Source organism: Salvia hispanica, chromosome 2, assembly GCF_029641045.1.
Source record: "Salvia hispanica isolate PSC_SH4W2 chromosome 2, Shi_PSC_v1, whole genome shotgun sequence".
NCBI lineage: Eukaryota > Viridiplantae > Streptophyta > Magnoliopsida > Lamiales > Lamiaceae > Salvia > Salvia hispanica.
In genome coordinates this window covers 59,073,687-59,142,274 of record NC_142693.1, presented here as the reverse complement: position 1 = coordinate 59,142,274, position 68,588 = coordinate 59,073,687, and the positions used below count along the sequence as shown (strand labels likewise).

The following is a 68,588-nucleotide window of genomic DNA, read 5'->3' as shown; positions in this document are numbered from 1 at the left end:
AAATAACATCTCATAAAATCTCGTGTCATTTCCCAAGTGTGACATCTTCTTTAGGACGGAAGGAGTAGTATTAATGGATTGTGGGGTTCATATTATTAGTACTAGTATTTAAATGTTTAAAACCTTTCATATTTAGAAATTGGTCTAATATTGGTGGACGGCCAAAATGGTAAAACTAGTCTGTTTTTTGTGACGAAGGTAGTAATCCGTCCGTCCCACTCAACATGGCCACGGGTTTAATATACAATTGGTAAAATGAGAAAGGGAAAAAGTAAAAGAGAAGTAGTATTAATGGATTGTGTGTTTCATATTATTAGTAATATTTAAATGTTTAAAACCTTTCGTATTTAGAAATTGGTTCAAGAAATATAAAGTAAAGTGGGTTGGAAAAGATAGTGGAATGTGGGATTCATTTTTATATATTAATTTTATAATAGAATGTGAGTGAAATGAGTTAGTGGAAAGTGAGGTGTGTACCTACCATTTATAGTAAAAGTGAACCGGGACTTCTAATAGCGGAAGGACTAAAATAGTGAATCGGGACTCCTAATAGCGGAAGGACTAAAATAGTAAACCGGGACTCCTAATGGTGGACGAAGGGAGTAACTTTTAGGGATATTGGCACCTAATATCATGGAACTTTTAAAAAGTTTGGTTTTTCCCATGAACTTTGAAATTGGAAAAATAATATCACTAACTGTACCCCAAGTTTGTTATTTCCCACCAATGAAAAAATTCCGGCAAATAATATCATGATACAGATTTTTTTCGTAATTTCTCGACAACAACTTCGAGAGTTTCAAGATTTTCAATATTTGAGAATAGTTTTTCTTGAGGCACACCCTACAAATTTGTTCTTCAATCTATTAATATTGTCAGAATTTTTTCACTGTTGGGAAATAACAAACTCGGGGTAAAGTTCGTGATATTATTTGCCAATTTCAAAATTCGGGAGAAAAATTCAACTTTTTGAAAGTTCCATGATATTAGGTGCCAATATCCCTAATTTTTATAACCTTCAAAATATGACCCCAAAAATCATGAACTAATCTTTTGTCATAATTTGGTGCAAAATTGATTTAGTAAGAAATTCACTAGAGGAAAATAATATAGCTGAAGATTATGATCGATTCCTCTCGAGAACAACTGAACATATGAGGGGAATGAAACCAACTGATAGAAAAACATAAGTTTCTAAATTTCGTTTATTAAATTCGTGCCGAGAAAATACCGAATTTTCGGTATATCGTGATTTTCAGTACGACATGAAACCTTACCGAAAGATTTCAATAAGGTAACAGTATAAATTTTCATATACCGCTGCATACCGAAATTCGGTACATGTTGTAGATTAAGGTATAAACCTTAAAATATTAATATGATTATATGTAAAATATATAATACATATTTTTACTTTAACTATTTATTACTCCTTCCGTCACGCTTAAGATGACACGTTTTCCTTTTTAGTTTGTCCCAACTAAGATGACACATTTCCTTTTTTGGTAACTTTCTCTCTCCAATTAATACACTCAACCACTTTTTCTCACTCCTATTCAAATATCCATCTTTCTTTATCTCTCTTTAATACTTACACTCACATTCTCTCTTCAATTATACACTTTAACCAATAAATCATAAAATCCCGTGCCGGCTAAGCAATGTTTCATCTTAGCCGGGGACGGAGGGAGTATCATTATTTCTCAAAACACAATAACTCTTTTTGGATTACCTTTTCTCTTCCTCTCGCTTAATTTACTCACATTCTCCTCATCTCTCTTGCTTTATCAATTCTTCTTTTTTATTTTACCAATATTAATGCATTAAAACTCGTATCATTTCAAAATACTCTATTTTTCAACAACGGAGGTACTTAGTATGTTTTAATAATTTATGGATGGATATATTTAATTTTGTATATCCAAGATCGGTACGTCATAATAAACTCGGGGAAACAGATTAAAATTAAATCATAATGACTCGGAAATCAAAGAGTGACATGAAACAACATATCATACAGATGAAGAAGAAACAATATAGAAGAAAATTGATCCCAATAAATAAATAAAAAATGAGGTCAACATCTATCTCCCCGTGATTGTGAGGGTGATGCAGAGGTGTCCATTTTGGGCGATATCCCCAGCCCTGAACCGCATTCCCTCTCTTTAGTTTGTTTTCACTAACAAGACCGGCCCATTCTCCGCTTATCTCAGCCACGCGGGTCTCAGCACTATACCTAAACAGCAGGGTGTAAACATTGCTTGAAGGATATACCTTTGTTTGAAGCACAAGAAACCCTTGTCTCTCTAGCTCCCTTTTTGTCTTCATCTGAAAGACTAACCGTTAAAACTCGCCCCTTTTTACCGATGCAAAGATTTTTCCGGTCAGTATCCTCCAGAATCTTCTCGAACAACACCTTCTCTTCATAATCTCTTGAAATTGCACGATGGGGGCCAAGGCGCTGATCGTTGAGGAAATCGTATTCAAAAATGGGTTTTATATTGTTTGCCATGATCTCAACTCTTTTGCTTCAATTCTTATTGTGTGTGTCTATGCAATTCAACATGTCTTCTATTTATAGGATTCATTTCAAATCAGTATAGGATTTTTAAAAATAAAATTTCTGATAGATTATTAAGCATGTATTGGAAATATCAAAATCTTTACAATTATATTAATCAATTAATTGAATACAGCTAACGACTTAATAATTTAATTAACTGATGCAATAATTAAAATAAGATTGTTTACATTTTTAATGGTGAAAATAATTATTGATAATTTTAGAAATACATTATATTACTATGATTTTGGTATTATAATTCATAATTTTAGCAATAATGTAACAATATGTAACAATAATATACTCCTTCTGTTTCCTAAAAATAAAAATGCTTTGCTTTTCGGTTCGTTTACCAAAAATGGAAACATTCTATTTTAGGAAATGGACCATATAATTCACCAACACTTATTTTACAGTTTTTTTACCCCATCTCTCTTAATTTACTTATTTTTCTCACCCCTCTCTTACTTTATCAATTTCACATTAAAAGTGATATCTTTTGTAAAATTCCTATTTTTAAGAAACGGAAGAAGTAGTAAATATGACTATTATTATAGGGTGTGTTTGGTATTTTCCATGGACTAAAAATTTGATCGAAAAAGTCAAATATTAATCCTTAGTGAGGAATTTTCAAAATTTGGGGAAAATTTGATTTAGCAAGAAATTGACAATAGTGGAGGAAAGTGGAGTATTAATATGATTCTTCAAAATATGATTCCAAGAAATAGAATTTCTTAGAGATTATTCATCATATTTCTCGAAATATCAAAGAAATTGTTAGAATTTTAAATTTATATTAATTAATTTAATAATCAAATTAAGTTAACTATTTGCCATAAAAACTCAATTACATGATGTAATAATTAAAATAAGATTTCCAAATAAATTTTTTTATCGATGATAATATTAAATTATATTAAGAATTTTATAATCAGTTACTCCTTATATTCAATATATTCCTAATGCTTAATTTATATTAAGACTTTCTTAATTAGTTATTAATATTAATTGTTATTATTATAAATTTATAAAATGATAAAAATGAAATTAAACACTCCCTCCGTCCCACAAGAATATGCACTACTGGTTGGACACGTGTTGTAACAGCCCGCCCTCCTAGGGTACAATAAATGCGGTGGCTGCTACCCAAAAACCAACTCGAAAGAAGTAAACATGGGCTAGGGTTTCATTTAAAGAGTACTGACCAAAGAAACGAAGGAAATATCAGAGTATTTAATGCAACAACTTAACCTAGAAACTTAAATAGGTAAACGAAAGGGAGTTTTTATAGATGACGATCAAAACTTAAGAGAAAGGCATAGGTTTCAAGATAACGTCACGAGAAAAGTGTAAGGCCTCAAAAACGAAGAAGAGTGCCAATCAACCAAATCAATATCAGAGTATTAGAACTTAGCGGAAAACGACCAAGAGAAAAAGCATAGCTATGTATGGAGACACAACTACACTTAGAGTTCAACATGTCCATTAATTAATTGAGCTGCTCAACACCCGCCACCGCTCGTCATCATTCAACCTGCACATAGGAAAAACACATGCAGGGCTGAGTATTTTGAAATACTCAGTGAGCTCGTTGCCAAAACATTTTATTCGAAAGTTATGCCACACTTACCAAGTGAACTCGAGTTTTAAGCAGTTAAGAGAAATATCACGAGTATCACAAAATATTTTCATAGACTGGCCAGTCAAAATAACTCCCCATTTTCTCATCAAATTCCACAATCACATATCACAATCTTTCCATGGTGCGACGAAAGCGTGGCCACGCTTTTCGCCCACGAGACCGGCCGACTAGCTAGGAGGGCTCCCGATCCCCTCGTGTACACAGCCTGGTAGGGTTTGCGGCCCATACTCAGACCCGAATTCGTATATCATATCCATAGCCCTATAGCCCAATGGAGCGAACTCACAAACTAGGCATCAGGCACACAATCTCACAATAAAACAAACATAGGCATGGCATAACAGTTAAACCACCCTTATAGCTCTGATAATTATCTTTGACAAAATAAAAGAGAGTTTTTGAGAGTAAAGCCCACCTCGACTGCTTAGATTTCAAGTAGTTTCGCTTTTCCGTTATCTGGCTTCGCAACCGAGGTTTCACCTTTAAATTCACATAGGCACATATTCACAAATTAGGTTCAATTATAACTCTTAACTTATGCATGTCTCGCTACTTCCCTCTTTCCCATCGATTCGCCTTAATCTTCATAATTTATAAGTTTCAAGTCACACTCATCACAAATTACTAATTTCAAGTCACGCTTAGCATACATATATTTCTTAGCATCTCAACCCTAGATCTATCATCATATGTCATACAAAAGTATTTAGCCATCAAGCACACACTACACAACACACACTTCAACACACACTCACATGCATAACACACACACACGGCACACACACCTCACACACTCTCGGCACACACACACACACATGTGTTTCCATATCCCTTCTTATCCCTTTTTCACTCAATTAATATGCATGAAGGTTCAAGAACACCGATTAAATCGGTTGGAAGAAAAAGAAAAGAAGGGGTAGAAGAAAAACAACATAACTCTTAAGCAAAAATACCTTTTTAGAGAAAATTAATCGGTAGAAATAAAGTAGAGGCTTGGTTCTTCAATATCCACGGATTAAACTTCGATTTCTTCTCAAAAGATGAAGGATTAATGGAGTAAAGTGGAAGAAAATTGAGAGAGCATATGGGGAGGGAGTTTTCGAAAACTATGGGGGCTAGGGTGTTAGGTTTGGTATACTGAAAAGCATGTTTCGAGCAAGTTTTGCGTGAATAGAATCTTGCTTGTATACGTAAAACTCTACAATCCACTTTTAACCCGATTCAGTATTATTCGAGCAGTCTCGCGCGAATAGAATCACTATTATTATTACATTGTGTTTGCTTGTGCATTTATAAGATGTTTTACAAACATTTAAATGCATAAGAAGTAAACAAAGTCTAAGTCTTTTGCTTAGTAGACCGGTTGTGGGCGTCGTCCACTTTAAGGTAACACGGTCAGATCTATGCAATGCTTTGCAAAAGAAAAAGAAGAATTTCACAACCTAGATAGGCTTAGACTACCTATCGTGAAAGGTTGCAATGTCAGTCCGCATATTTCTAAGCCTTACTGAAATAAGATGACATTGGTGTGGTATAGCACTGAACGGATCTAACAGCAAGACGTGTCTTTATGCTATCTACCGAAAGACTAGGTCTTGATAAAATATTATTTCTTAATCTACATATGTTAGTATTGAGCATACGGTATTGATTATGCACTACTTTGACTTATCAAACGGTGCGGGTTTTTCGCAACCCAATGATCCTGATATATTGGGTAGTGGTGATTAATATCTAGCGGTGCTAGGATTGCTATTATGTTGAATCGTGCGCGAGGTGAGTCTCGTTTGATAATGTCCTCAAGAGGAGCTCGAACAAGGTTTTATTATTCGGAAAACTGGCCAGTTGGAGTTTTATTACTCTATGAATAATAAATAAATGTTTCTTGCTAAGTCCACTCTTGGAATTAATAAGATATTAATTAATTAAGTCCATAGCAGACATTAATTAATTAATGGACATTTATATCTTAAGCGCGAGAAATAAATAATAAAAGTGGAAACCCGGATTACTTGTAATTTCGGATTTGGATGGGGAGAGTTCAATATTACTTCTGTAGTGGCTGCTCGTAATATTCCAATATAAGCTTGTATTAAATTGTGGGTTCAATTTAATTAGTAAAAAGCTAATTGGGCGAGCCCATATCCAAAACCTTCCATAGATCCCTGTCTGGGCCCAAAAGGAACTTAATATAAATAGGAGAATAAAGGAGACAGAAAAATCACAATTTTCATACATAAAATTTTCGAAATTTTCGTTCTCCAGCTGAAGGAGATTTCGATTTCTACTCTTTTTCCCAAAAGATTTCTTCTGTCTTCTTTATTCGAGTCCTAGTATTTTGATAAGATCAGCCCACCCTGATATCGAGATACAGTTCGGGAACCAGAGAGAAGATCCGTGGTCTAGTATTGAAGATCATCACGTGGAGAAGGCGCGAGCAATCGACGATTCTTTGGAGAATCAAAATCGGTAACTCTAAACCGTAGAATTCATGTTTTAGGATTTACTTTCTTTGAGCATGAATTATTTGCGTTCTAGCATGCAATTATCTGTTTAACATGTGAATTGATTAATCGCATAATCGGTCAAATAGATCCATATCTGATTTATTTGTTTTGTACAAGTCTTCCGCTGTGCAAGGGGCACCAAACCCCTGCATAGGGTTGGGGTTTTGGTTCTTATTTATAGAGTTCAATGAGATCTTTAGGTAATAAGAATAGAATATTTGGTAAGATCTTTTGCCTTATAATTAAATAGGATAAAATAATATTGTGGAGTAGGGAAGAAGAATTAACAAAAATAGAGTATGGTAATATTCTCAAATTTTCGAAAATATGGCTAGGGGATTAGCCATGGTTTTGTTTTTGGTATTTTTCCATATAGAATAAAATATCATGGAGCAAAATAAAAATAAGGAAAATCCTCCATGAGCAAGGCAAGGGGCCGATTTCTAGCCTTTTAAATAAGGCATGGATTTTTGAATATTGGCTAAAATAAAGTAAGGCAAGATCTCTTGAAGTATGGAAAGATTTGGTAGAATAATTAAATTCTAGGTATGGAAGGAAATCAAACAAGGAATAAATAAAATAGGCAAAATATCATTTCCTTCCCAACATAGTGATTTTCGAAAATCACTATTAAAACAAAGGGGCCGATTCTAACATCTCTAAACAAGGAAATAATTGGCTCTTGGAATTTAATTTGGATAAATATCCAAAGGATTAAATAAATTCCGGAAAAATAGAAATTCTTTCTCCAAGGGGTCTAGGGTTCGAAAATCACAAGAATGAGGGTGATAAGTATTTATGGAAATTTTCTCTAATATTCTCACTCACCCATAAACAATTAAATTGCCACATAGACTCACAAATAAATAAATCACATGCCACATTATAAGGTCAATAAGTTTGACTTTTCAAACTTTCACACAAACCCTAAACTTAATTCGACCATATCACCTCGTGAAATAACTGCATTCTCGATGCCACGTCATCAACAATAAATTCTAGGGCTCAAAAATTAGGGTTCTAAAATCCGGGATGTTACACGTGTTTTAATACATAATTGTTAAAGTTATAGAGAGGTAATGAGAATAAATAATTAGAGTATTATTAGTGAAGAATGAGTCTCACCTTTTTAGAGAGGGAATAGTTTCTAAAATTAAAAATTGCATGTCAATTATATGATCCTAGCTTGTCAATTAATCTCCGTGATCGATTTCCTTTGATATGCTTTGACACTATGAGCAGTGCACATGGTGTTGTTGTACTCGTAGAAAATAAAACTGCATCAAACTAACAAATAAACTAATTCTATAACTTCTACTAACAACTTCTAACAAACTTGCTTCACCGATGAGCTGTAAGGTAACTTTGAGAGGAGATGGTTTGAACTTTGACTGCTTTGAAAAGTAATTCGATTATTTTGTATATCTTGCCATTTTTTTTCCCCCAACTAATAAGTTGATCGTCATGTTCTGGGTTCACGTACGAATCATCTATTTGTAGCCATTTCAATAACACACATGAAATCAGTAATTATAAGTTATCAATATTACTAGCCAATCAACAATCAAATGTACTACTCCAAATCAAAATAAACGATACATGAAGCACTTAATTACTTTGCCATAAACTTTTGTGTGAATAAAGTGCCTCTAACTTAACATTAATCCGATTCTTGAATTGTAGATTTGTAGTAATCAATTTGAATTTACACCACTCAAATACATGTTGCATGTTATGAATTCAACCAATTCATATCATTGTTCAAAGAGAAAATGAGAGAGAGAAGAATGAATTAACATAACATGAAGACGAAGGAGAAAGAGAAACAAAATCTTGATTACCAAAAAACTAGGTAGGTGAACCTATGGGCGGTAGTATTTGATGGCGATGCAGAAGCGTCCATCTTTGCGATATCCCCAGCCAGACACCGAATCCCCAATCTTCAATTTGTTGACACTAACAAGCTTGGACCATTCTCCACTCATCTCAGCAACGCGGATGAAGATTGGGCTTTGCTTCAACCGCAACTTGTAAACGTTGCCACTTGGATCTATCGTTTCCACCTCAAGAAACCCTCCTCTCTCTACATTCCTTCTCTCCTCTTCTCTGAGAAACCGCATAACTCTCTCGATCTCCCTCACGAAAAGCGTGTTCGACAAGTCCATGGCCTCCAGTGTCTTTTCGAACACTTCAAACATATCGGCTGGAGTTGCTTCTGTTCCGATTGGGACGAGGTGAGTTCGAATGGGGCCGGTGCGGTTTTTGTCGAAGAATTCGTATTCGTAGACGACTCTTTGATTCTTCATTGATTCTCTTCCCATTGGGAGAAGGTGAGTGCGTGTGGGGCCGCTGCGGTTTTCGTCGAAGAAATCGTATTCGTAGACGACTCTTTGTTTCGACGTTGAACCCTCACCGTTCTTCATTTCCGATCCACTCTTTTCATATAATTCTAAATATATTTTGTCGACGGAATGCAACTCTATGTGTATTTATATAGGATTTCCGGTACTATTGTGAATCCAATTCATGAACAAATAAAATTAATATTGAGAATTAACTCCTTATAATTATTGTATCTGATATATTTGCGAAATCGGAGGACTATTATGTATCCTTCTAAAATCAATGACAATAAGACATATCCAAGAATTGTGTATATCTTAATGTTATTTTATTCCATATAAAATTCCTGCGCAATTCTTTGCTGGAATGTTTTCTACTATTTGCGTGTTTGATACTCCCTTCGTCCCTGATAATTTGTTCCATTTTTTTATTTCAGTCTGTCTCACATAATTTGTCTCATTTCATCTTTTACTATTTTTGGTAGTGGACCACATATTCCACTAACTCATTTCTACTCAAATTTTATTATAAAACTAATATATAAAAGTAGGACCCACATTCCACTAACTTTTTCAACTCATTTTTCATTACATTTCTTAAAATCCATGTCCCAGTCAAAATGAGACGAATGTTAGAGTTTGTATACTAGAAATCACGTTTCGAGTGATTGAATACTGTAAAACTCTTATTTTATTTTCTAATAAATAAAACAGATTATTTTTTGTCATAATGTTGTTATGTTTTACATTTAATGGATGTTAATGCATGTTTAAATGTATAAGTTAACTTAACAAAGTCTAAGTCTTTGTTTTAGTAGACCGGTTGTGGGCGTCGTCCACTTTAAGGTAATACGGTCAGTTCTAAACAAAGAAAAAGATGAATTTCACAACCTAGATGGAATTTGACTATCCATCGAGAAAGGTTGCAATGTCAGTCCGCATATTTCTAAGCCTTACTGAAATAAGATGACATTGGTGTGGTATAGCACTGAACGGATCTAACAACGAGACTTGCCTTAGGCTATCTACTGAAAGGCGAGGTCTTGATAAATATTTATTTCTTAATCAATGTAGGTTAGCATTGAGCATACAGTATTTACTATGCACTACTTTGACTTATCAAATGGTGCGGGTTTTTCGTAACCCAATGATCCTGATATATTGGGTAGTGGTGATCAATATCTGGCGGTGCTAGGATTGCTATTATATTGAATCGTGCGCGAGCTGAGTCTCGTTTGATAATGTCCTCAAGAGGAGCGCGAAACAAGGTTTTATTATTCGGAACCTAGCTAGTTGGAGTGTGATTACTCTATGAATAATAAATAAGCGTTTCATGCTAAGTCCACTCTTGGAATTAATAAGAAGTTAATTAATTAAGTCAATAGCAGACATTAATTAATTAATGGACATTTTAATCTTAAGCACGGGAAATGAAAGATAAACGGAAACTCGGATTACTTGTAATTTCGGATTTGGATGGGGAGAGTTCAATATTACTTCTGTAGTGGCTGCTCGTAATATCAATTATAACTTATATTAAATTGTGGGTTCAATTTAATTAGTAAAAAGTAAATTGGATGAGCCCATATCCAAAACCTTCCATAGATCCCTGTCTGGGCCCAAAAAGAACTTAATATAAATAGGAGAATAAAGGAGACAGAAATAACACAATTTTATTTGCCAAAATTTTCGAAAATTTCAGCTCTCACAAGCTGTAGGAATTTTCGAATTCCTCTCCTATTCCAAAAAGGATTTCTTCTGTCTTTTTTATTTAAGTCCTAGTATTCTAGTAAGATCAGCCCACACTGATATTGAGATACAGTTCGGGAACCAGAGAGAAGATTTGTGGTTTAGTACTCAAAGCATCACGTGGAGAAGAAGCTAGCCATCTTCAATTCTTTGGAGAATTAATTAGGTATTTTTCTGCTCCGTAGAAAAGCATGTTTTAGGTTTCAAATATTCTTAAAGCATGATTAATTCAAGTTATGAGCATGATACATGTGATAATTACGCGAATAGCTTTTGTCTAAATAATCTGCTAAATAGATCTAACTTTTATGTGATTTATTGTTTTAAACGCACCGCTTCCGCTGCCGGTTCCAACATTATCTGGGACGGAGGGAGTAAGATTATATATATCCTGGCATTAAAAATATTATCGAATAGGACATTCTTTTCTATATGCAAGAAATTCAAATTGTGACCGTATGGATCAGACCATTCGGGATTCACTAATTACCTGTACCTCTTTTATTGTATTGCACTTAGGATATGGTCAATCTCCAAGATCACAGACCAGGATACAATAATAGGATACAGACTATTGACTCGATTTATTTTAAACACGAGAATTACTCGCAAGTGTACGGGGCTAGTGTAGTAATAAACAAGTAAGAGTATCGCATCCACATAGACAAATTGTGCAACTTAAGTACCACGAACCGATTTTAACTACTATCTAGAGAATCCGGAAAGGTTGGTGTTGATTTTGAAGAAAAACAAATAAACATTAACAAGCTAAAAGCACGCAACAAAGAGAGTTTCAAATAAGAGAACACGGTAGACCCTTGGATCCAACTACAACGAATACAATGCGAACAATTCAATAACTTCGATTACCCAATTAAAGTCTCTAGGATTACTAGGAAAGCCGGTAGTCTAGGCTAAGCCCGCTCTCGAGTGCACTCAACCCGTTGATTAAACATTAATATTGAAGTCTCCTTCTAATACTTCACAATTAACTCCTTAAAACAAAAGGCTCAAGACCTCACTCTATAATTCCTTCTCTCGAATGCAAATTATCTAGGTGTTGTTCATTCTTTTATCAATCCTAATTATGTATCTCTCGATTACTCAAAACTAGGTCAACAAACCCAATTGGTAGCTAAGCAATTGAATTGAAAAGACACAAGAACGAAACAAAGAAATCACAATAGCAAAGGTAATCAAAAGTCCTTGTTAATCAAAAGCGTCATTGTAGTCTTCACCAAAACTCTACAAAGGATTTAGCTACTCATATTCAACGCAAATTCAATTGGACATAGGAAAACTATAAAATACTCCCAAGAGTGAATTAAATGACAAATCGTCTTCGTCTTCAATCTTGTTGATGATTGTGACTCTCCGTCTCTTCAATCTACTCTCAAAACCTTTGATAAACTCTTATGGGGTGTGTGGAATGTGTTTTGAAGTCGAACCCTAGGTCTTATTTATATCCGGGGCGAAAAATGCAGCAATTGCAAGGCATAAGCAGAATGCCCGACCTACAGTGTAAAAAATGCCCGGCCGGGCGTTTTGCTTGAGATCCCGAAAACGTGACAAAACGCACACCCGGGCGATTTTCCATCAAGAAACGTCCGGGGATAGTGCATACGCCCGGCTTGAGGGTCGAATCGCCCGGTCTCGTGCTGTGAAATGCTTGGCTTGCTGCAGCGAAACGCCCGACCAAAGGTTTTTGGTGCCGTTTTCGTCTGTTTCCACTTATTATGACTACAAAAACTCGAGAAACTTATCAAAACACTAATATAGATTATCAAAGATGAAAGCTCAGGTAATGTGCTACAAAGTACTCAAATATGCACTTCCAAACATTCAAAACACTTGCTAAACTACGAGTTTATCAACTATACAATCTAACGAGTTGCTACAAGTTACAGAAAATCCTATCTCTAGTCAAAACCACTAAACCCTTGACCAGTTTCGGACTCCGAGCTTCTAACGGCTGGAACTTGACCTGCACACTAAGAAGATTGATCAGTATAGTAGGAAATCAGATATCTACAAATCTGAACGATAAGCCTTAAGAATGTAATCAAGTCAAAACAACATCCGTCTTGGCTCAGGTTGCACACGCAACTTCACAGGGCCAGGACCTCCCCTATTTTCACCAATAGGTCACAAGGGAGCACTGCAAGACAAATCGGACCCCAAACCCTAGGGATCCACCTACTTTGCTCCAGCTAACTTCACAAGAAACCGAACAAAACACTCCACAACACCACCAACACACCAAGAAATCATGGATCTCTCAATCACACATGAAATGACTTGCAAATCTACACCGGGAGAACAGATCAGAACTGGAACCGTTCGATCACCACCAGATCCACTACATCAACGCGGAAGTTGAAGGATCTCACTCAGGTCTCACTTAGAACAGAGAACGAGTGGTTGGAGAAGATGACCGGAGTCATTATCAGAAGAGAGAAGGAGAGAATTCTAGAGAGAAGTTGGAGAGAACTTGAGAGCCAGAGAGAGAGTGTGTGTCAAGTGAATGAGGCGGATAAGAGAGTATATCACTCACAAACAAACACACCCTATATCCCACGGCCAATATTCATGATCTTAGTGAAGTGCCACACGGCAGCAATCGGTATACCTGAAGGAACTGGCAGCGGAAGCGTGCGGATTTCCAATTTCATAATTTAACAATTAATCGAACAAATAAATCACATAATAATCAGATCTATTTAGCAGATTATTTAGACAAAATCTATTTGCTTAATTCTCACATGTATCATGCTCATAACTTGAATTAATCATTCTTTAAGTATACTGAAACCTAAAACATGCTTTTCTACGAAGCAGAAATAATACCTAATTAATTCTCCAAAGAATTGATGATGGCTAGCGACTTCTCCACGTGACGCTTTGAAAACTAGACCATAGATTTTCTCTCTGGTTCCCGAACTGTACTCCAATATCAGTGTGGACAGATCTCACCGGAATACTAGGACTTAAATAAAGAAGACTGAAATTCTACTCCACGGGGGAGAGGAAAAATCGCCCAACTCCAGAAGGGGGGGGGAACGAAATTTATTTGATTAAAATTAATTGTGTTATTTCTGTCTCCTTTATTCTCCTATTTATATTAGGTTCCTTTTGGGCCCAAACAGGGATCTATGGAAAGTTTTGGATATGGGCTCATCCTATTTACTTTTTACTATTTAAATTGAACCCACAACTTAATATAAGCTTTAATTGGAATATATTATGAGCAGCCACTACAAAAGTAATATTGAACTCCCCCCATCCAAATCCGAAATTATAAGTAATCCGGGTTTCCGTTTTAACTTTCATTTCCCGCGCTCAAGATAAAAATGTCCATTAATTAATTAATGTCTGCTATGGACTTAATTAATTAATTTCTTATTAATTCCAAGAGTGGACTTAGCATGAAACATTTATTTATTATTCATAAAGTGATCAAACTCCAACTAGCTAGGTTCCGAATAATAAAACCTTGTTTCGCGCTCCTCTTGAGGACATTATCAAACGAGACTCACCTCGCGTACGATTCAATATAATAGCAATCCTAGCACCGCTAGATATTAATCACCACTACCCAATATATCAGGATTATTGGGTTACGAAAAAACGCACCATTTGATAAGTCAAAGTAATGCATAATCAATACCGCATGCTCAATGCTAACCTACATTGATTAAGAAACAAATATTTATCAAGACCTCGACTTTCAATAGATAGCACAAAGACAAGTCTTGCTGTTAGATCCGTTCAGTGCTTTACCACACCAATGTCATCTTAGTTCAGTAAGGCTTAGAAATATGCGGACTGACATTGCAACCTTTCACGATGGATAGTCTAATTCCATCTAGGTCGTGAAATTCTTCTTTTTCTTTGTTTAGGACTGACCGTGTTACCTTAAAGTGGACGCCGCCCACAACCAGTCTACTAAAACAAAGACTTAGACTTTGTTAAGTTAGCTTATACATTTAAACATGCAATTAACATCCATTAAATGTAAAACATAACATCATTATGACAAAAATAATCTATTTTATTCCTTGAAAAATAAAATAAGAGTTTTATAGTATTCAATCACTCGAAACGTGATTTCTAATATACAAACTCTAACAATACCCAGGTTAGTGACGGGCCACAATCAAATCGGGCCGCACTAATAGAATTCGGGCTTAGTATTAATTCAGCCCAATGATTAATTCATCAAGCCCAACTCCAATAGATCCATTTATCTCACAGTGACAAATCACATTTATCTTCCAATCATTACAACAAAAAATATAAGTACACTGTTTAATACGGTTAAGAATGCTCACTTTTGTGTCTAATTAAACTACCAATGAACCATAATGTTCTTATTATTAGTGTCCCAACTAAAATTAGGGAATACAAAATAGAAGCATCCTAACAAAGCAAAATATTAAGATAATTTCTCCTCAACTTAGGGACGCTTTATTTTGCATCCTAAATTAACTTTATCAAAAGCTAGTAATTGCATCTTAACTTTTGTGCCCCTAAAAGATAAGTTTTTTGCGGTGAATATATGAAATCCCGAAATTAAGTCTTGTTTAGTCCCCACCAAATCTTGCTCAGCGCGAAGTTTACTATTTTTGCATCTTCATCATCATATTAAAAAGTTCACGAGTTCAAATCGTTCCATGTGATAAATTATTTGGACTCCATTTAACATGAGGAATACCAGAATGCTATTAAATCATCATAACTCTGGTTAATAATTTGGACACAATCATAAAGGAAACTATGATAAATTAATTAGTGAATGTTTCAAAGATCGATAAAGAAACAAACATGGAGAGTGAAGAAAACATGAAGACGACAGAGAAACAAAATCTTGATTACAAGAAGAGAAAACCCTAACCAAAAAATGAGGTCAAATTCAATAGATAGCAAGGTGAAACACTCCCTCTTTGCGAAACCCCCATCCTTGAACCCTATCCCCTTCCTCCAAACCGTGTGGAAGGGAGCCATATACTTCAACCGCATCATGTAAAGGATTCCACCTCAAGAAACCCTTCTCTCTCCACCTTCCTCCTCTCCGCATCCGTCAGCGCCGCCATCACTCTGTCTCCCTCCAAGTTCTGGATAAACAGTATGCTGCAGTCCCACCATCACTCTATCAACGACACGTCCGTGGCCTCCAGCGTCTTTTCGAACAAAATGGCCGCTTCATTTACGTCGGATGGAAGCTCAACTGGTTCAAGATCCGCTGGAGTTGCTTCTCTTCCCATTGGGACGAGGTGAGTGCGAACGGGGCCGCTGTGGTTTTTGTCGAAGAAATCGTATTCGTAGACGACTCTTTGTTTCGACGTTGTACCCTCACCATTCTTCATTTCCGATCCACTCTTTTGATATAATTCTAAATATGTTTTTGCGTCTACGCAATGCAACTCTATGTATGCTCTATATATGGGATTCCAATTCAACAACGGAAAGAATTGTGTATATCATAATGTTATTTTACTCGGAATAAAAATTCCCTCATAATCCTTTCCTTGAAATTTTCTACTATTTGCATGTTAGTATCTATGTTGATGAGATCATGTATATATTGGTATTGAAATTATTTTTGAATACATTCTTCTTCTCTATGTGCACGACGTTGATTCCATGCTTAATTTATGGTTTAGTAATCATAAAGGAAAGCAGTATAGTAGTGCAATACTTAATGATGAATTATTTTGTGAATTTGGGTATGATCGATAAATAAAATGAAAGAGAAAAGAAACAATGATACTGAATCACTCTCAAGAACGACTAAACATACGATGGGAATGAAACAAACCGATAAAAAACACAAGTTCTTAAATCTCGTTTAATTTATTAAATTCTCCAACAAGATACCATTAAATCAAACAATAATGTCTTTAAATAGACGATAAAGAATCCTATTACTAATTAGAAACACAAAGATAAACACAATGTCGCGACAGGATAGAATTTGACTCAAGTCAAAACTAAAAACAACTAAAAGATCAATCTTTAATTTATTGCAATTCTTCATCTTGATCGAATGAGGACTTAGCCTTGCATCAAACAAAATACTAACAATAAGACAAAGGAAAAACAAAATCTTGATTACATAAAAACCCCAATAAAAAAAATTAGGGCAACCTCAGGTAATTGATGGCGATGCAGAAGTGTCCGCCTCTGCGATATCCCCAACCATAAACCCAATCCCCTTTCTTCAATTTGTTTTCACTAACAAGCTTGGACCATTCTCCACTCATCTCAGCCAAGCCGATGAAGATACGGCTCTGCTTCAACCGCATCTTGTAAACGTTGCCGCTTGGATCTATCGTTGGAACCTCAAGAAACCCTCCTCTCTCTACATTCCTTCTCTCCTCTTCTCTGAGAAACCACATAACTCTCTCGATCTCCCTCACGAAAAGTGTGTTCGACACGTCCATGGCCTCCAGTGTCTTTTCAAACACTTCAAACATATCTGCTGGAGTTGCTTCTGTTCCGATTGGGACGAGGAAACTGCGTATGGGGCCGGTGCGGTTTTCGTCAAAAAAATCGTATTCATAGACGACTCTTTGTTTCGACGTCGTTGAACTATGACAGTTGTTCGTCTCCGCTGGTGTTGATTCTCTTTCAATTGGGAGAATGTGACTGTGAATGGGGCCGGTGCGGTTTTCGTCGAAGAAATCGTATTCATAGACGACTTTTTGTTCCGACGATGAATCCTCATCGTTCTTCATCTCCATTACTCTTTTGCTATAATTCTAAATATATTTTGTCGACGGAATGCAATTCTATTTATATTTATATAGGATTTCGTCGAAGAAGTTGAATTCGTGGATCACTCTCACTTTGCGGAAGTTCGACGTTGCGCCATCTTCTTCTGCCATTTTCTTCTTCTGCTGGCAATGCAATTCGTGAAACAATTCTTCTTCATATATTAATATTGATTACTTCTATTTATTTCTGATGTGCGAAATGCTATTTTGTAGCCTACTCGTCGCCCAATCAGTGGGTGATATGTGGAGTGCTTTGTATTTTTTTTATAAATTTCAAAATTGGCTTCATTTTTTAAGTTGTAGGAATTTAGTTGTAAAATAATTCAATTGGAAATTTTAATTAAGAAATAAGATTGAGAAATACTAGTAAATGAAGTAGGTGAATAGTATAAATGTTTAATTTTTATAATACACAGTGGTTGTAGGCAATGCTTAAACTACGCGAATAGTGTAGTAATCAATATTAGTAATAATAATGTACTGCTCTGTACAAATAAAGTAAAAAGAAAAAGAGCAAATAGCCAAAAAAAAATTACTCTTTTCGTTCTAGTGGAGACAGATTAAAAAAAGGTGTATAATGTAGGAGAGAGGAAAAAGTAAGAGTGAAAAAATGTGTTACTACTTTTTAGTTTAAAAAAAGGATTTAAAATGGTTACTGTATTTTTGTATGGAATAGAAGAAGTATAAAATTTGATCTAATTATGTTCTTTCTCGTAACTTCAAAAAAAGTTTTGAATTTGAAATTTTCTTCAAGTCCTTGATTGAAGGCAATAGATCTACGGACCATTTTGTACCTTAGTGCTGACCAAGGCTAGAATTGTACCTTATGATCATCTTAAAGCATCGGAAGGGGGGTCAACGATTTTAGTGAATTTTATGTTTTTGTACAATGCATGAATGTTCTTTCAAGATAGAGGTTTTCTCAACATAATTGCTTTTTTCCAAGTTATGTGTTCTCTCCTTCAATTTGATTTTTCCTTTCGAAGCGAAACTTTTATTGTAAATAAATTCAACAAACCGTCTCCTAATACCGAACATTTTGGATTTTAAACTTTCTCAACTACATTATAAATATATTATAAAGAAACAAAAACTCGTTCCAATTAATATGAAATTACGTACACAATATTGGAAACTCGAATAAGCAAATGTGACAATGAGCGATAAATAATCAATCAAAGAGAGAGAAGAAACAAGCTAACAAGAAGAGGTAGGAAAAAAGAAATGTTGTATTATTGTACCATAGAATTACGTTTTCAATCGACGAAGACATAGAACTTTCCCTCTTTTCGAAATCCCCAGCCTCGAACCCTAAACCCTTCCCCCAAATGGTTAGCCCAAACAAGCTTGCACCATTCTTCATTGATCACAGTCATATTTATGGAAGCCATATGCATCAACCTCATCTTGTAATTGTTTCCAATTGAATCTATCACTCTAAACTCAAAAAACCCCTCTCTCTCTTGCTTCATTCTCTCTTCCTCCGTGAGAGCCCCTATCACTCTCTCGCTCCCCCTCCCGTCGATGAAAAGCCTCCTCCCCAAGTCCAAATTCTCCAAACTCTTCTCGAACAAGTACGCCACTTGAGGGTCTTTGATTCCTTCCACTATTCGTTGGAGAAACCACGGTGGTGGAGGCTCGTTGGCTTCGTCTTTGATCCCTCGCTTCGGGACCCATGGTGTATGAGCCTGGGGCCGGTGCGGTTTTTGTCAAAGAAGTCGTATTCGTGGATCGCTCTTAGATCCGAAGTCGCATCATGAATATTAGTGTGTGCAGCCGAAGTTGAACTTGATTTTTGTGGCGGGAGACGGATGATCTGACGGGGGATGACGGTGCGGTTTTCGTCGAAGAAATTGACTTTTCTTGGTTTCGACGTTGCATCATCATCGTTCATCATCTTCTTCTGACCGTAAAAAAAAACTTACTTTCAAGGACACAAAAATAAATACTCAATTCCTTCTTTATAATGCAATTTATTTCTCACATGCAAAATGCAATTTATGTAATTGCGTAATTCTATGAAAATATGTAATATGTACAACATTCTTCCATGCTTGGTGAATGTTGGTGACACATTTTCTTGTTGAGATCATTAACGACGATTTTTAATTGTATATTGCTAATATATCGATAATAATACATAAGATTGACTGCATGTGATTAATATATGCATAATTTTCGAAGATATAGTGAAGGTAACAGTGATCCTTATGGAAATATTTACTAAGTCGTGTTTATTTTTGTGCTCTAATTTAGGGCCCAATTATAATATTACTATAATAGGTTTATGTTAAAATGACAACCCCTCTTAAAATGACACCTTGACACCACTTATATAGCTATATTATAAACTCTACACAACAATATTACAAACACTACACAACAATCTATAGATTGTTGTATAGTGTGTCGGATATTGCTGGACAAGAAATATTGCTGGTTAAAGACCAGCAAATTGCTGACCGTCTTTTTCCAGTTTTTTTTTTGCCACGTGGCAACTTATTATTCGTCCACGTGTACGATTGGCTAGGAATGGTGGTATGGTGTTATTTTAAGGGGTGGTGGCACCCTAACATGCCCCTACTATAATATGTTTATTTTTATCAAAATAAAAAATAAGATTACAAAGGAATGGAATGACTAGGATGGCTATTCATGTAGAGATGAATTTAGGGGTGTGTTACATTGAATCATTCTTAAATTCCTAACTACAACTAAATAGGCATTGGATCATTAAATCAATGTAACAAAAGTTAGTGTCAGTTAAAAAAGTGAGTTATAACTAATTTTTAAAAAATATCTCAAAACTTTAAATGATTATAACTATCTCAATTTATATTATTTTTTTACTCAAAATATATCAAATTAAAGATAATTTTTATAAGGATTCTAATTAACGAGATCTCATTTGCAAATGTTTCGATGTCAAAATTTGATAAAAGTTATTGAATTTTTATAAATATCAACTAAAAGTTTAATGTCAATATAGCTAACATAATATGTCAATATAATACATATATAATGTCACTGTTAAATTATGTTGACATACTCAATGAATCATATTGATCAATATCTTTAGTACACTACATTAATAATTTGATTCAAAATCCTAATTTTGGTAGCTTTGTTATCTTTTCAAATTTAATTAATAATAGAATAAAATTACACATGGAAATCTATGGATCACTAGATCTCTACAAATTTTATGGTTTTAAATTAGTTGTAATTTGCAATTAAAAATAAATTTAGCAATTGATCACATCAATATCAACGTAAATATCAAACGAAATTGATAATTTAAAAAATTACTATCAAATAAAGAAGTAGAAGAGAGAGAGAAATCACCGTTTCATCTACCAAAGATGGTCTAGCTAGTTTAATAATTAATGATTATTGAAGCTCTATGTAAGAAATGTGCATATACATATGTCATATTAGTAAGGTTATTTTACTCAATTAAAGACAGAAAACCAAGTTATTTCTCAATTATTTACTTTCGGGCTCCATAAGTAATAGATTCTAGCCGTAAATGGCAATTTATCTCCATCGTCACCGGTGTTGTTATGCTCGGTCCAGTGCTGGGCCATATAAGAACTGACCACCTTCATCTGTCATAAGCAATCACCAAAGAGAAATAAAAACAAGGAAAACTTCTGAAAGTTCATCAAACAATTCTACAAGTGCACTGCTCTTTCAATTCCTCTTTTATAGTCCAAATGGCTCCTTCAGTGTAAGGGCCGATACGAAATAATAACCATTTAGCTGAGTATTCATAGTCGAGTCTATTTCCGATTAAAGAAAAAAAATACTAGTAGTGCATTTTGATCCATTGCTAAACAGTCTCTCCAAGGTCTTATTCTCTAATGAGCAGTCCATTGTTGGTTGGTCTTTTCTTTGTCTTCTAAGCTAATCATGTCGTCTTCACCGTCCCACTTAATATCTCCCGGAGATATCTACAGTGGAAATGCAAAAGAGGCTATCCCCAGGAGACAGTTTAACATCTATTCAATCTTTAATTCTTCTGCTTGCAAGTTTTTCTCCTATTCATAGTTTGAAGGACATAAAGCACCTTGAAAGAAGAATTCAACAAGTTAATATATGTCAAACTTTCCCACTAAATAGTCAGCTTGGCTTCTGTTTCTTCATGTCATCCAGAGAAATTTTATTATTCGTAGCTTATAGTATAAGGCTTAGATGGAACATAAGAAATATGTCATATACATAATGAAATAAGCTCTATACCGTACCTAGTTGACATCCTGTAAGGGGGAATTTCCATAGAATAACACATAGAACCACAAAAGACAACCAGTAGTTATAAATACTTGTTTTGATAAATCCAGTCATGCAAACTTTTACAAGATAAGAAATAAATCCAATTACACGCATAAAGAAACCATGACAGGAGCAAAATTGCAATTCTGACATCCTATAATCCAGAAAAGTAACGGTATCTACCTCAGCTAGGCTGACCCATTCCCATGTTTCAAAATCAGTACCTATGTGATAAACAAGAGCATGTCTACCCTGGCAATAGCATACAGCTAAATTGAGAAATTCATGATCAGAAAAGAAGGGTCCACAGTTATAAGAGAGGTGGATATACCTCAACTGCATTGTAATCAGTTATAACAGCTCCATAAAATTATTATCATCTGGCCATCTGGTTCTGGCTTTCCGTCCAATTAATGGAAGGCCCCCAATACAGTTACCAAATTGACCTCTTCCAGCCCGTCCCGAGGGATGCTGCATTTTCATTGATGAACCAGGTGGCATTTGACAAATAAAGTAAATTATTGCGAATCAGCACCAGTCAAGGTATAGCAGACAAAAAATAGTGATTAAATTTCAAACTCCCATATTTGTGTTTTTTGCCTTTTGTCCCTGCTATAGGTCCGCGTTTGGCAGCTAAGGAGGACGGCTGGTTTGTTGTACTAATTGCTTGTGGGGCACTGCATCGTGTAATGGTTGATCGGCACCATGAAAGATGTGTTGGAGCCCCCTTGATTGCCTCCATTCCCTGACAGTGTTCCCAAATTTCCATAACCAAAAAATTGATCATTTACAAAATTAGACTTGGGAATGCTTTTATTTTACTAATTGTTTCATCAGCATTAAACCTTCAGAGAACATATCTGTGCTCCTCATTTGGTAATCTTTACTCTGTCCTAAGCTCTGTAATTAAACATCCCTTCTCCTGAGAAAAATATATTTCTTTCAGCTGGTGAATTTTATCTCCCATGTCAGTCTCCTCCTATAGATTCGAGGAAATGAGTGAGCACTCAAGGTGGCAGGCCTTCCATAACCATAATTCATAAATGAGCCTCCCTCCTGACATTCTATTAATTTGTATTTTGATGTGGTGGAGGAAAATCGTCATCAGTTCCTGAAACAGCATCAATGGGAATGAGAGGAGAAGAATTATTGTCACTGACCAAGCCTGTATAAAACATAGAAAACAAAAAAGTAGTATGGCACTTGAAGAGATGTTATAGAAGTATACAAAACTAATAAGACCAGGGGCTCATAATAACCCATGCCAGATAACAGTCAGAACATAAGACTATAGAAAGTAACAAACATATGACATAAATGCCAGAATCCAAGTTGTTGGGAAAATTGAATAACTAATGGAAACACTGAAATGAGTGACCCAATTAACTGGTTTGTGCTTATTGTATAAGAAGCGAAAAAATTAAAAACCTTACTAAAGAAAAAGTTGTGCATGACTACTTGTTCATCAACAACATGCATTTATTTCAGAAATACTAGAAATATTAAGCCCCTGGAATGTGCCCCAAAGTGAAAATCGATTGGCCAGTTATTTTCCTGTTAATCATGTGCATCCCTGCGTCCGTCTCTAGAAAAAAATGAAAACAAATACTTCATCGTGAAATAAGATCTCAACTCCACAAAGTCCATCACTATCTAGAAACAAAATAAAATGCTCCATAAGCAACCAACAGCAGCAAATCCAGTTATCCATACACAAGATTCTATCAGGGGAATGTGGATTCAGAATCTACAACTCTTAGTCCATGCAGAGAAAGCATCTATAAATGGAACATTATGATTATTTTTCCTCTAAAGTTTCACTATTTCAAACCACTTATTTAATAGTTCAGTCCAAATTTTCATAAACATTTTTTTAAGAGAGCTCCATATTTTCAATCACATCGGTAACTAAAAATCATAATATTGATCATAGCAAACAAGGTAACTCTAAACAACCCAAGTCAGTATGAATTTTTGAACTAACAGGAGTATGGACCAGCAAGATGATAACAAACAAAGGAATTCTAACCATGCTTATTGTGGAGGAGGGGATCTGCTCCGAACAATTTCACCCTAAACATACAAGCAGGAGTGGCAAGATGGACACTAAAAGAAATTGTGACAAAATTTTGTGCACGAAGGAATACTTATATGATTTCAAACTCTGCAATCTGCATCATGTAATTCTTGTTACAAATTAAACTCAATTTTGAATACAATCTGTCATCACACTAGTCAATAGGAAAAAGAAGATTCTACATCCGATGTCCATGAATAAAGGTTTAGTTTGGTTTGGTTCGAGTTTTAAACAAATATTATGAAAAGTGAATGGAAAAATGTAGTGGGATGTTAGATTCAGTAGAATAGTACTAGTACAAAAGCAAATGAGACATTTATTGGTGAATAGGCGAAAATTGTAAAATAGGACGATTATTGATAGACACCGATAATTGAAAATGTCAGAAAGTTAATTGTGAAAGAATTTATACGATTGTTATTCACGAATAAGTTACAAAAATCCACTATTTTTTTGTATTCCACTGAGATTCAAGCATTGTCTGAAGCTGCTTTGCTTGTTCTTCAATCCTCATCTGCAACTTCTTCTGGCTCTAAACAAAACCAAGTTTAACTCAGAACCTAAAATATACTATGAATGTATAAAATTGGAGAAAAAAACTTAAGCTTAAAACCAAAAACCTCTAGTTGATCATATAGTTGTTTCTGAACATCTATCTGTAGCCTTAGAGCTTCCACAATCTGCATCCCCCTGTCATAGATCATCAACTATTTTTAACAAAAAATATGCTGACTAATTATACTATTCATACAAAATGTTTCCACATTGATCCATATGGAGTAGTAAAAAGTGTGAAGTTTGTATGTAAAAAGTTCATTTGTATATTTCATTTTAATACATTTCATCATATGTTTTTAATTAGACACTGTCAACTCTTTGCTTACGTGGAGTACTTGTTTCATGTTTTGTACCCATGTAGGAAAAAAATTGACGCTGTCTACACACAGATGACATATAGTAGTAATATATTAAAATGAAACTCGAATGAAATCTTTTGTATCATAACTTGTTGTACCAGCATCAAACAAAGATGAGTAATTAGCCCGAAATCGGCTGAGATTATAGCTTACGATTTCAATCCAATCTGCTCTGAATTGCCATCCTTCTCTTCGGGCTTTACTTCAGAAACGCGGTATTTCTGAGAAACAAAAACATAAAATTCTTTAGAAATCGAAATTTAAAATTTAATTGAGATTAAGGGTAGTTTTTGTTTAACCTGCAAATGGCTTTTGATATGGAAAATTGTCAATCCATCACATTGCATTAGCTTTAGGATTCCCTTTGGCGTGGCCTCTGCATTCAGTTCAATTGATCAATTCATCAAATTTATTAGTATCTCTCGATATAAATATATTCTACTTACTTTTGGCTCCACCTAGACGATCCACACACTCAATAAATTTCTTGTGAAGATCCTCAGTCCATCTAATTCTTTTTTTCTGCTCTTTTTCTGAAGAAGAAACATTAATCAATTTAGTCCCACCACAACTAAATGAATGTTGCTTCTCTAGCTGCACTGCCTTGCTGTAATAATGTTTTTCCATCTGTCACAACATTCAAATTGATTCAAATAATTTCGATGCCATCAATACTAATCATCAATTTAATTTGAAGAAGAAAAAAAAGTTTACTCACACCAATATTATTTTTACTATGATAATTGATGAGCAAGTTGTGACCGAGATTTCTCTGCTGAGGCTGATGAAGCTTGCATTCTTGAACACCGACGCTGCGACCGTGGCTTTGATCACGACACGAGCAAGATTGCACGAGTGATTGTAGTGTGTCTCTTGACTGAAAATTGTGACAATTGATCTTCTGCGGCGAAGGAGTCTGCTCATAATCTGCAACAATTTATCCATGGAATCAACAATTTCTTAACAAAGAAAAAATTAGACCAAAAATGATTAAATCTTAGTAATATTTATATACATAGAAATACCTGAAAATCCTAAGTGAGGCTGCATGAGACCTTTCTGAGATAACAAGCAAAGTTTGTAGCACAAACTTTGCAAACTATTGGATGAGAGATGAGTGTTCATCTTTATCGAAAGGGCTACAATAAGAAAAGAAAAAGAGCATATAAATTAGTTACATGATTTAATTGTTGCTAAACTACAATCTAAAGATCATTAATTGGAACCTTCAAATTAGCCAAAAAAAATTAGCCCACCTGACAAAACTAGCAAAGTATGATACAAAAGTTGGTGTATAATACACCTCCAAGAAAAAGGAGGGTGGACCAATGAGAAGTTAACAGAGACAAGATGTCCACATTTAATGAAATCTTGTTGTCATTTCTAGTAATAACAAAATGGATACAGTCGAAAAAGCATTGTAGAACAAGACAACAAGAAACTATCAACATTTATTTATTGGGTCAGGATAATATATAGTAGTACTCCAGTATTAAATTTATTTTATGTCTATATAGAGGCCTACTTATAAGTTAAAACACACGTGGTAGATTTATAATGACTGAACATAATTAGAAAATGGATTCTTCAGACTTCAGAGAAAGTTAAGTGTCACAGAGATTACTATATATTTCTCCATTAATAAACAAAGATAATTTGTATTTGAACCGGCCCCCCAAATATCCCCTTCATACAACCTAATTTATGAACTTTAAAATAGTATGTAAAGACGATTTTGAGGTGCAGCCGTGCAATACTTTATTACTAAATGCCTGAGAAAATAGGTTAATCCAAGATTAATGCGCGATCTTTGAACAATTTTTCAATTTTTACATACTTATTATGAAACTTTGCAATGTCACTGCCTCTTAATTTGTTACAAAATTAATTCAACTTTTTCTTCTTATAGAGAGCTTCACATATCTATAATCCCGAATACACATTACATAAATAGTACTAGTAATTAGTAATAATATGTCATGAAAAACGCATAGTACCCCTGTCTCTTAAATTTATAAATTATTTTGGTCTGTTCCTTAAAAGTATAAACTTTTTAAACTTTCTATTTTAGGAAGTAGAACTCACAATCCACTAACACTACTTTCATTACTTTTTCTCTTCATCACTCTTACTTTTTTCCATTTTAAGATTTATATTTAACTAAATATGGTTTAATTATATCGGTATATAGATATTTTTCAAAATAAATTGAGCTATTTATATCTACTGATATTATACGAAGTAGATATTATTTTTAAAAAGTAAAATTATTGAAGCTATTTCTTGTCGCAGTTCTGAGATTCCAAAGATAGATACTCATGTAGCCTAGCTATTTATGTATTCTACTTAGTTACATGAACATATTATATGACAAGAACTATGATTTATGAAGAAACAAGAATTTTTGTTGTACATATATATATGCGGAAACTAGTTTTTTAACAACATATTGTATATCAAAAATTAATTTTATTATCCCTAATTTGTAACTAAAGCTAAATTGACCTTTTGGTACTTGAAAGGATGAATAACATCATAACATAACATATTATTCGTTTTGTCCCACTATAAGTGATGCATTTCTTTTCAACCATTATTTTGCGAAAATGATATTCCCTCCGTCCCACTTTCGGAGTCTCGATTTACTATTTTTGGGTGTCCCACTTTAGGAGTCCCGGTTAGAATATTTCATAGTTGGTAATAGGCCCCACATTCCACTCACCTTTTTTCACTCACATTGTATTATAAAATTAATATATAGAAGTAGCTAGGATCCACACTCCACTATCTTTTTTCACCAACTTTTCTATATGTTTCTTAAAACCTGTGCCGAGCTCAACTGAGACTCCTAAAGTGGGACGGAGGGAGTAATAAATAGTTAAAATAAGAGAGTATTTACTATAAAAGAGTGTCATATCTACAGTATTCTCTTACTGTTACTTTCTCTCTACTCTAATTATTTATTAGTATCATTTTCGTAAAACAACGGCTAAAAAGAAACGCCTCAAGGACGGAGAGAGTATAACAATCTAGACTGTTTTATTGTAGGAGAATAAGTAGGTGGAGTGTATTGAACTATGAAGACATATCACCTCAGAAATAAATCAACAATTACAATTGGGAATAATAAAGTGCTTAGTAATATTGAGCATCATTTTATTTTCTCAATTTCTTACTCATTTGAGAGATTTTATTCTATTAACAGCATACTATATAAATATATTTGTCACTATTCTAGCCCAACGAATTTATCACTAGCTTAATTTTAATCACTAAAAAAATATCAATTTTACCGACGGAAATTTTTCATCGGTAACTAAACATGTTGGTAAATAAGATTTTAGTTTTTGTTTAGTCAATAAATAGATTTAGTACCAATTTAAATGTGACGTAACATTTACGTTCGTATAAATTTAAATTTGTGGAAATAGCGACATATTAACATAACATAACGACATCATTTTACATGTGTATTTTTATTTTCATTTTTGTTATGAAAGACATAAGTCAACTGATGCTTCCCTTCTTGTGTCAACATCACTATTATAGAATGGAAACACATTCGACACAAATTGAAATACAGAAAATGGATCTTTATATAAATGTCAGTATATACTGCCGAGTTGAGTGTTGGGCCACGTGGATGTGTGGTAGCGGACTGTCGCAATTGCGCAGAGGAGCCGCGACCGTTGTGTTGCAGCTGAATGACGGGCGAGTGGGCCGTCGAAGGTGCTTGGATTTGTTGTGATCAAATCACATGTGTGCCACATCAACAACTATCTGGTTTTTACTGTTTGAACGTTTTTTATCATTGTAGTACTAGGCTACTTCAAAATAAAAGAGTATTTTGTAGACTATACTATCATAACTATAATTTTTCTATGTCTCTATACATGTACGTAGATAGTATATCGTACTATAATTTATTTATTTTATTTTAATTTTATATTTTAGTTGTGATCACATAGTTAAATAAAAAATCATTTTAAATTTGAATACTATATTCTAATTAAAAATTAATTAAATTATGTGAAAATGTAAAAAGTGATGATATAAAATTGATATGAATATGATATGATACACAACTTTCAATACCCTTTGCAGTGGATGGTCTAAGCATTAAATAATTAACACTAAATAAATTAATTGGGCCTATTTGGTTTTTTAGAAGAATTGGGCCTAAATAAATTAGTGATGCGTTGCATAGGACATGCTACTTTGCTGAACGGATATACAAATTGGATAAAATTATAATCTGTGAAAGTCTAAGCATATCATGACACATTTGTAAAGTTTATCCGCAAGATCAACCAACACCCAAAATTCATAGAAATAATGAATAAGACAAAAAAAAAAGGCTAAAGGTGAGCTACAGACCGAGTTGTGATCTCCGCGGCGAGACACTCTCAACAGCGAGCCACCCACAACAGTGACTCGATGTCGTCTCGTCCACATGAGCACAGTTGCGGATGCTCTTAGTTGTGTTAAATATAGTAAAAAAAAGTTTTTAGAAGTTCTACGCCTGTCCCATTAAATATGAAATAGTATTTGTTTTTGGGTCCATATTTTATGTGAATTAATAAAAAAAAATTAAAGTAAGAGAGATGAAAAAGTAGAGATGATTTTATTTTTATTTTAAGAAATGTTTCATTTTTAATGGGCTAAGGAAGTACTCATATAATTTAATTAATTTTAGTGAACTAAAGAAATTGACAGTGCTATTTTTGGGCATATGTAATATAATTATGTAAAAGATTACGATCTCTGGCCGTTTGCTCTCAACTCAATCTACAACGTACTCTAGCTATCATGGGGAAGATGACATATTTTGGGACTCTATGGGATTTTGTACACTCTTATTTTAAGGAGTTTTGAGTAAAGAGAAAATATTGATAAAAATGAATAAAATAAGACAGAAAAAAAATTATTGATTTAAAATAGGAGATATTGATAAAAGTAAAGAAATAATAAGTTGAATGTTTTAATTACTTTCTAATCTTGTTATTCCTGCTTGATTTAATATAATCACCCAATTTTCCATATGTAGTTATTGCACTGCGAGAAACAACAAATCTGAAACAACAATCGCAGGAGGAGTAGATGCGTCAACATTGAATGACTATGATTGAGAAAATTGAATGATCAATATGTACAGTTGAAGAAATTAAAGTTGATTAATTTGTTGGTTAAATAATTAAATTAATGATAGCATCACCCAAACAAGATAATCGTAAGGGTAAATATGTAATTTAGCTTCCTCGAGATATAAATACATGTCTGGATTTTCTTTTAGTAGATCTGTATATGGCTTCGCATTTTGTGTTTCTATTTCTGGCGTGTTTGATTTGCGAAAAAGCAGTGAATGTTTCTTCCCAATCTATCAATTATTCAAACCCCAATTCCAAACAAGTACTAAGCTTTTCCTTACTCACCACTTCCTTATATATTTATTAACTTTCATTTTTGTGTGGCAGTCCGGAGATGTTGATAACAGAGATAAAATATTGGATTCTTGGAGCATTTTAAATCCAGAGATTTCAGGTTCTAATTTTGCACTACTTTTGTTTAAATGTTTTGTTTTTTAATGTGATTAATTAATATTACAATGCAGGTTACGATAATTCGTTACATCTGAATCGAAGCAGCCTCCCACCAGATTTTGTATTTGGAGTTGCATCATCGGCCTATCAAGTAGAATTAATTAATTAAATAGTTTATTTGTACCCATTCTTTCAATTATTGATCGAGTTATATGGAGTTTGAAGATAAAATCTGTGTGGTTTAAAATTTTGTGACATGACAGTATGAGGGTGCTGCATTTGAAGGGGGGAAAGGAAAAAGTGTGTGGGACACATTCAGCCACACGCCAGGTTTAATTTAATGTTTATATAATAATATGCTCTCAAATAATTTTTTAATGTTTATATTATATATTCTGAAAATTACTGAAATTAAAAAGTTTGCAGGCAAAATATCAGACGGGACCAACGGTGACGTGGCTACAAACTTCTACAATTTTTATAAGGTTCAATTAGATCAGTAGAGACGTGAGCTGAGTTATCCATCACCTACCATATCATGCAAATCAAACATTTGATTGAATTGAATTATTTTCTACCTAACACTTTAATTGAAAATTAAAGTGTTGCAATTAAAGTGTTATTATTGAGTTTTCCAACACTTGCATGCATGAATGAATATTTGAATAGATTAATAATTGATGTGGAAATTTGATTTGGCAGGATGATGTTAAGTTGCTGAAGAATTTAGGAGTTGATGCTTTCAAAATGTCTATCTCTTGGCCTCGAATATTACCTCGTAAGAATAGTAAATTACTGGGATATTTTATATAAGTTCCTTATAAACTTATTAGATCTGGTCAAATATGGAACTTACAAAGTGTCCAAAATTAAAGTATACCCAAATATATTTAGTAGAGTTCATTTTTTAACATAACTGAATTATTTATTATACAAAAACTCTTATCAGGTGGGAAGCTAAGTGGTGGAATCAACAAAGAAGGAGTAGCCTTTTACAACAACCTTTTGAATGAGCTCATAGCAAATGGTAAACATTTTCAAGAATCTTATTTCTTCAAAGCTATATGTATTGAAAGATATATATTAGTACTAATATTTTATCTATTGCATTAATTTATAAGTAAAATTTGGTCACAAGCATAATTATTTTTATAGCCTGATATTTAAATAAATAATCACCCAAAAATAGCTGGACATTTTCTCCAATTTTTCATTTAGGTTGCATTTTTTATTACTTTAATATTGTTTTTTTCTTAACTTCCTTTTCCGAATTTACTTTGGATGGATGGATGTAAAGGTATAACCCCATTTGTGACACTATTTCATTGGGACGTTCCTCAAGCACTAGAAGATGAGTATGGAGGTTTCCTAAGTCCACTCATTATGTAAGTCAATCAATGTATATATATCTATTGATTATTATCATAATAAAATGATAGTAGTACTAAACATAGTTATGCTTTTTGGGTTTTCAGAGATGATTTTAGAGATTTCGCAGAAGTTTGTTTCAAAGAATTTGGCGATCGAATTAAGCATTGGATGACAATAAACGAGGCATATATGTTCTCTCTGAATGGATATGATGGAGGTTTGTACGGAGAGTTAGCCCCTGGGAGATGCTCCTCTTGCCCTCATGGTGACTCTGCAACCGAACCTTACATCGTCGCTCATAATTTGCTTCTCTCTCATGCTACAACTTTCAAACTATACAAACTCAAATATCAGGTTTGATTTCATCATAATATATTGATTTTTCATTAATCATTTTATTCACTATATTGATATATATATTCGTGGATAGACAACTCAAAAGGGAGAAATTGGCATAACACTATATTCCAACTGGTTTGTACCTTATTCGAGCACCGACCTCGATATCAAAGCTGCCGAACGAGCCCTTGAATTTATGTATGGATGGTGAGTTATGAGTAAAATACATATCTAATTTGATCGATATTGTAAATGTGGAATATATTTGATATTGTAAATGTAGGTTTATGAATCCAATAGTAGAAGGAGATTATCCAGCAGTAATGCGTTCCATTGTAAAAAATCGATTGCCAAAATTCACAGAGAAGGAAAGCTCAATGTTGAAAGGGTCATTTGATTTCATAGGATTGAATTATTATACAGCAAATTATGCAGCACATATCTCCACTCCCAATCCCAATATCAGCTGCTCCACTGATAATATGGTTCATTTTTCTTGTAAGTTGATTATTAGATTTTTTTATTCTTATGAAATTATTCTTCTTTGGATCATGCAAAATATTAGTGTTTTCAGAATTAGCTCATAAATTCAGATAATATAAAATATAATATATCTATCTGCTTTCGTATTTTATATATTCTTTTTTGTTTATTTAATTATTTATTTATTTATGATTTTGTTATGATTCCGCAGTGGATATTGATGGTGTGCCTATTGGTGAACCGGTACGTCTGTAAATTTGATCGTAATGCCTTGTTTTTTTGGTTTACATAATTTAATTATAAGGCTTAATTTGCTTTTAGTGATAAAGCAAGATCCATAAAAAAAAAAGAAGTTTAATTAATTAGTATATTTATTTTGTATGATTTGATCCGTGATGGATAATTTGTACATAGCGATCTAATTAAAGATAAAATTTTAGACTGCAGTTAGCGTTTTATGTGTCTATCCACAAGGACTTCATGATATTTTACTCTACACCAAGGAAAAATACAATATTTCCAAGGTTTACATAACAGAAACAGGTAATTAAAGTATATTCTATAAATTTTTTCACTTGATGATGTTTGTTTTTTTTTTAAACATTATTTTATGCTATTTTCTAGGTATAGGTGACTTTGGCAGTACAGAAGACCAAAAACGAATTGATTATTACTATGATCATATAACAGCGGTTCAACAGGCCATTGAGTAAGGACTTCTTTTCATTTATATAGTATTGTTGTTTCAAATAAAAGTTTAGTGTTAATTGTGAAACAATTGACTCGTATACCATAACAACAACTTTATTAATTTAATAGTTTTATTTCTGTGTGACAGGAAGGGTGTAAATGTAAAAGGTTTTTTCGCATGGTCATTTTTGGACAATTTTGAATGGGCGTCGGGATATTCTATTCGATTTGGGTTGTACTACGTGGATTACGAGAATGGTATTAAAAGAATTCCTAAACAATCTGCATTTTGGTTTATGAATTTCCTCAACTACAAGTAAAACGGTATTGGACAATATGATTTTGTATACTATAGAGTAAGAGTAGTATTTTTATATATCAAAACATGTACAACATTTTTATTATTTATGTTTGCTCTTTTTTTATTTGGTATATAAGATACTATATACTACTGTTGGTAAAGATATAGCTGACACACCTTATGCGTTATTCTCTATCAATATAATTTTATGCGTCCACCAGATTTTTAGATTAAATAAAACGTCATTTTTTCAGGGTTTTGAAATTTTTCAGATTCCATAGTTATACTTAGGCCTGTCAAATTGGATATCCGCGGGTACCCGATCCGAAAATAATTTTGGGTACCCAAATACCCGACTCGGGTATCCAGTCCCGAAAAATCAGGTATCCAATCCCGATTTTAGATTTTAATTTTAATTTTTTTTATTATTTTTTAAGAAAATTAACTATAAACTTTTAATTAAAATTTTAAAATAATAAAATAAATACATAATTTATTATATTTAATTAAAAAAATCGGGTAATTTGGGTATACCCGATCGGGTATCAGATAACCCGATACCCGATAATCCAAAAATTCTATACCCGAACCCGATCCCGAAACCTGAAAAATCGGATATCGGATAGTCAATCCCGATATTTCGGGTTTGGATATCGGGTATCCAATTCCCGATACATAAATTGATTAAGGCGTTTTTTTCAGATTTTCAAAAGAGTGAAACAGAAGAAAATTTGATCATTTTTCATGATTTATTTAGCAATTTAACCTATTTTAAGTACGAAACAAAAATTTACCACCCAATCTAAGGAGTAAGGACTAATAAAATTAACAATTAACATTGAATACTGATCAGGCCTATTGTATTTTTTTAGAGGAATTGGGCCTATTGGATAGATGAATATTTTAGTAAACGGTAGTAACAATCCTTAAGAGGCTTAAAAAGCCCAACGCAAGTATCACTATCCGCCAATTTTATGAAGTTAGATATGCAAAATCACTCAACATCAAAAATTCAAATATTAAGCCATAATAATATTAATCTCTTTTTTGCCAATAACAGTTTATACAAAACAAATTAACAAAACAAAAAAGGTAAAAAAGGCCACGAAAGATGTGGGACACACATTATCATATTAGTTAAAATAGTATCAATAGATAATAAGACTTGTTTGTATAATATATGGTGAATTTTTTTTTATAAATAGAATAGATTAATTTTAATATAGATATGCCAATATGAAACAAAGATTAAACGCCCCATGCTATGTGGGCCCAGTCACCTCACCCTATCACAACGTAAGGATACAATTTTAACTTCTTTGGGATATCAATATATATTCGGAGCTGCTTGATGTAGTTAAACTTAAGTTTCATATGGCTTCGCATTTTTTGTTATTTTTCCTGTTTCTGGTTTGTTCAATTGGCAATGAAGAAGCAGTGTTTGTTTCTTCTCAATCTATCCATCATTCAAACCTCAATTCCGAACAACCTCTCCGTCAAGTAAGCTTTTCTTACTCCTATAGTTTGAAATTCAATAGGATGTAATCAAATGCAAATTCTAAACTATGATTTGGATCGTTAGAAAATATTAACAGATGAGAAAATAATAACAACAAAAAATGTCTATGGTTGATGTTTTGACGTTGACATTGTTTTGAAACTGTGTTGACATTTTTTGTTACTGTTATTTTGTCTTCTGTTGACATTTTCTAACAGTCAAGATTATAGTTTAAAATTTGTACTATGCACTTTTTAAAGATTATTATAACTTTGATTTTTGGCAAATTTGTGTGGCAGTATGGCTTTTCAGAGGGAGATGTTGTTGGTAGCAGAGATAAAACATGGAACATTTTAACCCAAGAGATTTCAGGTTTTGATTATGCATGAGTTTATCAATCAATTAGTAGTATTTCAGCAATGGATCCATGTTAGATTACTTACTATAATATAATTACTGCTTTTTAGTTAGATAAAATTGTAAGCTTATTTGGATATTTTATTTTATTTTGATTATATTATGATGCAGATTTAAGTCGCAGTAGTCTTCCACAAGATTTTATATTTGGAGCTGCGTCATCAGCCTATCAAGTAGACATTATATATTATATAGCTTCTGCAATACCATTCCAAACAACTAGTGATTTTATTAATATTATCCAAAATCATTTACTACTACTTTTTTCCCATTCTTGCAATTATTGATTGAGTTATGGAGTTTGAAGATAATTTATTTTGTGACATGAAAGTATGAGGGCGCTGCATTTGAAGGGGGAAAAGGAAAAAGTATATGGGACACATTTAGCCACACGCCAGGTTTTGTTACACTTTAATTTTTTAATCTTTATACTAGTATTAATTATAGGAGTACCTAAGTACTCCCTTTGTCCCATTAGAAATGAAATATTTTTCTTTTATGATTATTTCAATAGAAATGAAATATTTCTTAAAATAAAAACAACATTATCTCTACGTTTTCATCTTTCGTACTTCATAAAATCATGTACCAAAAACCAAATATTTCATATTTATTGGGACGGAGGGAGTAAGTAGTATATGCTCTTAAAAAAATAAAATTATACTCTCCGTTCCATGTTACTTGAGGCATTTCTTTTTGGCACATGCTTTAAGAAAGTTGTTTTAGGTGAGTTAAATACAATTGAGTAGAGAATAAAATAAGAGAAAGAAAGAGAGTAAAATACTCAAGTAACTTGTGACGACCCAAAAAAGAATACGACTCAAGTAACTTGGGAGGAGGGAGTAGTATATAGACTAGCCCCACTTGATCAGTGTTTGAAATTTTTATATTTTTCTATGGGGAAAAGTATAACGTGGATATGCTTATTATACTTCTAAATTCTAACTGGGATGAATAATATATTTAAGCCAGAAAAAATCAATATTTAAAATTGATAAATTTTGAAAAATTGTGACATCAACTGAAATTAAAAGTTTGCAGGTAAAATATCAGATGGGACCAACGGTGACGTGGCTACAAACTTCTATCATCTTTATAAGGTTTTGTTACCCCTATGACCCTATCTACTTCCTATAAGAGAATTTATAGAGGGTATTTTCCTCTCGTAAATGAGATGAATAAGATTGATGGGATGCAAGATGATTAGATCACTCGGATAATTTAATTTTGTAGTACATTTAAAATGATTTATTATGGAGCATAATAAATTGAGGATTGTTACTAAAATGCAAAATTATGAAAAAATATTATTATTATTATTATTATTATTATTATTATTATTATTATTCTTTTCTTCTTCTTTTATAATCGCAGAAAAATACATAAAATTGAAAATGATCTATACATATATCTGAATATTATTATCGAGTTTTTTCCAACTTACGTGAATAAATGGAGTATTTGATTGTTTGATATGTGCATTTGATTTCGCAGGAAGATGTCAAATTGCTGAAGAATTTAGGAGTCGATGCTTTCAGAATGTCCATCTCTTGGCCTCGAATATTACCTTGTAAGAATAAGTATAGTAGTACCATATTTTGATTACTCAGCTTATAAACTCTTGAGAGATAATATCTTGTAAAATGGTAGACTTAATTTTTATAACAAACTGAATCATTTAGCATACAAAAACTCTTTATCAGATGGGAAGCTAAGCGGTGGAATCAACAAAGAAGGAGTAGCCTTTTACAACAACGTCTTCAATGAGCTCATAGCAAATGGTTAACATTTTCAATAATCTTATTTCTTATTTAGTACTCCGTTTCATTAAAACAAAATTTCGGCCCAATTCATAAATAGCCTGATTTATTTTTAAAAATGACAAAAATGGCTGGACTCTTTCTCCAATTTTTCATTAAGGTTGCATTTTATAAAAGTTTAATGTCTTTTTAACTTTGTTTTCATGTAAAGGTATAACCCCATTTGTGACACTATTTCATTGGGACGTTCCTCAAGCACTAGAAGATGAGTATAGAGGCTTCCTAAGTCCACTCATTATGTAAGTCAATCAATATATATATAACTATTGATAAATTAATCATTGGATAACAGTAAATGAGGCGTATATTTTCAGAGATGATTTTAGAGATTTCGCAGAAGTTTGTTTCAAAGAATTTGGTGATCGTATTAAGCACTGGATAACAGTAAACGAGGCATATATTTTCTCTCTAAACGGATATGATGGAGGGTTGTACGGACGGTATGCGCCAGGGAGATGCTCCTCTTGCCCTCAAGGCGACTCGGCAATTGAGCCTTACATTGTCGCTCATCATTTGCTTCTCTCTCATTCTACAACTTTCAAATTATACAAACACAAATATAAGGTTTAATTTCATCATTTTCATGCATAATGTATTGAAACTTCATTAATCATTTTTATTTATGTTGATATTAAATCGTGGATAGGCAACTCAAAAGGGAGAAATCGGCATAACACAAGTATCCAACTGGTTTGTACCTTATTCGAGCACCGATCTCGATATCAAAGCTGCCGAAAGAGCCCTTGAATTTATGTATGGATGGTGAGTTATGAGTAAAATATATACTCCTATATAATTTGATCGATATGGTAAATGTGGAATATATTTGGTATTGTAAAATGTAGGTTTATGAATCCAATAGTAGAAGGAGATTATCCAGCAGTAATGCGTTCCATTGTACAAAATCGGTTGCCAAAATTTACAAAGGAGGAAAGCTCAATGCTGAAAGGGTCATTTGATTTCATAGGATTGAATTATTATACAGCAAATTATGCAGCACATATCTCCACTCCCAATCCCAATCTCAGCTGCTCCACTGATAATATGGTCCATCTTTCTTGTAAGTTAATTGTTAGATTTTTTATTCCTATGAAATTATTCTGGTTTGGATCATGCAAAATATTACTAGTGTTTTCAAAATTAGCTCATAAATTCAGAAAATATAAAATATAATAGATCTATCTGCTTTCGTTTTTATGCTTTTTTGTTTATTTAATTATTTGTTATTTGTAATTTTGTTATGATTCCGCAGTGGATATTGATGGTGTGCCTATTGGTGAACCGGTACGTCGTAAATTTGATCGTAATTCCTTGTTTTTTTTTGGTTTACATAATTTTAAAAGGCTTAATTTGTTTTTAGTGATAAAGCAAGATCCAAAAAAAAAACAAGTTTAATTAAATATTTGTTTTGTATGATTGGATCCGTGATGGATAATTTGTACATAGCGATCTAATTAAAGATAAAATTTTAGACTGCAGTTGGCATTTTATGTGTCTATCCACAAGGACTTCATGATATTCTACTCTACACAAAGCAAAAATACAATATATCCAAAGTTATTTACATAACAGAAACAGGTACATTTGAAAATATTCTTTTGTTATTACTATATGTGTATGTATACATTTGCACCGGTAGATGTTTATTTTTTTTAAACATTACCTTTTTTTTAATTTTAGGTAGAGCTGACTTTTACAACAGCAGTACAGAAGACCAACAACGAATTGATTATTACTATGATCATATAACAGCGGTTCAACAAGCCATTGAGTAAGGACTTCTTTTCATTCATATAGTATTATTGATACAACAATTGTTATTAATATACTAGTAATTTTATTTTTTTATGACAGGAAGGGTGTAAATGTAAAGGGCTTTTTTGCATGGTCATTTTTGGATAATTTTGAATGGGCGTCGGGTTACACGATTCGATTTGGGTTTTATTATGTGGATTATGAGAATGGGCTTAAAAGAATTCCTAAACGATCTGCTTTATGGTTTAAGAATTTCCTCAATTACAAGTAAAAATGTACTTGTATGCTTCTATTGATCTAGTAGTAGAGTGGTTAATGTTTGAATCAGAAATTATAGATTTAAATCCCATGTGATACAACTTTTAAAATTTATATTTAATTTATTTACCATTATGTTATTTGACGATAATATTGATCTGTATATTATTTTTATATCAAAGCATGGATCGATGAAGTAACAAATATTATTTATAGTTATTTGTTTACTCGTATGATACTACTAGCTAGCTGTAAAACGAATCTAGTCAAAATGAATAATAAAGATGCACAATTATGTCTAAATAGTTATTTAGGAAAAGTCTCTAGTATAAATTATTATTTCAAAATTCTAAATTCAAAAATTAGAATATATAGTCTACTGAAATAAATTTCTACGATCAATATGGTCGAACAGAAAATGCTAATATGACAGCTTAAAAAAGAGAATTATAGCTGAAATAAGGCTGATTTTTGAGTTAACATTATGGATGCACTAATCAACCTATTATCCACTTGGGAGCATATATATGTAAATGATGATTTAGCCAAGGAAATCAAATTAAGAATTATTTTTTTCAGAAGTTTGCAACTAATTATTACTTCCTAAGTTTCGTTTTTAACGTGACATCCCTAACCCGAAACATGCATTATTTTGCATATTATCATATTATATTGTCATTGCATATTAAATTGTCATTTTTACCGTCAAGATATTATGTGTGTCATAGAGAATATATTTATTGTTATGACGATTCAATATAGTCGAATATATGGATAGATTTACGAGAATTGTTAAAATAGATGTGTGTATATTATTTTATTATATAAATTAGTATATTAAATGATTAATTTATGTGTGAGCATGTGTAATAATTCGTGAGCGTGTGCATGGAAGTATTTTTTTAAGCATGGAAAATAATCATAATGGCAGTGATTCTAAATAAATGTTACATTAATAAAGAAAGTATTGGTAGTATAATTGTGCTGCATGTACGTGTACACTTTTTAAAAGTGCCACTAATCTCTTGAAACGTGTCAATTAGAGAAAAATATGTAGCATGCATGGTTGTTATTTATCTAAATTATTTTTTAGTACATGAAAGAAAATAATAAAGAATATGGTTTCATATTTTATCGGATGTCGAAGGTGGAGAATTAGAATAAGGGAACAAAAGGGAGTGCAACAAACTGATGTCTGAGTCAGTATTGCGAAGAAAAGGATCGTATAGCATAAGATGGAATCGGGGGTTAGATTAAAATACCTATCATCATCACGTGTGTATAAATCACACTTTTAATTTTACATATTTTACGTGATTGATTGTTATGTGTTAAATTGAAGGGAATATATGAATTATATGATGTGAGCTTGAAATGGTTATGTGTTATTTGATATTAATGGTGTACTATGATGCATTTGGCATATGGAATGCTAACGACTAATGATGGTGTACTATGAGGTGAGTATGTGATTTGTGCAATGAATATGTTTATCTATAGTATTGGAGTTAATTGATGGAATATATGGATATGTAATTGGTGCAATGGATATGTATGATGTATCATATTGGAATCATTTGAATAATGGGATTAAAGAGGATATGAGACAATCTTGCCCAGGGTTCTACGGGTCATATTAAATGATAAAGGACCTACGGGTCAAAGAAAATGTGCAAAGAGGGGCCTTGGTGGAAAGATCAAAATGCAAAGAGGGGCCTTCGTGGAAAGGTCAAATAAATAAAAAGGACCTTCGGGTCGTATACAATGGAAATCCCGGGCAGATACCAGGCTTGATTTGTCACAGAATAATAAACTGAACAGAGTGGCATATGCATATGTATATGGAATTATTTTTAATATTTGGTGATTATTGTTATATATATTGATTAAAGAATATGTTTGATATTTGTGTGTGAAATTAAAGGTAAGGTTTATATACACTGAGTTGTGGCTCATATAAACCACTAATATTTTTCAGGAATAAGATATCAATGATGTGTGGGTTGATGTGAGTTACAGTTATTATAAGGGTCGGCGGCTGACGCGTTTTGGCAACCTTCTCCTCCTCATCATTTTTGCATGTAAATAAGTGTATAATATATAGTGTGAATATATAGTGTGGTAAGAGGGTCCCACTACAGTTTAGAATGTTTGAAATATGTACTTGATAAAATAGTGTTTTTTGAAATTATATAATATGTGTGCTTTATGTACTCGAAATGTGGATTATTTGTTTTAAATATTGAATTTATTTATAGTAAGTGCATAAGTCATATGGGTTGAGGTGTGACATTTAATGACCGGCTCTTCTTGATATAATGGTGTGATGAAATAGATGATATAGTCGAATGAAAATATAAAAAAATTGTCATCTCAATCTTATGTTCATTCAATTTTATTTACATTCAATTCCATTCCATTATTGTAAGAGCTACTTTTTTTTTATGAGACAAAAATGTTCAAACCATTGAAAAAGGTGAGCTGAAAAAAAATAAACAACAACTAACCACAAGGGGTTTATAGTTGCACCAAAATAAACTGCTCCAAACAACACAACGTACTCAAATAGAACAAAACAAAAAAGGACAACCAAAGCTCACATGGGTACGACACAACACAACACCCAAGAAACATAGCCAAACAACAAAAAAGAAGGAAGGGGGCAGCCAATGAACCTCTTTCAAGCGAGCAACGAGTAGCAAACTAGAGGTGGGAAATGGTACCACTTTAATCCAGGGTGAGGGCGTGAAATAAGCACTAGCTTCTTGCTTCAGCTCGTCATAGAAGCGGATCAAAACAGTTAACCTCCAAAAATAGCCCTTGAGTTTGCTCAACTCCTAACATCATTGAAGCTATCCATCACCTGTCCGGGTGAAAATGGGAGCTCCGGGTATCATCCTCTCATCCATATACCAAGGCGCAAAAAAAAGTTGTTTCTTCTCAAACTCCCAATTGGGCTTAAATTTATGGAAAATGATCTTATTCTGAATGTTCCATATAGACCATGAGATGACATAGAACATAGAAATCTACATTTGCTTATCAATCTTCCCCAGGCGTGTGCCAAGCCATGAGAGGAAGCAGTCTTTAGGATGATTAGGTAGACAGAGTGTCACGTTCCATTGATCACAGCAGTGGTGCCAGAGGCTGCTGGAGAGCTTACAGCTGAAGAAGAGGTGATCGATTGTTTCCGGATTCTCCTTACAAAAGGTGCAACGATCGCATTCTACTCCAGTACCCAGTTTGAAAAATCTCTCTTTTGTATCGAGCCTCCATTGGAGCATAAACCACAAATACAGTTGTGCTCGTGGCAACGTTTCTCCGAGCTAGTAGTCCAACGGGATAAGGGCTCTCCTTACCCATCAACTTTGTCACCTGCATCACAAAGTTAGTATTAAAACTTGACCCAAATATTAAGGAGAGTATCAAAAATTGGTGTACATGTGAAAAAGAGTACTCCCTCCATTCCAAAGTAATAGAGACGTTTTTTTTCGGCACGGAGATTTAAGAAAAATTGTGTTAGATGAGTTAAGTAAAGGGAGAATAAAGTGGAGAATGAAAAAAGGTAGAGAGATGAAGAGAGAAAAGAGTAAGAGAGAGTAAAGTAGGTGTGGAAAAATGTGTTGACTTTTACTAAAAAGGGAAATGACTCTATTACTATGGAACGTACCAAAATGGCAAAGTGACTCTATTACTATAAAACAGAGGGAGTATTATATTGTGCTTATTTAAAATTGTGAGTATTAGTAATAAAGATACCTATTTAAATCCTTATGAAGATATATTTTTAGTTAATTGTCCATGAAAAAAGGCCAATGGACGAGAGGCACTGATTTTAATGCGATTTTGGTAGAGGGGGGAATGAGAACAAGTGAGTAAAGTTCTGTTTTTCGGAACGAGACTAATTTTAGTAGACACCTCAAAATGAAAACAATTTAGTCTATTTTTCATTGACAGTTGGAGTAATTAAAAATTTATTTTATTATATAAAAATAAAACAAAAAATTAACCAAATGGTATATAAATTTGAAACTGTTACAATATACTACAAGATAATTATTATAAATATGAAACAAAAATCCACTACCTCTTACAGCCTTACTGTCTAACGAATTAACATTAAATAGTAATTGGACCTGTTTGATTTATTGGAGGAATTGGGCCTATTGGATTAGTTTACTAGGTTACTCGGAATTAAAAAAGCCCAACGTATTTACAACTAGGTCATCTTCCTAAGTCCTAACATGTTTAAATTGAATATCTAAAACCTTTGCCACTAATTACGTATAGAAAATATTTTGATTTTGTTAAGAAAATTCAATAAATCAATAAGCAATCAAAGTTCATATATCTGGCGTCACTAATTTTAATATTTTTCTTTGTCAATAAAAAAATGTATACAAAATAAATGAATAAGACAATAAAAAGGCTAAAGATGAGCTACATGGGCCACTAAAGATTACTAGCACATTAATCATTTAATTATAATTAGTACTACAGAGAAATATATTGTAGCGTTGGTGGATATTGTGTCCAAATAATTGCCAGTCTGATATATGGAGTAATTTTGATGGACAAATTAAATTTGAAAAATGAAACTATATGGAGTATAAAATATGATTTATGGGAGTATGTTCTTTATTTAATTTACATTATAGTACTCCCTCAGTCCTAATTAAGATGAGGTAAATTTTTTTGACACGAAGATTAAGAAATTATGTCGAAGGAATAAGAGTGATGAAATAAAATAATAGTGATTAGATATTATTTTTTTCTGAAAAAGAAAGCGACTCAATTTAATTGGGATATACGACTTAATATAATTTGGACGAAAGGAGCAGTATTTTATCTAGATTTTCAAATGAGGGTACAATTGACGGTTGAGAATGCATGAATATAAAGAAAATGCAACTATCAAATATTATAAATGCACAAATCGAAGTTGATTAATTTGTGGATTAATGATGGTGTCACCCCAATCTATAAAAGGCCCTATTCTATGATGGATATCACGTTGTAAGGGTTAAGATGTAATTTAACCTTCTCAGGATATCAATATATATTTGGAGCTTCTCTTTGCAGTGTTATACCATATGGCTTTACAATGTGTGTTAGTTTTCCTGTTTCTGGTTTGTTTTCTCTGCAAAGAAGCAGAGGCTATCTCCTCTCACTCAATTCCTCGTTCTAACCTCAATCCCAAACAACCTCTCCATCAAGTATGTTTTTTCTTACTCCTATATTTTTCACTACCATACAATATACATATGTGATATGCTAATATGCATCGTTTTCGAGATTTATACTAACTTTCATTTTTGGAAAAATTGTGTCACAGATATCGGATAGAGATATTGATAACAGAGATAAAACATTGGATTCATGGAGCATTTTAAATCAAGAAACTTCAGGTTTTAATTATGCATCACTTTATTCACTTGTTTTACGAAAAAAAATAATGCAATTCAGGTTAGACAGTTACGAATATTTATATTGTATTCTTATTATTATAATGGAAAAATATTACTACTATGTATTGCTATATTTGTGAGACTTATTTATGTAATTATACATTTATACTGTGTGTGCATATTAAACAAAATAATTGAGATATATTTAATGGATCACGTGAAACACTTATATTAATATATACTGGTTAGGATCACGTAAAAATACTAGTAATACTAGTAGTAGTACTAGTATTTTAGTAAGTATTTTGTTAATAATATTTATATATAATGCAGGTTATAATAATTGGTCAAAGTCAAATCTGAATCGAAGCAGCCTCCCACCAGATTTTATATTTGGAGCTGCGTCATCGGCCTATCAAGTAGACACTAATTTATAGTTTATGCAATTCAATTCCAATCAACTAGTGATTTTATTAATATTATCCAAAAACATTTATTTTTTCCCATTCTTGCAATAATTGGTTGAGTTAATACTTAATTTCTTGAGGTTTATTTTGTGACATGAAAGTATGAGGGTGCTGCATTTGAAGGCGGGAAAGGAAAAAGTATATGGGACACATACAGCCACACGCCAGGTTTAATTTGTTACACTTTTAATATTTTTATATTTGTTACTCCCTCCGTCCCACTCAAGATGGACACATTCTTGAGTGGCACGGGATTTTAGGAAGTGTGGTTAGGTGGAATAAAGTAAAGTGGAAAAATGTAGTTGAATATTTTAATGAGGATAGAAGAGAGATGAGGTTATTTACAAAATTAGAAAGTGATCATCTTGAACGAGAAACAAAAAAAGGAAACGTGGTCATCTTGAATGGGACGGAGGGAGTATATAGTACTCTCTCCGTCCCCGATTAAGAGTCACACTTTGACCGGACACGAGTTTTAAGAAATGCAAAGAAAAGTAGGTTGAAAAAGTTAGTGGAATGTGGGATCCATTTTTTTATATTGATTTTATAATAAAATGTGAGTGAATTGAGTTAGTAGAATGTGAGACCTACTTACTATTTATGGTAAAAATAAAGTGTGACTCTTAATTGGGGACGAACCGAAATGAAAATGTGTGACTCTTAATCGGGGACGGAGGGAGTAATATGCTCTTAAATTAAAATTATTATAAACCGGCGTCACTCCACATGATAAGATTCATGTTCATCCACTTAGGTGCGTGGAGTGTGTGTATTTTTTATACAATTTCTTTAAATGGAATAGTAAAATGTGTCTTGATATAAATTAACTTTATCATAATTCAGTTAAATTTATACGATTAGAAAATAGACTGGTTTTATCATTTTAGGTCATTCTATAAAATTAGACCATGTCTAACCATGGAATGTTTTTAACTAATTATACACTACTAATAATGTAAGTTCTACAATCCACTAACAATATTTTGATTATCTTTTCCTTCTCTCTTATCCTATTTATTTATGTCTTTCTTACTTTACCAATGGCATATTAAAACTATTGTCATTTATAAGTTTGTTTTTTAAGGATGCAGTGAGTATTTTTTAATATCTCATTTATTGCAGGTAAAATATCAGACGGGAGCAACGGGGACGTGGCTATAAACTTCTACAATCTATATAAGGTTTTGTTACCCCTAATACCAATACTATCGAAATAGATCACATACCTAATCATACAAATTAACTAAATATTTGATTAAATTTAGTTACTCCATATTATTTAGTAAAGGTCAAATGTGGTTCTAAATATGTGATGTTTTTTCAATTTTAGTCATAAACATTACGTTTTGAATTATTGCATCCCACACATTTGAACTCGGGCCGGAATCGGTATCAGCAAACGCCCGGTACCAGCAAATCAACCATGATTACCAAAAACCGGCTGCGGCGCACCACCACCCGCTGCCGAAAGACGCATCACGCGCCTCCCGTCGATGAAAAGCCTCCTCCCCAAGTCCAAATTCTCCAAACTCTTCTCGAACAAGTACGCCACTTGAGGGTCTTTGATTCCTTCCACTATTCGTTGGAGAAACCACGGTGGTGGAGGCTCGTTGGCTTCGTCTTTGATCCCTCGCTTCGGGACCCATGGTGTATGAGCCTGGGGCCGGTGCGGTTTTTGTCAAAGAAGTCGTATTCGTGGATCGCTCTTAGATCCGAAGTCGCATCATGAATATTAGTGTGTGCAGCCGAAGTTGAACTTGATTTTTGTGGCGGGAGACGGATGATCTGACGGGGGATGACGGTGCGGTTTTCGTCGAAGAAATTGACTTTTCTTGGTTTCGACGTTGCATCATCATCGTTCATCATCTTCTTCTGACCGTAAAAAAAAACTTACTTTCAAGGACACAAAAATAAATACTCAATTCCTTCTTTATAATGCAATTTATTTCTCACATGCAAAATGCAATTTATGTAATTGCGTAATTCTATGAAAATATGTAATATGTACAACATTCTTCCATGCTTGGTGAATGTTGGTGACACATTTTCTTGTTGAGATCATTAACGACGATTTTTAATTGTATATTGCTAATATATCGATAATAATACATAAGATTGACTGCATGTGATTAATATATGCATAATTTTCGAAGATATAGTGAAGGTAACAGTGATCCTTATGGAAATATTTACTAAGTCGTGTTTATTTTTGTGCTCTAATTTAGGGCCCAATTATAATATTACTATAATAGGTTTATGTTAAAATGACAACCCCTCTTAAAATGACACCTTGACACCACTTATATAGCTATATTATAAACTCTACACAACAATATTACAAACACTACACAACAATCTATAGATTGTTGTATAGTGTGTCGGATATTGCTGGACAAGAAATATTGCTGGTTAAAGACCAGCAAATTGCTGACCGTCTTTTTCCAGTTTTTTTTTTGCCACGTGGCAACTTATTATTCGTCCACGTGTACGATTGGCTAGGAATGGTGGTATGGTGTTATTTTAAGGGGTGATGGCACCCTAACATGCCCCTACTATAATATGTTTATTTTTATCAAAATAAAAAATAAGATTACAAAGGAATGGAATGACTAGGATGGCTATTCATGTAGAGATGAATTTAGGGGTGTGTTACATTGAATCATTCTTAAATTCCTAACTACAACTAAATAGGCATTGGATCATTAAATCAATGTAACAAAAGTTAGTGTCAGTTAAAAAAGTGAGTTATAACTAATTTTTAAAAAATATCTCAAAACTTTAAATGATTATAACTATCTCAATTTATATTATTTTTTTACTCAAAATATATCAAATTAAAGATAATTTTTATAAGGATTCTAATTAACGAGATCTCATTTGCAAATGTTTCGATGTCAAAATTTGATAAAAGTTATTGAATTTTTATAAATATCAACTAAAAGTTTAATGTCAATATAGCTAACATAATATGTCAATATAATACATATATAATGTCACTGTTAAATTATGTTGACATACTCAATGAATCATATTGATCAATATCTTTAGTACACTACATTAATAATTTGATTCAAAATCCTAATTTTGGTAGCTTTGTTATCTTTTCAAATTTAATTAATAATAGAATAAAATTACACATGGAAATCTATGGATCACTAGATCTCTACAAATTTTATGGTTTTAAATTAGTTGTAATTTGCAATTAAAAATAAATTTAGCAATTGATCACATCAATATCAACGTAAATATCAAACGAAATTGATAATTTAAAAAATTACTATCAAATAAAGAAGTAGAAGAGAGAGAGAAATCACCGTTTCATCTACCAAAGATGGTCTAGCTAGTTTAATAATTAATGATTATTGAAGCTCTATGTAAGAAATGTGCATATACATATGTCATATTAGTAAGGTTATTTTACTCAATTAAAGACAGAAAACCAAGTTATTTCTCAATTATTTACTTTCGGGCTCCATAAGTAATAGATTCTAGCCGTAAATGGCAATTTATCTCCATCGTCACCGGTGTTGTTATGCTCGGTCCAGTGCTGGGCCATATAAGAACTGACCACCTTCATCTGTCATAAGCAATCACCAAAGAGAAATAAAAACAAGGAAAACTTCTGAAAGTTCATCAAACAATTCTACAAGTGCACTGCTCTTTCAATTCCTCTTTTATAGTCCAAATGGCTCCTTCAGTGTAAGGGCCGATACGAAATAATAACCATTTAGCTGAGTATTCATAGTCGAGTCTATTTCCGATTAAAGAAAAAAAATACTAGTAGTGCATTTTGATCCATTGCTAAACAGTCTCTCCAAGGTCTTATTCTCTAATGAGCAGTCCATTGTTGGTTGGTCTTTTCTTTGTCTTCTAAGCTAATCATGTCGTCTTCACCGTCCCACTTAATATCTCCCGGAGATATCTACAGTGGAAATGCAAAAGAGGCTATCCCCAGGAGACAGTTTAACATCTATTCAATCTTTAATTCTTCTGCTTGCAAGTTTTTCTCCTATTCATAGTTTGAAGGACATAAAGCACCTTGAAAGAAGAATTCAACAAGTTAATATATGTCAAACTTTCCCACTAAATAGTCAGCTTGGCTTCTGTTTCTTCATGTCATCCAGAGAAATTTTATTATTCGTAGCTTATAGTATAAGGCTTAGATGGAACATAAGAAATATGTCATATACATAATGAAATAAGCTCTATACCGTACCTAGTTGACATCCTGTAAGGGGGAATTTCCATAGAATAACACATAGAACCACAAAAGACAACCAGTAGTTATAAATACTTGTTTTGATAAATCCAGTCATGCAAACTTTTACAAGATAAGAAATAAATCCAATTACACGCATAAAGAAACCATGACAGGAGCAAAATTGCAATTCTGACATCCTATAATCCAGAAAAGTAACGGTATCTACCTCAGCTAGGCTGACCCATTCCCATGTTTCAAAATCAGTACCTATGTGATAAACAAGAGCATGTCTACCCTGGCAATAGCATACAGCTAAATTGAGAAATTCATGATCAGAAAAGAAGGGTCCACAGTTATAAGAGAGGTGGATATACCTCAACTGCATTGTAATCAGTTATAACAGCTCCATAAAATTATTATCATCTGGCCATCTGGTTCTGGCTTTCCGTCCAATTAATGGAAGGCCCCCAATACAGTTACCAAATTGACCTCTTCCAGCCCGTCCCGAGGGATGCTGCATTTTCATTGATGAACCAGGTGGCATTTGACAAATAAAGTAAATTATTGCGAATCAGCACCAGTCAAGGTATAGCAGACAAAAAATAGTGATTAAATTTCAAACTCCCATATTTGTGTTTTTTGCCTTTTGTCCCTGCTATAGGTCCGCGTTTGGCAGCTAAGGAGGACGGCTGGTTTGTTGTACTAATTGCTTGTGGGGCACTGCATCGTGTAATGGTTGATCGGCACCATGAAAGATGTGTTGGAGCCCCCTTGATTGCCTCCATTCCCTGACAGTGTTCCCAAATTTCCATAACCAAAAAATTGATCATTTACAAAATTAGACTTGGGAATGCTTTTATTTTACTAATTGTTTCATCAGCATTAAACCTTCAGAGAACATATCTGTGCTCCTCATTTGGTAATCTTTACTCTGTCCTAAGCTCTGTAATTAAACATCCCTTCTCCTGAGAAAAATATATTTCTTTCAGCTGGTGAATTTTATCTCCCATGTCAGTCTCCTCCTATAGATTCGAGGAAATGAGTGAGCACTCAAGGTGGCAGGCCTTCCATAACCATAATTCATAAATGAGCCTCCCTCCTGACATTCTATTAATTTGTATTTTGATGTGGTGGAGGAAAATCGTCATCAGTTCCTGAAACAGCATCAATGGGAATGAGAGGAGAAGAATTATTGTCACTGACCAAGCCTGTATAAAACATAGAAAACAAAAAAGTAGTATGGCACTTGAAGAGATGTTATAGAAGTATACAAAACTAATAAGACCAGGGGCTCATAATAACCCATGCCAGATAACAGTCAGAACATAAGACTATAGAAAGTAACAAACATATGACATAAATGCCAGAATCCAAGTTGTTGGGAAAATTGAATAACTAATGGAAACACTGAAATGAGTGACCCAATTAACTGGTTTGTGCTTATTGTATAAGAAGCGAAAAAATTAAAAACCTTACTAAAGAAAAAGTTGTGCATGACTACTTGTTCATCAACAACATGCATTTATTTCAGAAATACTAGAAATATTAAGCCCCTGGAATGTGCCCCAAAGTGAAAATCGATTGGCCAGTTATTTTCCTGTTAATCATGTGCATCCCTGCGTCCGTCTCTAGAAAAAAATGAAAACAAATACTTCATCGTGAAATAAGATCTCAACTCCACAAAGTCCATCACTATCTAGAAACAAAATAAAATGCTCCATAAGCAACCAACAGCAGCAAATCCAGTTATCCATACACAAGATTCTATCAGGGGAATGTGGATTCAGAATCTACAACTCTTAGTCCATGCAGAGAAAGCATCTATAAATGGAACATTATGATTATTTTTCCTCTAAAGTTTCACTATTTCAAACCACTTATTTAATAGTTCAGTCCAAATTTTCATAAACATTTTTTTAAGAGAGCTCCATATTTTCAATCACATCGGTAACTAAAAATCATAATATTGATCATAGCAAACAAGGTAACTCTAAACAACCCAAGTCAGTATGAATTTTTGAACTAACAGGAGTATGGACCAGCAAGATGATAACAAACAAAGGAATTCTAACCATGCTTATTGTGGAGGAGGGGATCTGCTCCGAACAATTTCACCCTAAACATACAAGCAGGAGTGGCAAGATGGACACTAAAAGAAATTGTGACAAAATTTTGTGCACGAAGGAATACTTATATGATTTCAAACTCTGCAATCTGCATCATGTAATTCTTGTTACAAATTAAACTCAATTTTGAATACAATCTGTCATCACACTAGTCAATAGGAAAAAGAAGATTCTACATCCGATGTCCATGAATAAAGGTTTAGTTTGGTTTGGTTCGAGTTTTAAACAAATATTATGAAAAGTGAATGGAAAAATGTAGTGGGATGTTAGATTCAGTAGAATAGTACTAGTACAAAAGCAAATGAGACATTTATTGGTGAATAGGCGAAAATTGTAAAATAGGACGATTATTGATAGACACCGATAATTGAAAATGTCAGAAAGTTAATTGTGAAAGAATTTATACGATTGTTATTCACGAATAAGTTACAAAAATCCACTATTTTTTTGTATTCCACTGAGATTCAAGCATTGTCTGAAGCTGCTTTGCTTGTTCTTCAATCCTCATCTGCAACTTCTTCTGGCTCTAAACAAAACCAAGTTTAACTCAGAACCTAAAATATACTATGAATGTATAAAATTGGAGAAAAAAACTTAAGCTTAAAACCAAAAACCTCTAGTTGATCATATAGTTGTTTCTGAACATCTATCTGTAGCCTTAGAGCTTCCACAATCTGCATCCCCCTGTCATAGATCATCAACTATTTTTAACAAAAAATATGCTGACTAATTATACTATTCATACAAAATGTTTCCACATTGATCCATATGGAGTAGTAAAAAGTGTGAAGTTTGTATGTAAAAAGTTCATTTGTATATTTCATTTTAATACATTTCATCATATGTTTTTAATTAGACACTGTCAACTCTTTGCTTACGTGGAGTACTTGTTTCATGTTTTGTACCCATGTAGGAAAAAAATTGACGCTGTCTACACACAGATGACATATAGTAGTAATATATTAAAATGAAACTCGAATGAAATCTTTTGTATCATAACTTGTTGTACCAGCATCAAACAAAGATGAGTAATTAGCCCGAAATCGGCTGAGATTATAGCTTACGATTTCAATCCAATCTGCTCTGAATTGCCATCCTTCTCTTCGGGCTTTACTTCAGAAACGCGGTATTTCTGAGAAACAAAAACATAAAATTCTTTAGAAATCGAAATTTAAAATTTAATTGAGATTAAGGGTAGTTTTTGTTTAACCTGCAAATGGCTTTTGATATGGAAAATTGTCAATCCATCACATTGCATTAGCTTTAGGATTCCCTTTGGCGTGGCCTCTGCATTCAGTTCAATTGATCAATTCATCAAATTTATTAGTATCTCTCGATATAAATATATTCTACTTACTTTTGGCTCCACCTAGACGATCCACACACTCAATAAATTTCTTGTGAAGATCCTCAGTCCATCTAATTCTTTTTTTCTGCTCTTTTTCTGAAGAAGAAACATTAATCAATTTAGTCCCACCACAACTAAATGAATGTTGCTTCTCTAGCTGCACTGCCTTGCTGTAATAATGTTTTTCCATCTGTCACAACATTCAAATTGATTCAAATAATTTCGATGCCATCAATACTAATCATCAATTTAATTTGAAGAAGAAAAAAAAGTTTACTCACACCAATATTATTTTTACTATGATAATTGATGAGCAAGTTGTGACCGAGATTTCTCTGCTGAGGCTGATGAAGCTTGCATTCTTGAACACCGACGCTGCGACCGTGGCTTTGATCACGACACGAGCAAGATTGCACGAGTGATTGTAGTGTGTCTCTTGACTGAAAATTGTGACAATTGATCTTCTGCGGCGAAGGAGTCTGCTCATAATCTGCAACAATTTATCCATGGAATCAACAATTTCTTAACAAAGAAAAAATTAGACCAAAAATGATTAAATCTTAGTAATATTTATATACATAGAAATACCTGAAAATCCTAAGTGAGGCTGCATGAGACCTTTCTGAGATAACAAGCAAAGTTTGTAGCACAAACTTTGCAAACTATTGGATGAGAGATGAGTGTTCATCTTTATCGAAAGGGCTACAATAAGAAAAGAAAAAGAGCATATAAATTAGTTACATGATTTAATTGTTGCTAAACTACAATCTAAAGATCATTAATTGGAACCTTCAAATTAGCCAAAAAAAATTAGCCCACCTGACAAAACTAGCAAAGTATGATACAAAAGTTGGTGTATAATACACCTCCAAGAAAAAGGAGGGTGGACCAATGAGAAGTTAACAGAGACAAGATGTCCACATTTAATGAAATCTTGTTGTCATTTCTAGTAATAACAAAATGGATACAGTCGAAAAAGCATTGTAGAACAAGACAACAAGAAACTATCAACATTTATTTATTGGGTCAGGATAATATATAGTAGTACTCCAGTATTAAATTTATTTTATGTCTATATAGAGGCCTACTTATAAGTTAAAACACACGTGGTAGATTTATAATGACTGAACATAATTAGAAAATGGATTCTTCAGACTTCAGAGAAAGTTAAGTGTCACAGAGATTACTATATATTTCTCCATTAATAAACAAAGATAATTTGTATTTGAACCGGCCCCCCAAATATCCCCTTCATACAACCTAATTTATGAACTTTAAAATAGTATGTAAAGACGATTTTGAGGTGCAGCCGTGCAATACTTTATTACTAAATGCCTGAGAAAATAGGTTAATCCAAGATTAATGCGCGATCTTTGAACAATTTTTCAATTTTTACATACTTATTATGAAACTTTGCAATGTCACTGCCTCTTAATTTGTTACAAAATTAATTCAACTTTTTCTTCTTATAGAGAGCTTCACATATCTATAATCCCGAATACACATTACATAAATAGTACTAGTAATTAGTAATAATATGTCATGAAAAACGCATAGTACCCCTGTCTCTTAAATTTATAAATTATTTTGGTCTGTTCCTTAAAAGTATAAACTTTTTAAACTTTCTATTTTAGGAAGTAGAACTCACAATCCACTAACACTACTTTCATTACTTTTTCTCTTCATCACTCTTACTTTTTTCCATTTTAAGATTTATATTTAACTAAATATGGTTTAATTATATCGGTATATAGATATTTTTCAAAATAAATTGAGCTATTTATATCTACTGATATTATACGAAGTAGATATTATTTTTAAAAAGTAAAATTATTGAAGCTATTTCTTGTCGCAGTTCTGAGATTCCAAAGATAGATACTCATGTAGCCTAGCTATTTATGTATTCTACTTAGTTACATGAACATATTATATGACAAGAACTATGATTTATGAAGAAACAAGAATTTTTGTTGTACATATATATATGCGGAAACTAGTTTTTTAACAACATATTGTATATCAAAAATTAATTTTATTATCCCTAATTTGTAACTAAAGCTAAATTGACCTTTTGGTACTTGAAAGGATGAATAACATCATAACATAACATATTATTCGTTTTGTCCCACTATAAGTGATGCATTTCTTTTCAACCATTATTTTGCGAAAATGATATTCCCTCCGTCCCACTTTCGGAGTCTCGATTTACTATTTTTGGGTGTCCCACTTTAGGAGTCCCGGTTAGAATATTTCATAGTTGGTAATAGGCCCCACATTCCACTCACCTTTTTTCACTCACATTGTATTATAAAATTAATATATAGAAGTAGCTAGGATCCACACTCCACTATCTTTTTTCACCAACTTTTCTATATGTTTCTTAAAACCTGTGCCGAGCTCAACTGAGACTCCTAAAGTGGGACGGAGGGAGTAATAAATAGTTAAAATAAGAGAGTATTTACTATAAAAGAGTGTCATATCTACAGTATTCTCTTACTGTTACTTTCTCTCTACTCTAATTATTTATTAGTATCATTTTCGTAAAACAACGGCTAAAAAGAAACGCCTCAAGGACGGAGAGAGTATAACAATCTAGACTATTTTATTGTAGGAGAATAAGTAGGTGGAGTGTATTGAACTATGAAGACATATCACCTCAGAAATAAATCAACAATTACAATTGGGAATAATAAAGTGCTTAGTAATATTGAGCATCATTTTATTTTCTCAATTTCTTACTCATTTGAGAGATTTTATTCTATTAACAGCATACTATATAAATATATTTGTCACTATTCTAGCCCAACGAATTTATCACTAGCTTAATTTTAATCACTAAAAAAATATCAATTTTACCGACGGAAATTTTTCATCGGTAACTAAACACGTTGGTAAATAAGATTTTAGTTTTTGTTTAGTCAATAAATAGATTTAGTACCAATTTAAATGTGACGTAACATTTACGTTCGTATAAATTTAAATTTGTGGAAATAGCGACATATTAACATAACATAACGACATCATTTTACATGTGTATTTTTATTTTCATTTTTGTTATGAAAGACATAAGTCAACTGATGCTTCCCTTCTTGTGTCAACATCACTATTATAGAATGGAAACACATTCGACACAAATTGAAATACAGAAAATGGATCTTTATATAAATGTCAGTATATACTGCCGAGTTGAGTGTTGGGCCACGTGGATGTGTGGTAGCGGACTGTCGCAATTGCGCAGAGGAGCCGCGACCGTTGTGTTGCAGCTGAATGACGGGCGAGTGGGCCGTCGAAGGTGCTTGGATTTGTTGTGATCAAATCACATGTGTGCCACATCAACAACTATCTGGTTTTTACTGTTTGAACGTTTTTTATCATTGTAGTACTAGGCTACTTCAAAATAAAAGAGTATTTTGTAGACTATACTATCATAACTATAATTTTTCTATGTCTCTATACATGTACGTAGATAGTATATCGTACTATAATTTATTTATTTTATTTTTATTTTATATTTTAGTTGTGATCACATAGTTAAATAAAAAATCATTTTAAATTTGAATACTATATTCTAATTAAAAATTAATTAAATTATGTGAAAATGTAAAAAGTGATGATATAAAATTGATATGATGATATGATACACAACTTTCAATACCCTTTGCAGTGGATGGTCTAAGCATTAAATAATTAACACTAAATAAATTAATTGGGCCTATTTGGTTTTTTAGAAGAATTGGGCCTAAATAAATTAGTGATGCGTTGCATAGGACATGCTACTTTGCTGAACGGATATACAAATTGGATAAAATTATAATCTGTGAAAGTCTAAGCATATCATGACACATTTGTAAAGTTTATCCGCAAGATCAACCAACACCCAAAATTCATAGAAATAATGAATAAGACAAAAAAAAAAAGGCTAAAGGTGAGCTACAGACCGAGTTGTGATCTCCGCGGCGAGACACTCTCAACAGCGAGCCACCCACAACAGTGACTCGATGTCGTCTCGTCCACATGAGCACAGTTGCGGATGCTCTTAGTTGTGTTAAATATAGTAAAAAAAAGTTTTTAGAAGTTCTACGCCTGTCCCATTAAATATGAAATAGTATTTGTTTTTGGGTCCATATTTTATGTGAATTAATAAAAAAAAATTAAAGTAAGAGAGATGAAAAAGTAGAGATGATTTTATTTTTATTTTAAGAAATGTTTCATTTTTAATGGGCTAAGGAAGTACTCATATAATTTAATTAATTTTAGTGAACTAAAGAAATTGACAGTGCTATTTTTGGGCATATGTAATATAATTATGTAAAAGATTACGATCTCTGGCCGTTTGCTCTCAACTCAATCTACAACGTACTCTAGCTATCATGGGGAAGATGACATATTTTGGGACTCTATGGGATTTTGTACACTCTTATTTTAAGGAGTTTTGAGTAAAGAGAAAATATTGATAAAAATGAATAAAATAAGACAGAAAAAAAATTATTGATTTAAAATAGGAGATATTGATAAAAGTAAAGAAATAATAAGTTGAATGTTTTAATTACTTTCTAATCTTGTTATTCCTGCTTGATTTAATATAATCACCCAATTTTCCATATGTAGTTATTGCACTGCGAGAAACAACAAATCTGAAACAACAATCGCAGGAGGAGTAGATGCGTCAACATTGAATGACTATGATTGAGAAAATTGAATGATCAATATGTACAGTTGAAGAAATTAAAGTTGATTAATTTGTTGGTTAAATAATTAAATTAATGATAGCATCACCCAAACAAGATAATCGTAAGGGTAAATATGTAATTTAGCTTCCTCGAGATATAAATACATGTCTGGATTTTCTTTTAGTAGATCTGTATATGGCTTCGCATTTTGTGTTTCTATTTCTGGCGTGTTTGATTTGCGAAAAAGCAGTGAATGTTTCTTCCCAATCTATCAATTATTCAAACCCCAATTCCAAACAAGTACTAAGCTTTTCCTTACTCACCACTTCCTTATATATTTATTAACTTTCATTTTTGTGTGGCAGTCCGGAGATGTTGATAACAGAGATAAAATATTGGATTCTTGGAGCATTTTAAATCCAGAGATTTCAGGTTCTAATTTTGCACTACTTTTGTTTAAATGTTTTGTTTTTTAATGTGATTAATTAATATTACAATGCAGGTTACGATAATTCGTTACATCTGAATCGAAGCAGCCTCCCACCAGATTTTGTATTTGGAGTTGCATCATCGGCCTATCAAGTAGAATTAATTAATTAAATAGTTTATTTGTACCCATTCTTTCAATTATTGATCGAGTTATATGGAGTTTGAAGATAAAATCTGTGTGGTTTAAAATTTTGTGACATGACAGTATGAGGGTGCTGCATTTGAAGGGGGGAAAGGAAAAAGTGTGTGGGACACATTCAGCCACACGCCAGGTTTAATTTAATGTTTATATAATAATATGCTCTCAAATAATTTTTTAATGTTTATATTATATATTCTGAAAATTACTGAAATTAAAAAGTTTGCAGGCAAAATATCAGACGGGACCAACGGTGACGTGGCTACAAACTTCTACAATTTTTATAAGGTTCAATTAGATCAGTAGAGACGTGAGCTGAGTTATCCATCACCTACCATATCATGCAAATCAAACATTTGATTGAATTGAATTATTTTCTACCTAACACTTTAATTGAAAATTAAAGTGTTGCAATTAAAGTGTTATTATTGAGTTTTCCAACACTTGCATGCATGAATGAATATTTGAATAGATTAATAATTGATGTGGAAATTTGATTTGGCAGGATGATGTTAAGTTGCTGAAGAATTTAGGAGTTGATGCTTTCAAAATGTCTATCTCTTGGCCTCGAATATTACCTCGTAAGAATAGTAAATTACTGGGATATTTTATATAAGTTCCTTATAAACTTATTAGATCTGGTCAAATATGGAACTTACAAAGTGTCCAAAATTAAAGTATACCCAAATATATTTAGTAGAGTTCATTTTTTAACATAACTGAATTATTTATTATACAAAAACTCTTATCAGGTGGGAAGCTAAGTGGTGGAATCAACAAAGAAGGAGTAGCCTTTTACAACAACCTTTTGAATGAGCTCATAGCAAATGGTAAACATTTTCAAGAATCTTATTTCTTCAAAGCTATATGTATTGAAAGATATATATTAGTACTAATATTTTATCTATTGCATTAATTTATAAGTAAAATTTGGTCACAAGCATAATTATTTTTATAGCCTGATATTTAAATAAATAATCACCCAAAAATAGCTGGACATTTTCTCCAATTTTTCATTTAGGTTGCATTTTTTATTACTTTAATATTGTTTTTTTCTTAACTTCCTTTTCCGAATTTACTTTGGATGGATGGATGTAAAGGTATAACCCCATTTGTGACACTATTTCATTGGGACGTTCCTCAAGCACTAGAAGATGAGTATGGAGGTTTCCTAAGTCCACTCATTATGTAAGTCAATCAATGTATATATATCTATTGATTATTATCATAATAAAATGATAGTAGTACTAAACATAGTTATGCTTTTTGGGTTTTCAGAGATGATTTTAGAGATTTCGCAGAAGTTTGTTTCAAAGAATTTGGCGATCGAATTAAGCATTGGATGACAATAAACGAGGCATATATGTTCTCTCTGAATGGATATGATGGAGGTTTGTACGGAGAGTTAGCCCCTGGGAGATGCTCCTCTTGCCCTCATGGTGACTCTGCAACCGAACCTTACATCGTCGCTCATAATTTGCTTCTCTCTCATGCTACAACTTTCAAACTATACAAACTCAAATATCAGGTTTGATTTCATCATAATATATTGATTTTTCATTAATCATTTTATTCACTATATTGATATATATATTCGTGGATAGACAACTCAAAAGGGAGAAATTGGCATAACACTATATTCCAACTGGTTTGTACCTTATTCGAGCACCGACCTCGATATCAAAGCTGCCGAACGAGCCCTTGAATTTATGTATGGATGGTGAGTTATGAGTAAAATACATATCTAATTTGATCGATATTGTAAATGTGGAATATATTTGATATTGTAAATGTAGGTTTATGAATCCAATAGTAGAAGGAGATTATCCAGCAGTAATGCGTTCCATTGTAAAAAATCGATTGCCAAAATTCACAGAGAAGGAAAGCTCAATGTTGAAAGGGTCATTTGATTTCATAGGATTGAATTATTATACAGCAAATTATGCAGCACATATCTCCACTCCCAATCCCAATATCAGCTGCTCCACTGATAATATGGTTCATTTTTCTTGTAAGTTGATTATTAGATTTTTTTATTCTTATGAAATTATTCTTCTTTGGATCATGCAAAATATTAGTGTTTTCAGAATTAGCTCATAAATTCAGATAATATAAAATATAATATATCTATCTGCTTTCGTATTTTATATATTCTTTTTTGTTTATTTAATTATTTATTTATTTATGATTTTGTTATGATTCCGCAGTGGATATTGATGGTGTGCCTATTGGTGAACCGGTACGTCTGTAAATTTGATCGTAATGCCTTGTTTTTTTGGTTTACATAATTTAATTATAAGGCTTAATTTGCTTTTAGTGATAAAGCAAGATCCATAAAAAAAAAGAAGTTTAATTAATTAGTATATTTATTTTGTATGATTTGATCCGTGATGGATAATTTGTACATAGCGATCTAATTAAAGATAAAATTTTAGACTGCAGTTAGCGTTTTATGTGTCTATCCACAAGGACTTCATGATATTTTACTCTACACCAAGGAAAAATACAATATTTCCAAGGTTTACATAACAGAAACAGGTAATTAAAGTATATTCTATAAATTTTTTCACTTGATGATGTTTGTTTTTTTTTTAAACATTATTTTATGCTATTTTCTAGGTATAGGTGACTTTGGCAGTACAGAAGACCAAAAACGAATTGATTATTACTATGATCATATAACAGCGGTTCAACAGGCCATTGAGTAAGGACTTCTTTTCATTTATATAGTATTGTTGTTTCAAATAAAAGTTTAGTGTTAATTGTGAAACAATTGACTCGTATACCATAACAACAACTTTATTAATTTAATAGTTTTATTTCTGTGTGACAGGAAGGGTGTAAATGTAAAAGGTTTTTTCGCATGGTCATTTTTGGACAATTTTGAATGGGCGTCGGGATATTCTATTCGATTTGGGTTGTACTACGTGGATTACGAGAATGGTATTAAAAGAATTCCTAAACAATCTGCATTTTGGTTTATGAATTTCCTCAACTACAAGTAAAACGGTATTGGACAATATGATTTTGTATACTATAGAGTAAGAGTAGTATTTTTATATATCAAAACATGTACAACATTTTTATTATTTATGTTTGCTCTTTTTTTATTTGGTATATAAGATACTATATACTACTGTTGGTAAAGATATAGCTGACACACCTTATGCGTTATTCTCTATCAATATAATTTTATGCGTCCACCAGATTTTTAGATTAAATAAAACGTCATTTTTTCAGGGTTTTGAAATTTTTCAGATTCCATAGTTATACTTAGGCCTGTCAAATTGGATATCCGCGGGTACCCGATCCGAAAATAATTTTGGGTACCCAAATACCCGACTCGGGTATCCAGTCCCGAAAAATCAGGTATCCAATCCCGATTTTAGATTTTAATTTTAATTTTTTTTATTATTTTTTAAGAAAATTAACTATAAACTTTTAATTAAAATTTTAAAATAATAAAATAAATACATAATTTATTATATTTAATTAAAAAAATCGGGTAATTTGGGTATACCCGATCGGGTATCAGATAACCCGATACCCGATAATCCAAAAATTCTATACCCGAACCCGATCCCGAAACCTGAAAAATCGGATATCGGATAGTCAATCCCGATATTTCGGGTTTGGATATCGGGTATCCAATTCCCGATACATAAATTGATTAAGGCGTTTTTTTCAGATTTTCAAAAGAGTGAAACAGAAGAAAATTTGATCATTTTTCATGATTTATTTAGCAATTTAACCTATTTTAAGTACGAAACAAAAATTTACCACCCAATCTAAGGAGTAAGGACTAATAAAATTAACAATTAACATTGAATACTGATCAGGCCTATTGTATTTTTTTAGAGGAATTGGGCCTATTGGATAGATGAATATTTTAGTAAACGGTAGTAACAATCCTTAAGAGGCTTAAAAAGCCCAACGCAAGTATCACTATCCGCCAATTTTATGAAGTTAGATATGCAAAATCACTCAACATCAAAAATTCAAATATTAAGCCATAATAATATTAATCTCTTTTTTGCCAATAACAGTTTATACAAAACAAATTAACAAAACAAAAAAGGTAAAAAAGGCCACGAAAGATGTGGGACACACATTATCATATTAGTTAAAATAGTATCAATAGATAATAAGACTTGTTTGTATAATATATGGTGAATTTTTTTTTATAAATAGAATAGATTAATTTTAATATAGATATGCCAATATGAAACAAAGATTAAACGCCCCATGCTATGTGGGCCCAGTCACCTCACCCTATCACAACGTAAGGATACAATTTTAACTTCTTTGGGATATCAATATATATTCGGAGCTGCTTGATGTAGTTAAACTTAAGTTTCATATGGCTTCGCATTTTTTGTTATTTTTCCTGTTTCTGGTTTGTTCAATTGGCAATGAAGAAGCAGTGTTTGTTTCTTCTCAATCTATCCATCATTCAAACCTCAATTCCGAACAACCTCTCCGTCAAGTAAGCTTTTCTTACTCCTATAGTTTGAAATTCAATAGGATGTAATCAAATGCAAATTCTAAACTATGATTTGGATCGTTAGAAAATATTAACAGATGAGAAAATAATAACAACAAAAAATGTCTATGGTTGATGTTTTGACGTTGACATTGTTTTGAAACTGTGTTGACATTTTTTGTTACTGTTATTTTGTCTTCTGTTGACATTTTCTAACAGTCAAGATTATAGTTTAAAATTTGTACTATGCACTTTTTAAAGATTATTATAACTTTGATTTTTGGCAAATTTGTGTGGCAGTATGGCTTTTCAGAGGGAGATGTTGTTGGTAGCAGAGATAAAACATGGAACATTTTAACCCAAGAGATTTCAGGTTTTGATTATGCATGAGTTTATCAATCAATTAGTAGTATTTCAGCAATGGATCCATGTTAGATTACTTACTATAATATAATTACTGCTTTTTAGTTAGATAAAATTGTAAGCTTATTTGGATATTTTATTTTATTTTGATTATATTATGATGCAGATTTAAGTCGCAGTAGTCTTCCACAAGATTTTATATTTGAAGCTGCGTCATCAGCCTATCAAGTAGACATTATATATTATATAGCTTCTGCAATACCATTCCAAACAACTAGTGATTTTATTAATATTATCCAAAATCATTTACTACTACTACTTTTTTCCCATTCTTGCAATTATTGATTGAGTTATGGAGTTTGAAGATAATTTATTTTGTGACATGAAAGTATGAGGGCGCTGCATTTGAAGGGGGAAAAGGAAAAAGTATATGGGACACATTTAGCCACACGCCAGGTTTTGTTACACTTTAATTTTTTAATCTTTATACTAGTATTAATTATAGGAGTACCTAAGTACTCCCTTTGTCCCATTAGAAATGAAATATTTTTCTTTTATGATTATTTCAATAGAAATGAAATATTTCTTAAAATAAAAACAACATTATCTCTACGTTTTCATCTCTCGTACTTCATAAAATCATGTACCAAAAACCAAATATTTCATATTTATTGGGACGGAGGGAGTAAGTAGTATATGCTCTTAAAAAAATAAAATTATACTCTCCGTTCCATGTTACTTGAGGCATTTCTTTTTGGCACATGCTTTAAGAAAGTTGTTTTAGGTGAGTTAAATACAATTGAGTAGAGAATAAAATAAGAGAAAGAAAGAGAGTAAAATACTCAAGTAACTTGTGACGACCCAAAAAAGAATACGACTCAAGTAACTTGGGAGGAGGGAGTAGTATATAGACTAGCCCCACTTGATCAGTGTTTGAAATTTTTATATTTTTCTATGGGGAAAAGTATAACGTGGATATGCTTATTATACTTCTAAATTCTAACTGGGATGAATAATATATTTAAGCCAGAAAAAATCAATATTTAAAATTGATAAATTTTGAAAAATTGTGACATCAACTGAAATTAAAAGTTTGCAGGTAAAATATCAGATGGGACCAACGGTGACGTGGCTACAAACTTCTATCATCTTTATAAGGTTTTGTTACCCCTATGACCCTATCTACTTCCTATAAGAGAATTTATAGAGGGTATTTTCCTCTCGTAAATGAGATGAATAAGATTGATGGGATGCAAGATGATTAGATCACTCGGATAATTTAATTTTGTAGTACATTTAAAATGATTTATTATGGAGCATAATAAATTGAGGATTGTTACTAAAATGCAAAATTATGAAAAAATATTATTATTATTATTATTATTATTATTATTATTATTATTATTATTCTTTTCTTCTTCTTTTATAATCGCAGAAAAATACATAAAATTGAAAATGATCTATACATATATCTGAATATTATTATCGAGTTTTTTCCAACTTACGTGAATAAATGGAGTATTTGATTGTTTGATATGTGCATTTGATTTCGCAGGAAGATGTCAAATTGCTGAAGAATTTAGGAGTCGATGCTTTCAGAATGTCCATCTCTTGGCCTCGAATATTACCTTGTAAGAATAAGTATAGTAGTACCATATTTTGATTACTCAGCTTATAAACTCTTGAGAGATAATATCTTGTAAAATGGTAGACTTAATTTTTATAACAAACTGAATCATTTAGCATACAAAAACTCTTTATCAGATGGGAAGCTAAGCGGTGGAATCAACAAAGAAGGAGTAGCCTTTTACAACAACGTCTTCAATGAGCTCATAGCAAATGGTTAACATTTTCAATAATCTTATTTCTTATTTAGTACTCCGTTTCATTAAAACAAAATTTCGGCCCAATTCATAAATAGCCTGATTTATTTTTAAAAATGACAAAAATGGCTGGACTCTTTCTCCAATTTTTCATTAAGGTTGCATTTTATAAAAGTTTAATGTCTTTTTAACTTTGTTTTCATGTAAAGGTATAACCCCATTTGTGACACTATTTCATTGGGACGTTCCTCAAGCACTAGAAGATGAGTATAGAGGCTTCCTAAGTCCACTCATTATGTAAGTCAATCAATATATATATAACTATTGATAAATTAATCATTGGATAACAGTAAATGAGGCGTATATTTTCAGAGATGATTTTAGAGATTTCGCAGAAGTTTGTTTCAAAGAATTTGGTGATCGTATTAAGCACTGGATAACAGTAAACGAGGCATATATTTTCTCTCTAAACGGATATGATGGAGGGTTGTACGGACGGTATGCGCCAGGGAGATGCTCCTCTTGCCCTCAAGGCGACTCGGCAATTGAGCCTTACATTGTCGCTCATCATTTGCTTCTCTCTCATTCTACAACTTTCAAATTATACAAACACAAATATAAGGTTTAATTTCATCATTTTCATGCATAATGTATTGAAACTTCATTAATCATTTTTATTTATGTTGATATTAAATCGTGGATAGGCAACTCAAAAGGGAGAAATCGGCATAACACAAGTATCCAACTGGTTTGTACCTTATTCGAGCACCGATCTCGATATCAAAGCTGCCGAAAGAGCCCTTGAATTTATGTATGGATGGTGAGTTATGAGTAAAATATATACTCCTATATAATTTGATCGATATGGTAAATGTGGAATATATTTGGTATTGTAAAATGTAGGTTTATGAATCCAATAGTAGAAGGAGATTATCCAGCAGTAATGCGTTCCATTGTACAAAATCGGTTGCCAAAATTTACAAAGGAGGAAAGCTCAATGCTGAAAGGGTCATTTGATTTCATAGGATTGAATTATTATACAGCAAATTATGCAGCACATATCTCCACTCCCAATCCCAATCTCAGCTGCTCCACTGATAATATGGTCCATCTTTCTTGTAAGTTAATTGTTAGATTTTTTATTCCTATGAAATTATTCTGGTTTGGATCATGCAAAATATTACTAGTGTTTTCAAAATTAGCTCATAAATTCAGAAAATATAAAATATAATAGATCTATCTGCTTTCGTTTTTATGCTTTTTTGTTTATTTAATTATTTGTTATTTGTAATTTTGTTATGATTCCGCAGTGGATATTGATGGTGTGCCTATTGGTGAACCGGTACGTCGTAAATTTGATCGTAATTCCTTGTTTTTTTTTGGTTTACATAATTTTAAAAGGCTTAATTTGTTTTTAGTGATAAAGCAAGATCCAAAAAAAAAACAAGTTTAATTAAATATTTGTTTTGTATGATTGGATCCGTGATGGATAATTTGTACATAGCGATCTAATTAAAGATAAAATTTTAGACTGCAGTTGGCATTTTATGTGTCTATCCACAAGGACTTCATGATATTCTACTCTACACAAAGCAAAAATACAATATATCCAAAGTTATTTACATAACAGAAACAGGTACATTTGAAAATATTCTTTTGTTATTACTATATGTGTATGTATACATTTGCACCGGTAGATGTTTATTTTTTTTAAACATTACCTTTTTTTTAATTTTAGGTAGAGCTGACTTTTACAACAGCAGTACAGAAGACCAACAACGAATTGATTATTACTATGATCATATAACAGCGGTTCAACAAGCCATTGAGTAAGGACTTCTTTTCATTCATATAGTATTATTGATACAACAATTGTTATTAATATACTAGTAATTTTATTTTTTTATGACAGGAAGGGTGTAAATGTAAAGGGCTTTTTTGCATGGTCATTTTTGGATAATTTTGAATGGGCGTCGGGTTACACGATTCGATTTGGGTTTTATTATGTGGATTATGAGAATGGGCTTAAAAGAATTCCTAAACGATCTGCTTTATGGTTTAAGAATTTCCTCAATTACAAGTAAAAATGTACTTGTATGCTTCTATTGATCTAGTAGTAGAGTGGTTAATGTTTGAATCAGAAATTATAGATTTAAATCCCATGTGATACAACTTTTAAAATTTATATTTAATTTATTTACCATTATGTTATTTGACGATAATATTGATCTGTATATTATTTTTATATCAAAGCATGGATCGATGAAGTAACAAATATTATTTATAGTTATTTGTTTACTCGTATGATACTACTAGCTAGCTGTAAAACGAATCTAGTCAAAATGAATAATAAAGATGCACAATTATGTCTAAATAGTTATTTAGGAAAAGTCTCTAGTATAAATTATTATTTCAAAATTCTAAATTCAAAAATTAGAATATATAGTCTACTGAAATAAATTTCTACGATCAATATGGTCGAACAGAAAATGCTAATATGACAGCTTAAAAAAGAGAATTATAGCTGAAATAAGGCTGATTTTTGAGTTAACATTATGGATGCACTAATCAACCTATTATCCACTTGGGAGCATATATATGTAAATGATGATTTAGCCAAGGAAATCAAATTAAGAATTATTTTTTTCAGAAGTTTGCAACTAATTATTACTTCCTAAGTTTCGTTTTTAACGTGACATCCCTAACCCGAAACATGCATTATTTTGCATATTATCATATTATATTGTCATTGCATATTAAATTGTCATTTTTACTGTCAAGATATTATGTGTGTCATAGAGAATATATTTATTGTTATGACGATTCAATATAGTCGAATATATGGATAGATTTACGAGAATTGTTAAAATAGATGTGTGTATATTATTTTATTATATAAATTAGTATATTAAATGATTAATTTATGTGTGAGCATGTGTAATAATTCGTGAGCGTGTGCATGGAAGTATTTTTTTAAGCATGGAAAATAATCATAATGGCAGTGATTCTAAATAAATGTTACATTAATAAAGAAAGTATTGGTAGTATAATTGTGCTGCATGTACGTGTACACTTTTTAAAAGTGCCACTAATCTCTTGAAACGTGTCAATTAGAGAAAAATATGTAGCATGCATGGTTGTTATTTATCTAAATTATTTTTTAGTACATGAAAGAAAATAATAAAGAATATGGTTTCATATTTTATCGGATGTCGAAGGTGGAGAATTAGAATAAGGGAACAAAAGGGAGTGCAACAAACTGATGTCTGAGTCAGTATTGCGAAGAAAAGGATCGTATAGCATAAGATGGAATCGGGGGTTAGATTAAAATACCTATCATCATCACGTGTGTATAAATCACACTTTTAATTTTACATATTTTACGTGATTGATTGTTATGTGTTAAATTGAAGGGAATATATGAATTATATGATGTGAGCTTGAAATGGTTATGTGTTATTTGATATTAATGGTGTACTATGATGCATTTGGCATATGGAATGCTAACGACTAATGATGGTGTACTATGAGGTGAGTATGTGATTTGTGCAATGAATATGTTTATCTATAGTATTGGAGTTAATTGATGGAATATATGGATATGTAATTGGTGCAATGGATATGTATGATGTATCATATTGGAATCATTTGAATAATGGGATTAAAGAGGATATGAGACAATCTTGCCCAGGGTTCTACGGGTCATATTAAATGATAAAGGACCTACGGGTCAAAGAAAATGTGCAAAGAG

The 68,588-nt window shown here is 32.5% G+C and overlaps 9 protein-coding genes and 2 pseudogenes across 24 annotated transcripts; 5 read left to right on the top strand and 6 right to left on the bottom strand.

Moving 5' to 3' along the window:
* Positions 1-8,492: 8,492 nt before the first annotated feature.
* Positions 8,493-9,140, bottom strand: LOC148932796 (uncharacterized). The gene has a single exon (XM_089063921.1). It carries the CDS (start codon positions 9,133-9,135, stop codon positions 8,575-8,577), a length of 561 nt encoding a protein of 186 aa, XP_088920047.1. The 5' UTR covers positions 9,136-9,140; the 3' UTR covers positions 8,493-8,574.
* Positions 9,141-16,823: 7,683 nt separating this feature from the next.
* On the bottom strand, positions 16,824-17,546 carry LOC148932795 (uncharacterized). Its single transcript, XM_089064133.1, has 2 exons — positions 16,948-17,546; positions 16,824-16,860 (listed from the first exon to the last, which is right to left on the bottom strand). Exons 1-2 carry the CDS (start codon positions 17,544-17,546, stop codon positions 16,824-16,826), a joined length of 636 nt encoding a protein of 211 aa, XP_088920259.1.
* A 3,705-nt stretch (positions 17,547-21,251) lies between these two features.
* On the bottom strand, positions 21,252-22,895 carry LOC125198699 (protein EMSY-LIKE 4-like; annotated as a pseudogene).
* LOC125202134 (myb family transcription factor PHL5-like) lies at positions 21,252-26,216 on the bottom strand. Of its 3 annotated transcripts, none has more exons than XM_089064131.1 (8): positions 25,874-26,037; positions 25,567-25,775; positions 25,295-25,475; positions 25,148-25,224; positions 25,002-25,069; positions 24,552-24,621; positions 24,344-24,463; positions 21,252-22,965 (listed from the first exon to the last, which is right to left on the bottom strand). In XM_089064131.1, the coding sequence occupies exons 1-7, from the start codon at positions 25,971-25,973 to the stop codon at positions 24,377-24,379; spliced, it is 792 nt and encodes a 263-aa protein (XP_088920257.1). In that variant the 5' UTR covers positions 25,974-26,037; the 3' UTR covers positions 21,252-22,965; positions 24,344-24,376. The 3 variants fall into 3 exon arrangements, with proteins under 3 accessions (XP_088920257.1, XP_047956434.1, XP_088920258.1); XM_048100477.2 differs by lacking the exon at positions 21,252-22,965 and adding an exon at positions 26,105-26,216 and having other exon boundaries at positions 24,302-24,463; positions 25,874-25,987; XM_089064132.1 differs by lacking the exon at positions 21,252-22,965 and having other exon boundaries at positions 24,302-24,463; positions 25,295-25,381; positions 25,569-25,775; positions 25,874-26,038.
* Positions 26,217-30,134: 3,918 nt separating this feature from the next.
* Positions 30,135-33,696, top strand: LOC148932794 (beta-glucosidase 13-like). Of its 5 annotated transcripts, none has more exons than XR_016135620.1 (15): positions 30,135-30,257; positions 30,323-30,389; positions 30,460-30,539; positions 30,652-30,718; positions 30,815-30,873; positions 31,091-31,166; positions 31,338-31,415; positions 31,686-31,773; positions 31,864-32,113; positions 32,190-32,305; positions 32,382-32,596; positions 32,793-32,824; positions 33,029-33,124; positions 33,206-33,290; positions 33,420-33,552. XR_016135620.1 is itself a non-coding variant. In XM_089065338.1 (15 exons), the coding sequence occupies exons 1-15, from the start codon at positions 30,153-30,155 to the stop codon at positions 33,589-33,591; spliced, it is 1,584 nt and encodes a 527-aa protein (XP_088921464.1). In that variant the 5' UTR covers positions 30,135-30,152; the 3' UTR covers positions 33,592-33,696. The 5 variants fall into 5 exon arrangements, 3 of the variants coding, with proteins under 3 accessions (XP_088921464.1, XP_088921462.1, XP_088921465.1); XR_016135621.1 differs by having other exon boundaries at positions 33,401-33,424; XM_089065338.1 differs by having other exon boundaries at positions 32,190-32,296; positions 33,022-33,124; positions 33,420-33,696.
* A 1,058-nt stretch (positions 33,697-34,754) lies between these two features.
* Positions 34,755-39,394, top strand: LOC148932793 (beta-glucosidase 13-like). 2 transcript variants are annotated; one of them, XM_089065334.1, is made up of 15 exons: positions 34,755-35,072; positions 35,370-35,442; positions 35,599-35,660; positions 35,819-35,885; positions 36,529-36,587; positions 36,982-37,057; positions 37,191-37,268; positions 37,459-37,546; positions 37,622-37,871; positions 37,954-38,069; positions 38,153-38,367; positions 38,560-38,591; positions 38,780-38,885; positions 38,988-39,078; positions 39,162-39,394. In XM_089065334.1, the coding sequence occupies exons 1-15, from the start codon at positions 34,947-34,949 to the stop codon at positions 39,331-39,333; spliced, it is 1,611 nt and encodes a 536-aa protein (XP_088921460.1). In that variant the 5' UTR covers positions 34,755-34,946; the 3' UTR covers positions 39,334-39,394. The 2 variants fall into 2 exon arrangements, with proteins under 2 accessions (XP_088921460.1, XP_088921461.1); XM_089065335.1 differs by lacking the exon at positions 39,162-39,394 and having other exon boundaries at positions 38,787-38,885.
* A 5,016-nt stretch (positions 39,395-44,410) lies between these two features.
* On the top strand, positions 44,411-47,149 carry LOC125201709 (putative beta-glucosidase 35). 2 transcript variants are annotated; one of them, XM_048099933.2, is made up of 6 exons: positions 44,411-44,536; positions 44,656-44,728; positions 45,062-45,147; positions 45,297-45,363; positions 46,318-46,376; positions 46,526-47,149. In XM_048099933.2, exons 1-6 carry the CDS (start codon positions 44,414-44,416, stop codon positions 46,529-46,531), a joined length of 414 nt encoding a protein of 137 aa, XP_047955890.1. In that variant the 5' UTR covers positions 44,411-44,413; the 3' UTR covers positions 46,532-47,149. The 2 variants fall into 2 exon arrangements, with proteins under 2 accessions (XP_047955890.1, XP_088920761.1); XM_089064635.1 differs by having other exon boundaries at positions 46,318-47,149.
* Positions 47,150-48,836: 1,687 nt separating this feature from the next.
* LOC148932792 (protein EMSY-LIKE 3-like) lies at positions 48,837-50,406 on the bottom strand (annotated as a pseudogene).
* Positions 50,267-53,801, bottom strand: LOC148932791 (myb family transcription factor PHL5-like). Of its 3 annotated transcripts, none has more exons than XM_089064279.1 (8): positions 53,459-53,622; positions 53,152-53,360; positions 52,880-53,060; positions 52,733-52,809; positions 52,587-52,654; positions 52,137-52,206; positions 51,929-52,048; positions 50,267-50,550 (listed from the first exon to the last, which is right to left on the bottom strand). In XM_089064279.1, exons 1-7 carry the CDS (start codon positions 53,556-53,558, stop codon positions 51,962-51,964), a joined length of 792 nt encoding a protein of 263 aa, XP_088920405.1. In that variant the 5' UTR covers positions 53,559-53,622; the 3' UTR covers positions 50,267-50,550; positions 51,929-51,961. The 3 variants fall into 3 exon arrangements, with proteins under 3 accessions (XP_088920405.1, XP_088920404.1, XP_088920406.1); XM_089064278.1 differs by lacking the exon at positions 50,267-50,550 and adding an exon at positions 53,690-53,801 and having other exon boundaries at positions 51,887-52,048; positions 53,459-53,572; XM_089064280.1 differs by lacking the exon at positions 50,267-50,550 and having other exon boundaries at positions 51,887-52,048; positions 52,880-52,966; positions 53,154-53,360; positions 53,459-53,623.
* A 3,916-nt stretch (positions 53,802-57,717) lies between these two features.
* Positions 57,718-61,278, top strand: LOC125206086 (beta-glucosidase 13-like). 5 transcript variants are annotated; one of them, XR_007173907.2, is made up of 15 exons: positions 57,718-57,840; positions 57,906-57,972; positions 58,043-58,122; positions 58,235-58,301; positions 58,398-58,456; positions 58,674-58,749; positions 58,921-58,998; positions 59,269-59,356; positions 59,447-59,696; positions 59,773-59,888; positions 59,965-60,179; positions 60,376-60,407; positions 60,611-60,706; positions 60,788-60,872; positions 61,002-61,134. XR_007173907.2 is itself a non-coding variant. In XM_048105397.1 (15 exons), the coding sequence occupies exons 1-15, from the start codon at positions 57,736-57,738 to the stop codon at positions 61,171-61,173; spliced, it is 1,584 nt and encodes a 527-aa protein (XP_047961354.1). In that variant the 5' UTR covers positions 57,718-57,735; the 3' UTR covers positions 61,174-61,278. The 5 variants fall into 5 exon arrangements, 3 of the variants coding, with proteins under 3 accessions (XP_047961354.1, XP_047961347.1, XP_088920760.1); XR_016135494.1 differs by having other exon boundaries at positions 60,983-61,006; XM_048105397.1 differs by having other exon boundaries at positions 59,773-59,879; positions 60,604-60,706; positions 61,002-61,278.
* Positions 61,279-62,336: 1,058 nt separating this feature from the next.
* LOC148932790 (beta-glucosidase 13-like) lies at positions 62,337-66,982 on the top strand. 2 transcript variants are annotated; one of them, XM_089064632.1, is made up of 15 exons: positions 62,337-62,654; positions 62,952-63,024; positions 63,181-63,242; positions 63,404-63,470; positions 64,114-64,172; positions 64,570-64,645; positions 64,779-64,856; positions 65,047-65,134; positions 65,210-65,459; positions 65,542-65,657; positions 65,741-65,955; positions 66,148-66,179; positions 66,368-66,473; positions 66,576-66,666; positions 66,750-66,982. In XM_089064632.1, the coding sequence occupies exons 1-15, from the start codon at positions 62,529-62,531 to the stop codon at positions 66,919-66,921; spliced, it is 1,611 nt and encodes a 536-aa protein (XP_088920758.1). In that variant the 5' UTR covers positions 62,337-62,528; the 3' UTR covers positions 66,922-66,982. The 2 variants fall into 2 exon arrangements, with proteins under 2 accessions (XP_088920758.1, XP_088920759.1); XM_089064633.1 differs by lacking the exon at positions 66,750-66,982 and having other exon boundaries at positions 66,375-66,473.
* The last annotated feature ends 1,606 nt before the right edge of the window (positions 66,983-68,588 follow it).

What these genes read in the sequence shown, in the direction of transcription:
- LOC125201709 (XM_089064635.1), top strand. Translation starts at nt 44,414, where the DNA reads ATGGCTTTACAATGTGTGTTAGTTTTCCTGTTTCTGGTTTGTTTTCTC. An exon ending in CCAAACAACCTCTCCATCAA is followed by an intron (nt 44,537 to 44,655) that starts GTATGTTTTTTC and finishes ATTGTGTCACAG; the next exon opens with ATATCGGATAGAGATATTGA. An exon ending in CACATACAGCCACACGCCAG is followed by an intron (nt 45,364 to 46,317) that starts GTTTAATTTGTT and finishes CATTTATTGCAG; the next exon opens with GTAAAATATCAGACGGGAGC.
- LOC125206086 (XM_048105390.1), top strand. Translation starts at nt 57,736, where the DNA reads ATGGCTTCGCATTTTGTGTTTCTATTTCTGGCGTGTTTGATTTGCGAA. An exon ending in GAATGAGCTCATAGCAAATG is followed by an intron (nt 58,999 to 59,268) that starts GTAAACATTTTC and finishes ATGGATGTAAAG; the next exon opens with GTATAACCCCATTTGTGACA. An exon ending in TAATATGGTTCATTTTTCTT is followed by an intron (nt 60,180 to 60,375) that starts GTAAGTTGATTA and finishes ATGATTCCGCAG; the next exon opens with TGGATATTGATGGTGTGCCT.
- LOC148932794 (XM_089065336.1), top strand. Translation starts at nt 30,153, where the DNA reads ATGGCTTCGCATTTTGTGTTTCTATTTCTGGCGTGTTTGATTTGCGAA. An exon ending in TTGCATCATCGGCCTATCAA is followed by an intron (nt 30,540 to 30,651) that starts GTAGAATTAATT and finishes GTGACATGACAG; the next exon opens with TATGAGGGTGCTGCATTTGA. An exon ending in GCGGTTCAACAGGCCATTGA is followed by an intron (nt 33,291 to 33,419) that starts GTAAGGACTTCT and finishes TCTGTGTGACAG; the next exon opens with GAAGGGTGTAAATGTAAAAG.
- LOC148932793 (XM_089065334.1), top strand. Translation starts at nt 34,947, where the DNA reads ATGGCTTCGCATTTTTTGTTATTTTTCCTGTTTCTGGTTTGTTCAATT. An exon ending in CCGAACAACCTCTCCGTCAA is followed by an intron (nt 35,073 to 35,369) that starts GTAAGCTTTTCT and finishes TTTGTGTGGCAG; the next exon opens with TATGGCTTTTCAGAGGGAGA. An exon ending in TTGGCCTCGAATATTACCTT is followed by an intron (nt 37,058 to 37,190) that starts GTAAGAATAAGT and finishes ACTCTTTATCAG; the next exon opens with ATGGGAAGCTAAGCGGTGGA.
- LOC148932795 (XM_089064133.1), bottom strand. Translation starts at nt 17,546, where the DNA reads ATGGAGATGAAGAACGATGAGGATTCATCGTCGGAACAAAAAGTCGTC. An exon ending in GCCATCAATTACCTGAGGTT is followed by an intron (nt 16,861 to 16,947) that starts GCCCTAATTTTT and finishes TTGATGCAAGGC; the next exon opens with TAAGTCCTCATTCGATCAAG.
- LOC148932791 (XM_089064278.1), bottom strand. Translation starts at nt 53,558, where the DNA reads ATGAACACTCATCTCTCATCCAATAGTTTGCAAAGTTTGTGCTACAAA. An exon ending in GCCTCACTTAGGATTTTCAG is followed by an intron (nt 53,361 to 53,458) that starts GTATTTCTATGT and finishes AAATTGTTGCAG; the next exon opens with ATTATGAGCAGACTCCTTCG. An exon ending in AACTATATGATCAACTAGAG is followed by an intron (nt 52,049 to 52,136) that starts GTTTTTGGTTTT and finishes GGTTTTGTTTAG; the next exon opens with AGCCAGAAGAAGTTGCAGAT.
- LOC125202134 (XM_048100477.2), bottom strand. Translation starts at nt 25,973, where the DNA reads ATGAACACTCATCTCTCATCCAATAGTTTGCAAAGTTTGTGCTACAAA. An exon ending in GCCTCACTTAGGATTTTCAG is followed by an intron (nt 25,776 to 25,873) that starts GTATTTCTATGT and finishes AAATTGTTGCAG; the next exon opens with ATTATGAGCAGACTCCTTCG. An exon ending in TCGTCTAGGTGGAGCCAAAA is followed by an intron (nt 25,225 to 25,294) that starts GTAAGTAGAATA and finishes AACTGAATGCAG; the next exon opens with AGGCCACGCCAAAGGGAATC.
- LOC148932790 (XM_089064632.1), top strand. Translation starts at nt 62,529, where the DNA reads ATGGCTTCGCATTTTTTGTTATTTTTCCTGTTTCTGGTTTGTTCAATT. An exon ending in CCGAACAACCTCTCCGTCAA is followed by an intron (nt 62,655 to 62,951) that starts GTAAGCTTTTCT and finishes TTTGTGTGGCAG; the next exon opens with TATGGCTTTTCAGAGGGAGA. An exon ending in GCGGTTCAACAAGCCATTGA is followed by an intron (nt 66,667 to 66,749) that starts GTAAGGACTTCT and finishes TTTTTATGACAG; the next exon opens with GAAGGGTGTAAATGTAAAGG.
- LOC148932796 (XM_089063921.1), bottom strand. Translation starts at nt 9,135, where the DNA reads ATGAAGAACGGTGAGGGTTCAACGTCGAAACAAAGAGTCGTCTACGAA.